This window comes from Ascaphus truei, chromosome 7 (genome assembly GCF_040206685.1).
Source record: "Ascaphus truei isolate aAscTru1 chromosome 7, aAscTru1.hap1, whole genome shotgun sequence".
In the NCBI taxonomy this organism is placed as follows: domain Eukaryota; kingdom Metazoa; phylum Chordata; class Amphibia; order Anura; family Ascaphidae; genus Ascaphus; species Ascaphus truei.
In genome coordinates, this window is record NC_134489.1 from 11,674,436 (window position 1) to 11,746,524 (window position 72,089).

The window sequence follows — 72,089 nt, forward strand, 5'->3', positions numbered from 1 at the left end:
GTTATGCTACTGCTCCAGGGAGATAAGTGGGTCAGCTGGATAGCATCACATATACAAGTCACGTGCTCACAGCTGTGTCGTTCGTGACAAGACCCATGTACCTTAAAGTGGCTGGCAACAGGGTAAAGATGTGTGTGTAGTGGGTCACACGAGGGGATAGTAGGGTGCAGAGGAGATAAGGGAGCAGTGAAATGCAGAGGGAGAAGAGATGGGAGCAGTGGAGTGCATGGAAGAGGACAGAGCAGTGAGAAGGAGAGGGGCACCTATAGACTTCAATAGGATTACCCTCTTACACACATCCCTGATGAAGGCGCAGTTGCGCCGAAAAGCGTAGGATTTTGGATCTTTATCTACAAAGAACTGACATATGTAAGTCTATAGTTGTGGACTATCGAGCAGTCAAGATTTGTAAGCAGAAAACAAAAGCCTGAGAGGTACTCGTATCACGTTGTACAGATCACACAGTGTTGAATATGAAACAGCTCCCGCTACAGGGGGAATCCCCTACCAGTGACACACAGCGACCCCATCCAGGACACCGGCGAGCAAGCCAGGAACATCCAGCCGTAGCACGAGCAGAACTCCAGATAGTGGCACAACACCCCCTGAGTACAGCAGCCCAGAGGACAAGCGCGACAACAGGAGAGTCAAGTGCAGCGGTGAGACATCGGCTCCGGAGGTGGCCCCAATTCCGGTAACCCAGAGGGAGACATCAGCCCGTTCCTCATCAAGTGGCCAACAACATCACCCATACCGAGCAGAGAAGCCGAAACCTCATACAGGCAAAGTTTTCCGTTCTCAATTCATTACACAATTTTGTCTTTATATATCCAGCCATAAATTTTATAATACATCTGTTACAAAAGCGCCCGTTTGTGTTTTGTTGTCATTTCTATCACAGGATTGGTTATCTGTTGCTGTGGGGCTGCTTTCACCATACAGATTGTGTTTTTTTTCTTTTCTTCTTTGGACTGGACCGACATTCTAAGAGTACACCAGAGAGTACTATAACATTGGACTGATTGGGGGGTATACATACAGTACCATCCCCGTTATATCTATGGACATTGGTTTAATGATGATGATGTTTTTGAGCATAGTATAAAACTATTGTGATCTACACGTCTTTAAAACAATATATTTACACACCACTGATTTGGTCATTTGTAACGGTATACATGTTTCATGTCAATTCATACTTAACTTTTTAAAATATAGGAACATCTACCTGGTACATATATTGCATCCAGTTCCCCTGACATTTAAGGGTAACTCTATAACACTAGTGGATGTTTACGGAGCGCACAATTCCTTTTCTTTTTTTACTGATGGAGAGGGGCACCTATAGACTTCAATAGGATCATCCTCTTATACACATCAGCTGCCTCTATAGACTTTAATAGAATCACCCTCTTACACAAATCAGCTGTCCCGCATAGCCTTCTAAAAGATCACCCACTTATATACATCACTTGTTCCCATGGACATGAATAGGATTGTAAGCTACAGCAAGGGTGCGCAAACTGGGGGGCATGAGATTTTCGGGGTGTGGGGGGTGTCACGATAGGCGCACTTATTAACAAATTTATATTTTGTGGATCCTAATTGAGCAGAACAAGTTTAGCAAAATAAACTGAGATTTATTCCCTTGATAGGCAAATACACGACAACTGCAGAATACACTTAATAATTACACTTACTGGTACAGGAATAGGGGAAATTGTCCAGTGAACGGAAACCACAGGAAAAATGTCTTTTAAATTTGCTGTCCGTTTGCAAGGGGCGCAAGAAACAAAGCCCATAAATCCTTGAAAAACGAAATGTCCGTTCTGAGTCCGTGGGGTTAGTTAGAGAACCCCCAGCACAAACGAATTCCTGAAGATAGGATGTATTTCTTGTTACGCTGGAAAGAAATCTTTGTCTTCTGGAATTGCAAGCTGCTGGACTTGGACGCAAAACTTTGGAAAGTTTCTTCAGATGTTACAAGAAAAATCAGACAATGGGGATAGCTTGGGTGTCACGGTAACTTGTGAAGGGTTATAATATACACAACATCTTTGGGTTGAATTGAACACGACTTAGATATAATAAATATAGTTTATTCCTTAAGGAAGGTGAACACACAAGATTGCACAAATAACATACAAGAATATAACACTTAGGGTTTGGGCAATGAAGCAATCAGGATCTGGATTGGCAATTCATTCAGGCATCAGGTAACAAGTAGATCTAGTAACAAAGACACTGGGTATAGGGCTTACACTGGTTTATATGGAATTCCAGCTCTATACCTTAACATTGGGTGCCAGGTATTGGTTAACAATTACCTGCACCCAATCCCTCTTTGCCAGCAAACGTGAGAAGCATTGTTGGACCATGCCCCCAGCTAGTTGGCACATGCGCACATTTTCCACCCGGGGTCTCATTTCACTAGCCCCACACTAAAGGAAAGGCGCCTTACAGTCTACCAGAAATGTATCTGGTCAGTAAATCCTTTGTTTGTAAGTGTGAATTACAACACTTACAGACAACTCAAGCTCTGCTTTTCTCCGCCCTAGTGTACACTATCAGAGTGTGAAGCCTTTGATCAGGGGGGTCTGTTGTAGACAACTGGTCGCCCCCCTGAGCATTAACATATAGCAGAGCCAGTATCTTTCGCGGGATTCTATACCAGACCCAGAATACAGTACATTTCTTAATATCTAAACATATTTAAATAATCCGTTTGGCTGGGCCGAGCGGGCTGAAACTTGCCAGACCCTCATGCCGGAGGGGACTCTCCATGGTGGCCAAGTTTCAGCTCGCTGCGACCCACCGGACCGGAGTTACACAAATATAGTTTTAAAAGCACATTTACAAAAGTGGCTTTTTTCTGCCATGCAAGTCAATGGCAGAAACCCAAATTTTACCATTACCCTGACTCCGTCCTGTTACTCCGAAAGGGTCGGTATTTGCCATGCAGTCATGCCGGAACTATGACTACATGGTAACCAAATCTCAGCCCTCTAGGCTGAACAGAACCGGAGTTATGGGTTTCATGTTTCTGCTCATTCTGACTTAGCCGTTTTCACCTCGCGGCTTCTACCTCCGCCATTAGAGTCAATGGTGCGACCCTCATAACGAGCGTGACCATTTACCGGGGTCATTGATTGTCGGACCCGGTTGGGGTCGAGTGAGGGGGTTCCTAGGATCTAGGGGCAAAAAGAATTTTATTCCGGGGTGCCCTAGAACCTAAGTTTCCCACGCCAATTGAACCTGACCGGGGATTGATCAAAGCTCTTTTCAAGATAAAGTTTCCGCTTTTGCGGTCTGCGGTTTGGATGGCTGCCAGCCCGTTCCTGGAGGTCTGAGTCGAGGAATCCCCATTGAAATGCATTGGTCCATTCACTTTCAATGGGGAACCGCCGCTCCTCCTCTCGGGCGCCACCTGCAGGTCTTCTACGATATCAGCCCAAATCGCCGGAATCCCCATAGGATTACATGGAGCTGCAATGGCGACCTATGGGGAGACTGCAAAATGGAGCCTGCAAAGGTGGGAAAAAGGAACAAAGGGCTATAATCACCAAATTAACATTAACCCTTTCCCTCCCGACTGGATCTCAGTGTAAGTGTTGGTGCAGACACTGGAATGGGGAAAATACATATTCACAGGGGGATACACATTTGGTGCTGAAGCAGGAGCATAAACACAGTACTGGACCTCAGTCCAGTTAACCCCTCGCCTCCGAGGTGAGGGCAGGGGGTGACCAAATGGGGTGTAACCCCTTTAATACCGGGCCAAACCCCCTCTACCATGACATTGGGGAGCATGTATATAGGGTCTAATAGCCTATCTCCAATCCGCTACTTGCCCACAGTTTGGAGAGTGGGCACTCTAGGGATTTCCTGTTCACACAGAGTCTGTGCGACAACGCCACCTTGGCTACTTAGCATAGGTGCACTCCCCTCTTTACCTAGCCTCTCTCAGGCAGGAAGGGAAACTCAGGGGGTGAGCTAGCCCAAATGGTCAACAGGATTTCCTATTTAGCATCCATCTGGCCAATTCACACCCACCTGACTCACAGGCGTTGGCCCAGCATGTTACCTTTGAAGCTTGCATAGGAAAGTGACCCAGTTCATAGGTATCAAAACATTTGGTTCTTGTGTGTATTTTAATGACCGGAGAAAAAAAACTTCCTCCTGCTTGTCCCTTTTAAAACCTGCAGCAAAAATACACTTTATTGAACATACATGTTCCCCTTATCTCCCAATTATAATTGTCATATGTGTGTGCTTGGGATGTACTATACTGCAAGCACATACAATCCTGCAAAATGGGGACAACAAGGGACAGGGAAAAATAAGACATGTACAGTGCATGAAAAATTAACCCCTTCATCCCCAATACGAAATAGGAATACCCAGCCGAGCACACTGCCTTTATTAATGCGCTGATTGCCCCCATTTTCGTCACACCTCCCCCACTCAAAGCCCAAGGTTTGCCCTGGCCACCTCCTCTGGTGGTTGGGCTGACCTGAGAGTTTTTGACGTCATTAGGTCTTGGGGATGGTCCTGCCGGGAGAGGCCATCAGCATTACCATGCTCACTGCCTTTGTTGTGCGGAATGGTGAAATCAAACTCCTGCAAGGCCAGGCTCTAGCGTAATAGCTTGGCATTCTCTCCCGACACCCTCTGTAACGAACTTAGGTTATGGTCCGTGATCACAGTGAAGGGTCTCTCCTCTCCCCCTTGGCTGAGCACAGCCCCAATGCCATAGTCCGAGGCATCAGGCAGCACAAAAAACCCTTTGGAGAGGGTGGGTGCAACGAGGCCAGGGGCACTGGCCAGTGCAGTCTGCAGGGCCTGGGATGAGGTCTCACACGCAGGAGACCAGACAACCAGCACAGACAGTCGCTTCTGGGTCAAATCAGTCAGAGGGTCAGTCCCACTAATGGGCCGTGAGGTAACCGGCCTACAGTAACTAGGGGGCCCTAGAGAAATCAGACGCCTGCCACGCACCCTGTGCCCTAGAGGCAACACCTCTGCCCTCTCTACTAAACACTGAGTGGGTATAATAGCAAGCCCTGTCTCCCTAACCCTGGCTAGCACTGCTGCTACCTGTCCTGGATACAAACCCCAGATCTAACTGAAGCCAACTATCTTCTCCCTGTATGCCCCTACATACCTCTGCACACTCTCTAGTGCCCTCCTGACCAGGCGGTGGGATGTAGCCAGAGCATTCCTCATCCTGAATGGCACCCTGAAAAACTCGCAGAGGCCATTCTGAAGGCTGAAGACTGACCCCCCCTTTGCCTTCCTCTCTACACTGTCTTCCACCTCTGCTGATACTCCATGGGTATTCTTATGCAGAGGATGCAGATCACCTGGAAGCACAGACTGATCTGTACTATGTGCCCTGCCCAGCTTGTCTGGGAACAGAACCCTAGGCTGCTCTACCCTAGCCCCGGCTTCTGCCCCTGCCTGCCTACCTTCCCGGGCCCCTAGCTCAACTAGGACCCCCCTAGAAAACCCTATCCTACATAAGAGGCCTGGCACTGCCTGAGCTACTTCCTGAAACATGTTCCCCCTTCCTGGTAACAGGTTTAGGAGCATCTGCACATAATCCCTCGCTTTACCCTCTGGTTGGCAGGCGTCCCAGGGGTGGCCAAAGTCTGCCACTGCCCCTGCTGCCTCTGGCCAGAAGTAAGGCTGCAAAAGCTGGGTTCTCATGTGAGTGACCCTTTGATGCCCCACTAGTGGACTGGGGAAGGCTACCTGCAACACTTGCTGCCTACCCTCCCCGGGTCCCACTAACCGTCTTCTACCAGTCCAGCTCCTGGCTAACCCGGTAGAACCTGGCTCCCTACCCCAGAGCCCACGGTGCCACAGCCAGTGGTCTGACCCCCCGCTTTCCCAGGACTCGGACGCCCGCAGTCCCATACCTTCTAAGCTGGGGTCAGCTTTCACCGCATCCCTATCTGCTGTCCCTAATTCTAACCACCCACCCTTAGTCTCCAAGTCATGGGTAACAGGAACAGGTAAAGGGAACAGTAAGTCAGTCACTGGTCGCGACTCAGTAGTCTGGCCTCCTCAGAAACTGCTGGAACTGTAGGTCCCAAATGCAGGGGGGACAGGGGCTGCTTCTGCTGTGATCCCTGATGACAGGCTCTTAGGAATCGCTGCCACAGCAGGCAATTCCGCAGCAAACATACAGAACACAGGTTCCAGGTCATTGCTAAGGCGCACCTCAGCAGTTACCCTGGACAAAACCCCCACCTCCCTCATGCCATGATTGGCACCCCCATCCAAAACGATCTGGGCACCCTGGAATGACCACAGCCCTCCATCAGGCATGGTTCTTTGCACCTCGGTGCCCGGGAGCAAATCTTCTGGCTGCACCAGAATAAAAGCAGCACCCAAATCTGGCAAGCTGCCTGCTTGCTAGTCACCAAAGGTAACCCTCCGTGGGTGCCTGCTCAGGGCATCAGCAGGCTGCATCTCGACTGATGCACATGGACATCCTCTGCTCACTGCGGCTGACACGGGGGCGACAAGGACAGGTTCTCCGTGGGATGTCCCTCTGGGGGTTGTTTCCACGGTTGGGCTTAAATGCTCTGTGGGGGTCAGCCAGACATGGGCATCTGACCCGTTAGCAGCTTGTGAGCGGTGCCCCTGATGGGGTCCCCCAGATCGTTCATGGTCTGGGCAATGTGGCCCACCTTGTAGCAATGATAGCAATGTCTCTCAAGCTTGAACTCCCCAGTATAGGGCGTGTTGCTGCCCACTGTATGTTTGGGAGTCCACTGAGGTACAGACTGGTCCCCCCTAGCCGGAATGGCTGTCTCTGGGGACTGCTGCGTTACTCACCAAGGCTCTTCTGGTTACATATTCATTTGCTGGCTCTGCTGCTTCCACAGCAGTTACTCAGGGAACGTCCTGTTCCCCGCTGACAAGGTGCTGTCAACAGGAGCTGTACCCGCTGTTCATAGCTAACCCCTTCTCCCCAGGCGGTGAGGAGTGCAATGAGTCCAGAGGTAGCAAGTCCGGTCGTCGCAGCGACTAACCCATCTGCACCCCCTGGCACCACGCCACCCTCTTCCAGATGGTCACTGACATCCTCCCCATCCTTGCAGCCCCGGAGCTGGAGGGACCTCCTGCACTCCGGGCTGAGTACCATCTGCTGCCACAGCAGCTGGTGGGGCCATTCTGCCCTCATATTCTTCTAAGTCCACTTCCAGCTGACTCTTGGACCGACCGTCTGTCGTGAAACTGTATCCCACACATATCTCTCTGCGCCCGGTTCCAGGTACAAAATCTTCCTGAGCGTGGACTCATGGTGCCACTGGGGTATGGGTCCAGACACCAGTGAATTATCTCATGCTCTTTGGAAGTGAGTGTAAGCTGCCACTTGCCTGAGAAGCTTGCAAGCTACACGGTCCTCACTATATTATAGAGCCCCGCAGGAAACTGCAATATAGGCTCAATCAGTATCCCACACGCTGCCACCAGTTTTAAATGCCTGTCACGACGGACGCACTTATTAACAAATTTATATTTTGTGGATCCCAATTGAGCAGAACAAGTTGAGCAAAATAAACTGAGATTTATTCCCTTGATAGGCAAATACACGACAACTGCAGAATACACTTAATAATTACACTTACTGGTATAGGAATAGGGGAAATTGTCCAGTGAACGGAAACCACAGGAAAAATGTCTTTTAAACTTGCTATCCGTTTGCAAGGGGCGCAAGAAACAAAGCCCATAAATCCTTGGAAAACGAAATGTCCGTTCTGAGTCCATGGGGTTAGTTAGAGAACCCCCAGCACAAACAAATTCCTAAGATAGGATGTACTTCTTGTTACGCTGTAAAGAAATTGTTGTCTTCTGGAATTGCAGGCTGCTGGACTTGGATGCAAAACTTTGGAAAGTTTCTTCAGATGTTACAAGAAAAATCAGACAATGGGGATAGCTTGGGGAGCATGTATATAGGGTCTGATAGCCTATCTCCAACATAGCCCTCCAACCCCAGGCGTGGGAAAAAATCATTCCCCAATCCCCTACTTGCCCACATTTTGGAGAGTGGCCACTCTAGGGATTTCCTGTTCACACAGTCTGTGCAACAACGCCACTGTGGCTACTTAGCATAGGTGCACTCCCCACTTTACCTGGCCTCTCTCAGGCTGGAAGGGAAACTCAGGGGATGAGCTAGCCCAAATGGTCAACAGGATTTCCTATTTAGCATCCATCTGGCCAATTCACACCAACCTGACTCTGGGGCTTTCATATGCAAAGACTCACAGGCGTTGGCTCAGCATGTTACCTTTGAAGCTTGCATAGGAAAGTGACCCAGTTCATAGGTGTCAAAACATTTGGTTCTTGTGTGCATTTTAATGACCGGAGAAAAAAAACTTCCTCCTGCTGGTCCCTTTTAAAACCTGCAGCAAAAATATACTTTATTGAACATACATGTTCCCCTTATCTCCCAATTATATTTCTCATATGTGTGTGCTTGGGATGTACTATACTGCAAGCACATAGAATCCTGCAAAATGGGGACAACAAGGGACAGAGGGAAAAATAAGGCGTACTGTGCATGAAAAATTAACCCTTTCATCACCAATACGAAATAGGAGTAACCAGCCGAGCACACTGCCTTTATTAATGCGCCGATTACCCCCATTTTCATCACAGGGGGCTTACAGAGGCCCCACGGTCTTCCCCAAAGCATTTAAATTAAATGCCGGGGATCGCGCGCAAGCCTCTGTAAGTTCCCTTACCTTGTCTCTGGCGGCTTCTGACGCTGCGGGGTCACGGAATCTCAGAAGTCCAGAGACAAAGTAAGCAGGGGGGAGAGCAGGCAGAGGTGCTCAGGGGTAAAAGTGTGTGCACCCCTGAGCTACAGTACCACCATAGACTTCAATAGGATCACCCTCTTAAAAGATGTCACAATAGGTTGAGATGTCCAGAAGAGCTTACAATCTAATTTTGGATACGCAAAACACAGGCAGATAAAGTGCTTTACCAAGGTCATAATGACTTGGCATAGGGTCAAGAGGCTGGAATCTGTCTTCAATGTCCAGCACTACTAGAAAATAATAAATCTCAGAACACTAACAGGCTTTAGGTAAAACAGATTTATTGATGAAAACGTCAAACAATTAACATACTTGTGTAGCCATGACATGATAAACAAAACCTACACATAAATAAAATGACATTTGACCACTAGGATGCAAGTTTGCAACCTCTAGGGATAGTATTTACAATAGAAAATATACAGCCCACTTACGTGAAGGAAAAATGACAAATTGAATTATACATATTGTTTTAAACAACTTAGCAATATAATAGGCTTTCTTAGAAAAATGCAATGCACCATTAGGTAAAAAATCATTTATATGTTGAAATGTTACTTATCTGTGCCCTGTGAAAAAATTAATATACAGTATTTGTATTTTGAAAGGGTCCTAATGAATTTTAATCCTATTAGAGACTTATTGTCTATATTTAGGCAGTAAAAGAATCAGACTGACTTTACACAAAATAGATTAAAAGGGTTTCATTTAACGATTTGCCTATAAATACAAGAATCCACCAACAGCCTCATCATGAAAGAGATTAAGTAAAGATTGAAAAAAATGCTTCAGAGCATTCAGTTAAGGTGTAAATGGTAAATATTTCAAACATGTTTGATTTTAAACAGGGCCAAAGTGAACATGTATAAATGGTTAAATGTGGGTATTTTAAAATATATCATGAATACGTATTTTTCCACTTAATATTTTCATGGTAAATATGGGTTTTTACGATTCTTTTTTTTTTGTGAAAAGATTATTTAATAAATCAGTTAAAATGTCCACCCGCAATAAATATTTTGTTTGTAAAGCATTTATACTGCCTTCTTTAGCCAAACAGATATAGGGGAAGAGCAACATGTGCCAGATAGGATAAGAATCACATAGGGCCAGGTGAATTATTTTTATTTTATTTTTTTATGGGAAACAAGATTTTAACTGCACAGGTTATTTTTTCTAAGATAGACAATTACATTAAGTGAATATTTTTTTCCTCACTATATTGGACTGCCTCTTTAAAGTCCATGTTTTGGTACAAAATATTATATTTGAAAGCTTTTGCCTTTTGACCTCTTTCCTGCTGAGGTTAACGACCCTAAAAAGTTATCTTAAAAAAACCAACAGTTATTATTTAAGCTTTGATGTGAAATTCCCGCAACCTTTTTATTTAAATGAAAAAAAAAAAATGTTAGGGAAGCAAGGGGATCAAATTGAACTTAATATCTAATAAACCCCCGTAACTTGCTGATTAAGTATTAAAAAGTGCTCCCTAAATGCAATGCACGTGGGTGTTCGTGAAATTAAAGATGGCTGCCCTCTTGCTAATGATCCTGCATGGGAGACTGCCATGGTGAAGGTATCGTAATGTTATTCTTTTAGCATTGTATTTGTGAAAGAGCATGGCCAGGGTATTATTACCACATTGCCAGGTCAGAGGAAAATCCATGCACAGGTTGGGTTAACAATGAAGGATTTATACTTTAATAGGTTGATGTGGGGGAAAGAACCCCTATGCGAGAGCACTCTAAGAAGTCTGGATTGACTTATGAGAGAACCTACATGAATGGGCTCGGAGGTACGGTGATCTCAAGACACATGAGGTAGGTATGATGACTGTGATGATATGATGTGTAAGTTAAAATAGTGCAATTTAATGGGAGCTGTGCTCAAAGTATAAAATAATGGTTATAGCGAAAAAATATTGCTATTGGTCCTCGCATAAAATATCAATAGGCTCGATGAATGGCGAATTAAAAACAAATGACCTCTGCAGATACAAAATCAGTGACTCATAGTACTAAGTAATGCTTGGTACTGGCTGTAACCCAGACGAATAAACACACGTTCTCAATGTATCAATACAAGTGTCAAGTTGACAAAGTGCCGTGTTGAACTTGAGTCTTGTGGTAAACCCGAAAGAGCAGCACTAAATATATAAACCCGCATAGGTAGTATTATAGCAGACCATAAAAATTCTATGACGGTACTTAGTCGAGATCAAAAGCTCGGTAGAGGCTAGGTATATATCCCTGGTGTGACTAAACCACTGTCCTAGAAAGGCCTGTACATGGACGACTAGTGAGTACTTTATTGGACGTACGTTAATTGAATGATTGATATGTCTGAGTTCATGAGTAAAGCCTAAGGGTCCAGCCTTGAGAAAGCCAATGAGCGAAACGTACGCCGGCAGTGTACGTAATGACATCACTAGGGAGTGATTCGGGTCTCTGATCACACCCGTTGCATTTTTTTACTCTTTGATAAAGCGCCCTGTGCGTGAAACATGTCAGCGTGTTATTAGGATGTCTGTCCTTATGCTCTTTTAGTCAATAATAAATCTTTGAAAGAACCATTCGTGTCCTATATTACACTGGTGTGGCTGTGCTCCGGTTCCTACTTGGACAAAGATACATTCATGTAGGTTATCTCATAAGTCTATCCAGACTTCTTAGAGTGCTCTCGCATAGGGGTTCTCTCTCCCTTTTTTTTGTTCGCTATCCATGATTACCCCAGATCGTAGCACCTACTTACCACCTTGGTATATTGAGCTGTAGCGAGGGATTAGCTTCCCTTCCCTTATTACGCTGATTCTATATGTGCCAAAGTAACCGATCTGGCTGTTTTCAACCCAAAATTCAATTTCGGCTGAAAACTACCCAATCGGCCTCTTCAGTACATATAGAATCAGCTCCTAAGTGTGCGAGATGTTCTGTTTAAGGGGCAATCCCTGTAAGTTTAACAATTAAAACCATTTAAAATTTAAAAGAAAGTGTATTTTAACAGGACCTGTGAATGATGGGGGTTGTGTGCTCGTTAATCAAGTGTTTACTTAACCACTAGCCCACCCTGTCTGTTCAGCCAATAAAGATAAGGGGGTGGAGAAGATGAAAATAGGTGGGGGAGGTTGAAGAGGGGGGGGGAGGTGGAAGAACGGGGGAGGAGGTCTTGCCCAAGTAAAATCATGCTCAGCAGTCAGCAGAGTGATATCAAGGCCGCTGTCTAGGGGTCATTCTTGGCTCTGATCTCTCCTTCATACCTCACTTTCAGTCCGTACTGAAGGCCTGCTGTCTCCACCTCCCAAATATCGCCAGGATACGCCTTTTTCTCACTCATGATGCAACTAAAATCCTAATCCACTCACTCTTGTCCCGCCTCGAATACTGCAACCTTCTCTTAGTTGGCATTCCCCTTGTCCGCCTCTACAAACACCATTCCATCCAAAATAATGCTGGTAGACTCATCTACCTCACTCACTGCTCCACTGCTACGCATATCTCTATACCGGCTTCCCATAGCCTCTAGAATTAAATTTAAAACCTTAGTAATGACCTACAAACGTCTCAATGACTTCCCACCCCCGCCCCCTTTTTACATCACAGCCATCATCCACAAATACATACCTACAAGCCCCTTACGTTCTGCCCACGACAACCGCCTTTGCTCCTACCTTATTACCGCCTCTCATTCCTGCATGCAAAATTTCTCCCCGGTGCTGCCCCCTGGAATTTCCTACCACGTTCCATCAGACTCTCTCCCATGTTTCAGATGTTTAAAAAAACTGTGAAAACTCAGCTTTTCAAGGAAGCCTGCTCCCCTCCCCTCCCCCTCCATTGGGACCAGTTGTGTAGCTGGACCAATCTCCACCCTATGTAATCCCCTCTCCCAAAACCTTAATGGCTTCAGCTGCAAGACTGGGCCATATTCTAACCTGAGCCACACCTTATCGTACAATAAGCAGCCACCTAACCTTCTTGTTTCAACATTGTCGCTCATTCCCTCTAGACTGTAAACTCTCACGAGCGGGGTCCTCATTACCTCTTTGTATCTGTCTGGGCATGTTTGTCATCACTTGTATGTAACTGTTTATGTTCTTGTATTATACATAACTCTGTACCTCATTGTACAGAACATGTTGGCACTTCACAAATAAACGATACCAATAATAATGTCTCAGCTCACCATGTTTACAATTGAAAGTTTAATAAAGATTTTACTGTAGGTGTCAAATTTTGGTAAAAAGGACATCAATCACAGAGATGTGACTCCAAAAAGGGTCCCTGCTATTAGGTCCTAGGAAGGACAGACCCCTTAAGTATGTCTCTGCTATTAATACGTAGATATCTACAGAGGGGTATTTTGAGACCAGATCGGGATATTTCAATGTTTCTTACCAGCGACCTCTCTGGGGAAAATCTATGTCATGTGCTCCTGAACCAGCTCCAGATGGAACCAGTTGAGTTTGATAAAGTTGCAATTTACTTCTCCAAGGACGAGTGGGATTATTTAACAGAAGAACAGAAGGAACTTTACAAGGGTGTGATGATGGAGAATTATCAGGCTCTCTGGTCTCTAGGATGTGTCAATGTGCCGCCTGAGATTGTATCAATGATTGAGCGCGGAGAAGAGCCGTATATAAGGGGTCACCAGCAGTATAAGGAGAAGGAAAGTCCTACAGATATCAGCACTGCTGATGGATTCCTGAGCAGGAATTCCCACGAAGGATACCCCATTTTGCTCTGTTCACCAGATTATGTAATGGAAGATACCAGTGTTACCCAAATGTATCACGGAGCAAATCACATTAGTCAAGATATACCAAACCAGAGTCTGAGAGAAACTGTGAGTATTATGGCTAAGGAATCAACCTCACAGGAAGAAGGAAATCTCCCAGACTCCTACATTTATACCATCAGAGAACATACAGGGACAGAATATGCATCTACTCCTATTACAGCATGTAATAAAGGAAACATGAATGCAGGGAACGTTCACAAGAACTTGTCAGTAAAAGAAAAAACATTTGTATGTTCTGAATGTGGGAAATGTTTCACATATAACTCTAAGCTCGTTACACACAAGAGAATACACACAGGAGAAAGACCATTTGTATGTTCTGAATGTGGAAAATGTTTTACCCAGAACGCTATTCTTGTTAAACATCAGAGAGTTCACACAGGAGAAAGACCATTTGTATGTTCTGAATGTGGGAAATGTTTTACCCATAACTCTACTCTTTTTGATCAGAGAATTCATACAGGAGAAAGACCATTTGTATGTTCTGAATGTGGGAAATGTTTTACCCGTAACTCTAGTCTTGTTAAACATCAGAGACTTCACACAGAAGAAAGACCATCTGTATCTTCTTAATGTGGGAAAGTTTTCATATATAACTCTGCTCTCCTTAGACATCAGAGAATTCACACAGGAGAAAAAACAAGACCACCCTAACAATCTACCGGAGAATCTCACAGCCACCAGCAGTCTAAGATCTTTCAAAACTAAAGCTGTCACACATTTTAATCTGGTCTGTAACTGTTACATATGCCTATAATATATATTATCTCTAACTGTGCATGCAATGTCTTGTATATAATGTATACCCAGTTCACTTATGTAACAATGTATTTGTAACCATGTATTATTTGTCATCATAACTCAATGCCCAGGACATACTTGAAAACGATTGAGAGTTACCAATGTATTACTTCCTGGTAAAACATTTTATTAATAAATAAATACACAGCTCATATAACTAAGGGAATGGGATATAAACATTGTGATGGGGCCTTCACAACCTTATACAGCTCAACCCCCTTATAATGCTTTGCTTGGGGTCTAAAGAATCACATCGCATTATAAATGTACAATTGTATGCATTGTACAATAAAGTATTTAAAGCTGCAGTTCAGGCAATATCCTGCATGTGTTTTTTTTTTTAAATAAATCATTCTGTAGTAAGAAAAAATTCTTTTAGCATTTTCTTTTTAAAAAAAAACAACTTTGAAAGACCAATTTTCTTGTATTCTTTTTTAACAAGCATGCTTGTTCCTATAGCAACGATTTACATTCCCCTTATTTAAAGATGTCGCCAAACTTTGCCGATCAATAGATGGAGAACAAATTGACCGGCAGCTATGCAGTTTTTTAGGTAAGTAGAGATTGCCCACTTGAAACTATTGAAGTTAAAAAAAAAACTAAAAAAAAACGGGAGCCTGAACTGCAGCTTTAAGATAGCAATAATCGTGTTGTAAAGTTTTAATAAATACGAAAATTGGGAGCCACGCTTACATCGCGTTATAAGCGGATTCACGTTGTAACGGATCGCATTATAACAGGGTTGAGCTGTACTAGTATAATAAGTACAGATTGGGCCTAGGTTACTAATAACCAGGATTTAGCCTAATCTTGACCAGGGCCTAGATTACCAGATTAATCATCTCTCCCTAATTTTTTTTTGTCTCAATGATTTGGAGTCACTCATTGATTTATAGTATGATGTATTATAGTAGGTGTATCTTTTAGACCAGGGGTGCACAAAGATTTCCCCCTGAGGCCGTTTGCTGCTTGACGTTTAGCACTCTTAAAAGTCGGACCAAACTCCAACACCGGTCCTCCGTATGCTGCCGGGCCCCAGCTTTCCTCTGCAGCGAGGGGCCCTGTAACAGGCGATTTGTCCCTGTTCAAAAAGGTGCCTCTAATCCAGCAGTGTGGTGGTTAACTGCTGGTAGTCAATTAACCAACACCACCTGACTGATTAGAGGTTGGTTAGAAAAGCCTGCCTTTGAGACAGGAAGAAAGATTCCTTAGTCCACAACTGGGCTGACCAAGGAAACAGACAGAGCAGAGGTTCCTGCGTCTCACAGATGAGACTGATAGAGGGATCACAGATATCTGGAGCTCAAAAGACTTCTACACCTGAATGCTGAGATAACCTGAGGAAAAGGCAGCAACCCAGGAAAGAGAGAAGCCTTCCCCCTACAACTAGGAGACAGATAAGACTTTTCTTATAAGACTGATTATCTATGTCTGTCATATGTCTGTCATAATATATATATATATATATATATATATATATATATATATATATATATATATATATATATATATATATATATGTCTCTATGATTTGGGCTGGTGAATCGCTGGACTATAAGTGTAAATATACTCCAACGTGGAGCAGATTTTGTTTGTGGATTTTCACATGTTTGCTGTGTTTAAAGCAACAGGCGCAATAAAGCCTTATTTAATGTCACCTTAAAACCAGTCTCCATTGCGTACCTCTGCACACATCTCTTACAGGCCCTCTAATCAACCCCCATGCATTCGGCCGATGCCAGAAGTTGGGCACTCCCGGAAGTCGGGCCAACTTTTGCATCCAGCCCCAGCTCCCCTCCGCCATGGGACATGGCGGTCTTCCCCCAAAGTACAATTTTTATTGAAGGGGGAGAGAGAAATGAATGGGGGGAAAGAGATACATGGGATGGGGGAGTGAGTGGGGGGAGAAATGAATGTGGGGTTGGGGGAGTGAGGAGAAATACATGGGGGAGGGCGAGTGGGGAGGAAGCTATACATGGGGAGAGTGAATGGGGGGTAGGATTACATGGGTGGTGAGTGAGTGGAGAATACATGGGGGAAGAGTAAGTGAGGAAGGGAGAAATACATGGGAGAGTTAATGGGGGGGGAGAAGAAATACACAGGGGAAATGTGTGTGAGAGGGGGGAGTGAGAGAGTAAGAAGGGGGATAAATAGAGGGAGAGGATGAGAGAAAGAAAGGGATGAGAAAGAGAGGGAGGAAACAGAGAAGAAAGAGAGGGGGCGAGTGTAAGATAAAAAGAGACTTGCAGAGCCACCTATAGAGGGGACAAGGTGGAAACTCTAGTCCTGGGCCCCGGGAATGCTGTTGGCGGCCGTGGGGTGGGATATGGGTAAAGAAAACACTTGATTGATAAACTCTCCCCCATTCAAATGCCGTAAAGAAAAGGAAATCATACTTAATTAACTGTTAGCATGTTTACATTAGTTTAAGAGGACTGTTCTTTAAAAAATATTGGTTAGGCCAGCTATACAGGATTGCATTTTTAGTGGCGCAACATGGAAATAATATGTTAAGAGCTTTCATTTGTTAAAATGTTTTAAACGAAAAAAATGATATGTAATTGTGCCTTAAATAATAAAGTCTATGGGACTTCTTCAATTAGCTGCCGCACGGAAAGCCCCATTGATTTCAATGGGGCTTTCCGTGCGGTAGAGCCGGAACAGCACTTTCACACACACTACTGAATAAGCCCCTATGTCTTTCACAAATTGTAACATCGTCACACATTTCCATAGCAGCTTCCACATAACTCCGCTCCCTTGCTGATATACAATGAGCTTAACGCTATGTCCGGTATAAAAGATACAGTCTTCATTTGTAATGAGTTTTTCCTATTCTAACTTCAGGACTGAGTGTCCGACGTGCCTGAGAAGCTAAGCTTTCCTATCTAGCTCAAGTGCCTAAAAAACATAGCTTAGACATTGGCAGATGCAAAGGATTCTGGGAATGGTCAAGAAAACGGGTATGAGACACAATTTATTATTCTTTGTTGTCACAACCGTGCACCAGGCAACAACCGCAACTTCGTAAACTAAAACTGTGCATGATCCATTCTTTGGAACAACCTCATCCAGTAAAGAACACTCTTTAACCCTTTCACTGCAATGGGGGGGTCTGCATGGCACTGCCCAAAGTCTACAGTAGCGTGTCCGCATGGCAACCTCTGTTGCTTATTCTCACTTGCACCACCCTAGGGGGCTGCACAGAGCTGTTTTCCATGCAGACTACAAAAAGACATCCGAGAAACTGTATTTTACTTGTTGCTCGATTGTATATACTGGGGGCAAGCATCTCGTGCCAGACACCTTTGCCAATGAATGGGCTAAGGAACTTCCAGTCCGGATGAAACCAAAAGGGCCATTAAGATGAGGCTGTAGTTGTCCACTGAAAATACCGTAATAAGGAGGGTGTAAAGCTTTAATGTTGTTCTTAAAGAGGGCTGCTTTAAAATCCAGGAGGTGTGAGGCGCCTCTCCTTATCCCTTCCACAGAACCCCTCCAGCACTGTAGGGGTTAAGACCCATATTTACTAAGCAGTCCTCTGCCACAAGACAGCTGTCATCACTGGAAGACAACTTACAGCCCATTGACTTGAATAGGTTGTAAGGTGTCTTCCAGCGCAAGTAGGTGTCCCATGGCAAAAGAGCGCTTAGTAAATATGGCCCTATACAGTATGTATTTGGCTTGCAAATTTCTATTGGTTCATCAACGTTTAACTCCTGCTTATAGGTCGCTCCTCTTCAAAGCAGCCCAAGTCCTTAATAAATAGCGTTGAGATATATATATATATCCACACACAGACATTTTTATGTGTATGTTTGTTCCTTGTGTCTTTAGAGTTTATAGTCATCCATAATCCTCAGAATGTCATCGAGAATGGAAGGCCCCAGGTCTAATTCCAATCCAAAGAGGGATTCTGATCTTGGAATGCCTTGCTCCTGGGTATACTGGTTCTCTCTGTTGTCCTGCATGGGGTCTGAACCATGTTCTGGGCTGAGTACGTTGCGGCCAGCAATGGAGCCCTCAGATGAGCTATCAGAGGCCGCCGAGAATCTGCTCCGTTCATCGTGGGAGATAGACGAAAAGGACATCTCTTCCTTGCGAAGGAAACATCCCTCCGCGTAGCTGACCGACATTGAACGCTGAGTTGGGGTCTCTTCTAGATGAAGCCTGGGTGGTTTTGGAGGTGCCCGCTCCTTACACTGGGTCCCGCTGAAGACAGGCAGTGACACGGCACTCTTCAAAAAGGAGCGGTAACCTCTGGCATTGGCGTGGGTGTGAAACTCTTCGTCCAGGCTGGTGTCAGCACTCTGGATGGTGAACTTGCGGCCCAGGTTTGGAAGCAGGTCATACTTCCCTTGCAAGAAGGACAGCTCCCCAAACATGTCTCCTCCATCCAGCCCAATGTGAGCGCTGTGCCTGAAATCCCCCAGAGGGGGGCTGATCATCTCTCTTGACAAAACATCTCGGAGTTTCAGCTTCTTGCCACGTTTGGGAGTGGAGGTTTTCAGATAGATGGGGGTTTTTGCTGGCATCTCAACCTGTGTTCTCCCTTACAGCAACAGGAAAAAATACGACGTTGCCCGAGTATCTGAAGCATTGACTGGTGCCTCAAAGATACGGAATTCACAGTGAGGTCAACATTGTGACCTTGATTCTGAAGACGTAAGTGACCGAGACCTGTTGTGTCTGATTCTTGGTGGAACGTTTCACCAACTGTGCTGTACTCTGTCAGATCTGAAAGAAAAAAGTTAGGGATTAAGTCAGGAACATGGTTAAACATTTGAACATTTAAATATCCCTCAAAAACTCGACCAAAATGTCTGTTTTTCAAAGAGCTATATAAAAACAATAGTAAAATAACCTCCAGCAGTTACGATGAACATCTGAATGAGGATCATGGGCTTAGTTAGTATCATGGTAAAAAAAAAATACAAATGATAAATGTGCATGAGCAGGAGCTTAATATAAATAGATTTCCGGGGCATAAGGACAGAGGGCTCAGCTTCCTTCCCCTAAAACAAACAGGATGCATCATCCAGGCTTTAAAATGCAGATAGAATCACAGGCAATATCCTTGGGACCTATTAATAATTGCTTATCACACACACTCTCCATTTCAGTGGTCATTGATGGAGCTTTTACTCTTGCAAAACCTGTGATAACAAAAGACAAACAATTAATGTCTATGAAGGCGGGTGTGCTATTTTGATTTGAAATGGGGTTTAAGTTTTTAGCTCAGGGTCAATCCCATCTAAAACCAAAGTGACGTAATTATGCTGATATGTTTAATGGGTTAAAGGTACAGTTCCACCTAAGACCAATAATAAGACCAAAGGGAGGAGTGGATCTGTGAGTAAAGATACTGACTGTAAACAATGACAGTTTTGAATCAGTGTTCAATTCCCAGTGTAAACTCCTTCTGACCTTGGGCACCAAAAACATGGGATTGTAAAGTTATCTAGGGACTGTGTCTGAACAAAACCTGTGCTAAAAAGAGACAAACAATGAATCTCTATGAAGACATTGTCTGTAAAATGTCCTATGTGCTGCGTACCGCGCACTATACTGTAATTGTGAAGCGCTTTCAGTCCCACTGGGAGAAAAGCGCTGTATGAAATAAAGTTATTATTAATAATGAATCTTGAAAGTGAGTTCCATGTCATATCCTTTAAAACCAATTAACCAACCTTAATAGTATTTCCTTCCTTACGGTTTTTTATTTATAAGGCCCCAAACCAGCAGAAGAGAGTTCATATATCGTTCACCGTCAGAACAGAGCTGTTTTCCATGCAAACTACAAAGACACTTATCAGAGAAACGGTCTCATCCTGAGCTTCTCAGATATGGTTCCTTTTATGTCCAATGATATCACAAAGTGGGAGTCTATTAGCAGCCAAATTCATTTAGGCCTTGGGTTCATTTTTAAGAATGAAATACTTTAAAAAATCAGGGGGAAAAAGGTGAAAACAGACGTCCTGCTAAACAGTATACACATTGAAGACATTTTTAACAAATACAAAATGAATAAGGAGGGGGAACTACACCGTTATGCCACATATATTGGTAAGTTGCCTCATTTTATTCTCCACCAACTAGGACTGTATCTTCAGTTCACCAGAAGAGAGGGAGACAGAAAGGTCAAACCATATCCTGTCTTTCCCTGTCTTTCCCAGCTTCCGTATGGGCCACCTGGGGTGTAATATACATACTGTATAAGGAAATACGACAGGGCTTATAAGTTATATATGTATTAGTGTGTCTGTAGGTGTACCAATGTGTTAACCCTTTTTTTTTTTTTTAACTCAATTTTTTTATTGGGTACAATCATGTCAAACAGTACATACAAGGGTGTCATGATCCCATGACAATGGTGCTTTCAACAATCTGACAGGGACCCAATAACTTTTTCCATTTTCTTGGGGGTGGTGACTGGATGGGAGGGGGCGGGGAGGAGGGGGAGGGGGGAAGACTCACATGGGAGGGGGGGGAAGGGGGGGGAACCTAGGAGAGGGAGGGGGGGGGGGTGGGTGGCGCGCTCCTACCTCCGCGACTACCTATGGGTATATTTATTTTGTTAGCCACGGGTCCCAGGTGTTTAGAAATTGGGGTATTTTCTTTTGGAGCAGAGCGGTCAGTTTCTCCATTGACATAACTTCGTTAATTCTGCTAGTGACAGTGGTTCTAGAGGGAGCTCTGGTCTGCTTCCAAGCGGCAGCGATGGAACACCTGGCTGCCGTCAGTATGGCCGTTATAAGTCTGGACATCGGTGGATGGAGATCATCAACAGGTTTGTTCAGCACCAGGGTCACCGGGTCTAGGGGTAGGGTTAGTCCCGTGACCTCTCGTATGAGCCTCTGGATCATGGCCCAAAATTTCTGGATCTCCGGACATGACCACCAAATGTGGGCCATGTCCCCCTTTTGACCACATCCCCTCCAGCACAGATCAACTGCGCCTGGGTAGATCTGGCTCAGCCTAGCGGGGGTCAGGTACCATTGGAATAGAATTTTGTATATATTTTCTTTTATTGTTGTGCAAATTGAGGTTTTAGAGGCTTGCTCCCAGATCTCCTCCCAGTCCTCCGGATCTATTGAGAGGCCCAATTCCTCGGACCATCGTTGCATATATCTATGGTTGGGTGGGCCAGACTGGGGTACTAATCCTTTATATATTTGAGAGATCAGGCCTTTTTGATAGGTTGTTTTGGCGCAGAGGGTTTCAAATCTGGTTAATTTAGGAAATTTGGAAGTTGGTGAGAGGGATAGGAGAAAATGTCTCACTTGCAGATATTTAAATAGGTGGAGGCCCTGTATCTCGTATTTGTCCCTAATCACCTGATAAGTAGCGATCTCATCTTTCCGCAGCAGATCGGCCACCATCCTAATGTTGTGACCCTGAAATTGGTCAAATTGGCTTGGAGAACACCCTGGAGGGAATTTGGGGTTTCCAAAGATGGGGGTGAGCTGTGAGGGGGATGCTACCAGACCGTACTTCCCTCTACATTTAAGCCATACCTCCCACGTGCATCTCATCGCTCCCAGGGCAAACCTTGGTGGTTTATCCCCTCTGCTGCCAGTGGGCCACATTGCCATTTGGAAGGAGAGGGGGTGGGCGTAGTGAGACTCTATCTCTAACCAAGAAGCTAGGGCCGGGTCGCAATTCCAAACTACAGCCTGCTTCAGCTGTGCTGCGATGTAGTATTTTGCAATGTCGGGGACCCCCACACCTCCTCTTTCTCTAGACGAGAGCATCACTGACCGAGGGACTCTGGGCCTTTTGTCATTCCAAATAAATTGGAGAATTAGAGACTGCATGTTTTTAAGCGCTGTTTGTGGGACCGGGATTGGAAGGGTTTGGAAGTTATATAACAGTCTTGGGAGAACGTTCATTTTTACTGCCGTGATTCTCCCAAACCACGATATTTGGTGTTTTTTCCAGATCTCTAGGTCTTTTTTGATCTGGTTAAATAGGGGTGGGTAGTTATATTGGTATAGGGAGCTGTAGGAATTGGAGATTTTAACACCCAAGTATTTAATGTGGGTGGGGCTCCATCGATATTTATAGTTGGCTTGAATAAGGGTCCAGTCCTGGGGGGGGAGGGATAAATTTAGGGCCTCAGACTTGTCCATGTTTACTTTGTAGTCAGATACTTGGCCGAATTGAGTTAGGTGTCGTTGAAGGTTGGGGAGGGAGGTATGGGGGTTCGCGAGGGTCAAGATCACATCGTCTGCAAACAGCGAAATTTTGTGTTCTCTATCTCCAATTTGGATACCTTTTATGTTGGGTTCGTCCCTGATTTTGGCTGCTAGGGGTTCTATAGTTAAGGCGAATAATAGAGGGGAGAGTGGGCAGCCCTGTCTAGTCCCATTTCTGATCTTTATTGGGTCCGAAAACCCACCTGCCAATTTAACATATGCTGTTGGGTTATGGTAAAGAGCTCTCACTCCTTCCAGGAAAGGTCCTGAGAATCCAAACCTCAGCATGGTCTGGTCTAGGAAGGACCACTTGATCCTGTCGAACGCTTTTTCAGCGTCGAGGCTTAGAATCATTGCCCTGGTCCCAGTGAGATGCACGTGGTCTATTATATCCACTATTTTACGTGTGTTGTCGGAGGCCTGTCTTCCGGACACAAACCCTACTTGATCTACATGTATGAGTCTAGGGAGAATTGGGTTTAGCCTGTTTGCCAGGATCTTACTGTAGATTTTGAGATCGGTATTCAGCAGGGATATGGGCCTATAATTCCCGCAGAGGAGAGGGTCTCTTCCCTCTTTGTGAATAATCGCTAAGTTTGCCGCTGTGATAGTAGAGGGTATCGGCTCTCCTTGTAGGAACGAGTTGTACATTTGGAGGAGGTAGGGGGATAGGATAGGTAAAAACAGTTTATAATAGCTATTAGAAAAGCCATCTGGGCCCGGGGTTTTTGCTATCTTAAGGGATTGTATGGCTAGGGACAGTTCCTCTTGATTTATTGCTTTGTTTAAGCTCTCAGTCTCTTCTGGAGTGAGTGTGGGTAGGCTACACTGCTCTAGGTATTGGGTTATTTTAGTGATATTAACTGGGTCTTGGCCTGGGGGATGGAGGTTATACAGGTCTGAATAAAATTTCGCGAACTCTCGTGTTATCTCCTTCTCTAGATATGTGACCTGTCCTTTATTCGTCTGAATTTTGGCGATCTGGGCTTTTGCTCTGGCACCCCTTAATTTCGAGGCCAGGAGCTTGTCGGCTTTGTTGCCTTTGTCAAAGTATTTTTGTTTAGACCATCTGAGGGCTTTTTCAACTTCCTCTAGCTGTGTCTGTTTGAGGGCAGCTCTGGCTAGTGTTAATTGCTTTAGTGTCGTCTTGGAGGTTGAGATTTTATGTTGGGCTTCTAACTGGGAGATTTTTTCTGTAAGTTCTTTTTGGAGTTTGAGTTTTTTTTTTTTTTTGTATGAGGCTATAGAAATTAAGTCTCCCCTGATAGTGGCTTTATGTGCCTCCCATAGCATAGCTGGGGTTGAAGCAGTGCCTTTGTTATACTTAAAGAAAGATACCAACTTTTGGCGAATTGAGGTCTCGGTGTCGGGGCAATTAAGAAGGGAGTCATTGAGCTTCCATTTATATTGGGCATGTTTGATAAATGGGAGGGATAATAAAAGATCAATGGGTGCGTGGTCGGACCATGTGATCGGCCCGATGTTGGACTGGGAGGAGGCCTGGAAGACGTTACTGGTGCCCAGAAAATAATCGATCCTCGAGTAGGACTGATGAGGGGTGGAGAAGAAAGTGTAGTCCCTCTGGCCCTGGTGCTGAGCCCTCCATATATCGATCAGTGAGTAACTTTCCATAATATCCCGGAATTGCTTAGCCTTTTTCTGGGCCTGAGTACTGCTCTGGGAGAGTGTGTGGTCTGGGCTTGTTTGGCCAGGGCCGGATTTATCATTTTTGTAAGAGGCCACCATATTAAAGTCTCCTCCAATGATCAGAGAAGATAGAGATTGTTGGTCTAGGGTTTCTAGTAGGCTGTTCAGGAATTGAATTTGTTTGGAATTAGGGGCGTATACATTGACAATTGTGATCGGGGACCCTGCCAAAGTGCCCTGGAGTATGAGCGAGCGTCCTTCGGGGTCTTGGTGAGATTTTGTCAGTACAAATGGGACCCCAGCCCTAAAGAGGATAGCTACTCCTCTTTTTTTGCTAGGAGATGAGGCGTAGTATGCCTGGGGGAATACATTTTTAAATGTGTTGGGGGGCGTCTGGGTGTTAAAATGCGTTTCCTGTATTAGGACTATATCGCCTCGGGATCTTTTGAGATCTGTGAGGACTAGTTTCCTCTTTTTTACAGAGTTAAGGCCTTTGGCGTTGATTGAAATTAGTTTAATGGAGGCCATTGTTTTTCTTATGGTGTTTTCAGGGCACTAGGCCCTGTGACTCCTATTTTTCCCATGTCAGGAGTTCGGAACCGGGGGGCGACGGATAGACCTGAACCCTCGGTAGAGGGGGTCGCGGAGGGAGGGTTTGCGCTGGGGATAGGGGTAGTAGGGGAGGGACACATATAAGGGGGGGGAAAACTGGGTGGGCCTTGAGTAGGCCTATAAGAGGTAACCTTTGACACTTTCGTGAAAAAGGAGGTGGGGCGGGGTGCCCCTGGGGGGACTTCCGGAGACATGGGCCTGTCTCGGAGCACTGTGTTAGTCCCTAGACCCTCCATTCTGTAAATGGGGGGGACCACTAGTTGGGGGGGTGGGCATGGGTAGTTTCTTTGTTTCTAGTGGTAATTAGGGGCGTACCCTTATCTAGGTTGGTCCTGGTATACTAAGTACCTGAGATGACTCTTTGACCCGCTTACTCTGAGGCTCTGTATGTGTTTACCTGGGTTAAGCATATGTAGTCACTTAGTTCGCTAAATAGCTTATAATAGGGAGGGGGGGAGGGGAGGGGGAGCAGGAGGGGTACTAGGGCAGAGGATGGGGGGGGGGGTAGGGAGGGGGAGGGGAATCCGCAGGGGATACATATTCACATAACATTTGCAACAGTATCGTACATTTGTATGCCATCCTACTAATATTGAGAGAGAGAGGGGGACCTCTTAATATACTGGCTCCCCTCTAGTTCTGCATTTTGTCGTCTCGTCGCTGACTTCTTGTTTCATATATGGGGGGGAAAAAAATATGGGGGGTGGGGAGGTGCAGAGGAGGGTGGTGGGGGGGTGCAGAGGGGGAGGGGGGGGGGGGAAGGGGGTGGGACGCCTGTTGAGTTCGTATACGTGGGGGGGGTGGAGGAGGGGGGGTATAGGGGGGGGGGGTGGGAAGAAGGAGGGGGAAAGGAGGGGAGGGGGGAGGGGGGTGATAGTAGTAAAAAGAGGGGGGAGTATTTATTATGTGAGAGTTTAGGCGACATTATATCTGTGAGGTTCTTTTGACTGAAAGTCTCAGTCTGAAATCTAATGGGAGAGCGCCCTCACATGGTCAAGTCTGGTATGTATTGTTCCTTTCAATTTTACTGTACCCGGCAGACTCCTAGACTGGTGCTGGATGCTGTTCATTCTCCTGTGTTCTTTCACCGGCTGGACTTCAGTTTTCGCCCTCCAGGTAGGTAGGGGGGGGACCGGGGTTTCTTCAGCGTCTGTGGTCTCAGAGGGGGAGATGGGGGGGGGGGGGGGGGGGTTAGAGCGAGTGCGGGGGGAGAGGAGAAGGGAAGGGGGTGGGGGAGGTGAGGGTAAGGGGGGCAGAGATGTTTGGGGTACTCGATTCTGGTAGGGGATGGAGATTGTCTAGGGCGGTGGAGGGGGGGGAAGGAGTGTGGGTGGGGGAACTGGGGCGTTCAAATGTTCTCTATGTGTTGTGTATGTGGCTGGGTCTGTGGCGTTGAGGGGGGTGGTGGGGGGGGGTGGTTTAGGCATGGGGGGTGCACTGAGTATTCGGCTGGAGCGGGATTGGGAGAACAGTGGGGGGAGCATTACGGAGTGTGGGTTGGATGGGAGGGGGGGTCTGGGGAGTGTTCTTTGGGGGTCTGGGACTCCCCGAGGTTAACACTGTGGAGCTGCGTTTAGTAATTTATTTATTTATTTTTTTTTTTTTTTGCCGTACTTTACCCTTCTTCCGCTGTGTCCCTAAGAGGGCTCCGTCCCTCCCCTCTGCGTGTCCTGCTCCCGGAGTCTCCTGTTAAGGTAAGTAGGGGACATGGGGGGGGATGCCTGCTTTTGGACTCGTTGCAGAGGGGGAGGGAGGGGGGGCGGGGCTAGGGTAAGCTTATGGGAAGCTCAAGGGTGAGGTTTTGAATCTGGGTAGTGTTCTGCTGGGGGGGAGAGGGGGGGAGAGAGAGGGGGGGAGAGAGAGGGGGGGGAGAGAGAGGGGGGGAGAGAGAGAGGGGGGGGGAGAGAGAGAGGGGGGGGGAGAGAGAGAGGGGGGGGGAGAGAGAGAGGGGGGGAGAGAGAGGGGAGGGACGCGAGGGGAGGTGGGACAGGGGTGGGGGTGGGGGAGAAGGGCTAAAGTACATGCATGTGGGCTGGAGCTGTTTGTGGGGAGGTGTGGGGGGGGGGAGGTTGTTGGGGTGGGGTGGGGGAGGTTGTTGGGGTGGGGGGGGGGGGCGTGATTCTTTCTGCAGGTATCGTGGAGTTATGTAGGTAGAAGCCTCAGGGGAACAGGTAAAGGGGGAAGTGGTACAGTCCCGAGCTTTCTGGTGATGTCATCTCAGCTGGGCTGGGTGTCAGAGCGGCTTGTCTTGTGCTGTTGTCTTTTCCTCTTTAGGATCCTGATGGGGTCTTGGACGTCTTCTGCTGGGCTAGGCGTTCTGAGGACCTGGAACCGCGTTGATGTGGGGGTAGATTGGCTTCCTCGTCGTCCTCGTCTCGGCCTCGTCTCTGGATGGGTGGTAAGTCCAGGAGTCGCAGGAAACCCGGTGCGTCATCAATGTGGGTGATAGTATGGAGCTTACCCTTAGCAAGAACGCTTAGTTTAAAGGGGAAGCCCCATCTATAGCGCACATTGTGGTTTTGCAGGTGCTGGGTCAGCGGCTTAAGATCTTGTCGACGGAGGATAGTTATTCTGGATAAGTCGTTGTATATTTGAAGCTGCTCGCCTTGGAACGGAATTTGGTTCATTCCTCTGCTTTTGTTTATTATTTTCTCCTTGGTGGTGTATGAGTGGAAGCGAGCGATGACGTCTCTGCGTCTCTTTGGGTCTTCTCGTCGTGGACCGAGGGCTCTGTGGGCTCGGTCTAGCTCCATTTCTTCCTTTTTTAGGTCTGGTACCAGGTGCTGGAAGAGATCCTGAAGGTAAGATGTGAGTGCTTCTGCGGGAACCGACTCAGGGATGTTCCGGAACCTTAAGTTCTGACGTCGGTCCCGGTTCTCTTGGTCCTCTAATCCATCCTTTAGGCGGTTTATCTCCTGGTTAAGTCGGTTAATCTCGTCCTCGGCCGAGGACTGAACCGCTTCTATTTCCTCCACCCTGCTCTCCAGGGAATCTGTTCTTTGGGAGATTTCGGTGATATCCTTTTTCATTTTATTTATAGCACTATTAAAGTCTTGGCTGACATCTTTTCTGAGTTTGGAGAACATTTGGGTCATATAGTCCTCCAAAAAATCTTTAGTGATCAGGTGGCTAGCTGTGATGTTCTCCGGGATCTGCTGCTCGCGGGCGGGAGTGCTTGCCACGCTGGGGTCGGCGCCATCTTGGCTCAGCTCCTCCTGGTCTCCCGGGCGCTTCGACGGCGTGAAATAAGCTGAGACACTCTGCATGGGTCCCTTTTTTTGGTGCTTAGCCATCCTTGAGCTTAGCTCTTAGTGCCCTCTCGTTTTGGTGAGTTTTGTAGTGGTTTTTGTGCTCGTTCTAGCACCTTTTCATGGAGGGGAATAGGGAGCTCCGAATTAGGCTGGCATGTGGTGTGACGTCACCACCGGAAGTTCTGTGTTAACCCTTTTGATGCAAGGGTTAAGGTGTGTATACTCAGACATGTAAACTCTCAATGATTTTCTGACGGTATGTCTCCATAGACTTTAACGGGCTCCTCTTCTACGAGAAACGATTTGTCCCCATATACTTTCATGTGATCCCCCTCTACGAGAAACGATTTGTCCCCATATACTTTCATGTGATCCCCCTCTACGAGAAATGATTTGTCCCCATATACTTTCATGTGATCCCCCTCTACGAGAAATGATTTGTCCCCATATACTTTCATGCGATCCCCCTCTACGAGAAACGATTTGTCCCCATATACTTTCATGCGATCCCACTCTACGAGAAACGATTTGTCCCCATATACTTTCATGCGATCCCCCTCTACGAGAAACGATTTGTCCCCATATACTTTCATGCGATCCCCCTCTACGAGAAACGATTTGTCCCCATATACTTTCATGCGATCCCCCTCTACGAGAAACGATTTGTCCCCATATACTTTCATGTGATCCCCCTCTACGAGAAACGATTTGTCCCCATATACTTTCATGCGATCCCCCTCTACGAGAAACGATTTGACCCTATATAGACAGATGGCTGTAAGACTGATCTCACAATCCCATTTCAGATCGTATACCCACACCAGCTGGTCCCTTCCATTTATAATAGATCATGTCACTTGAAACAGAGAATGTCTCGTGAGGATCCCTCATATATCATGATACTGTCTCTTTATTGTAAAATCGGAGGGATTTAAAATGGTAGACAGGACCTACCAAATTATTAATGTGTCCAGTCTGCCCAGGTGGTCTGAGCTTTTAAAACACACTCACATCTGCTGTAAATAAATCAGCATCTCCTGTTGCAGGCCCCTTTGCTAGTCCCGAGTGCTTTATTGCTTTAACTCCTATGCTAGTCCTGAGTGCCTTATTGCTTTAACTCCTATGCTAGTCCTGAGTGCCTTATTGCTTTAACTCCTATGCTAGTCCTGAGAGCCTTATTGCTTTAACTCCTTTGCTAGTCCTGAGTGCCTTATTGCTTTAACTCCTATGCTAGTCCTGAGTGCCTTGTTGCTTTAACTCCTATGCTAGTCCTGAGTGCCTTATTGCTTTAACTCCTTTGCTTGTCCTGAGTGCCTTATTGCTTTAACTCCTATGCTAGTCCTGAGTGCCTTATTGCTTTAACTCCTATGCTAGTCCTGAGTGCCTTATTGCTTTAACTCCTATGCTAGTCCTGAGTGCCTTATTGCTTTAACTCCTATGCTAGTCCTGAGTGCCTTATTGCTTTAACTCCTATGCTAGTCCTGAGTGCCTTATTGCTTTAACTCCTATGCTAGTCCTGAGTGCCTTATTGCTTTAACTCCTATGCTAGTCCTGAGTGCCTTATTGCTTTAACTCCTATGCTAGTCCTGAGTGCCTTATTGCTTTAACTCCTATGCTAGTCCTGAGTGCCTTATTGCTTTAGCTCCTTTGCTAGTCCTGAGTGCCTTATTGCTTTAAGTCTTTTGCTGCTAGAGGGGTTAAATGTAAATTCACCAAAACGGCTTATGTTCATTGGATACATATTATTCACCATCTCTTAAACGTAATATACTGCATTGTATAGTTGTACAGAGCATTTCAGTACACTTCCAGCAAGTTGGAATATAAATATAATGTCAGTCTGTGATACCATATTTTGAAAATGACAGTACAAGGGCCAGGAAAAAATTAAACAACTTAGTGTAATTGGCTTTATTATAAATATGTATTCTCCCGTAACCTATACAGTGTCAGGGGTTCAGCAGCTACAGAGTGCCACCGGGCCCCTCGGCACTTCCGCATCATGTAATCACGCCGGGAGCGATCACGTGACGGGTGGGCTTATGCCGAAAATGGAAGTGGAGGGGGCACACCCCATAGAAAATTAGTGAACGTTATAAGGGCACTGAAAGGTTAACGAACAAATATTGTGTGTTTTTGTACTGTGTAACATTAGTATGTGTTCCATTGTTTCTGCTTTAGATCAGCTTGACTAATGAAAGTATCTTAATTACAGAGCAAAAAATAAAAATATGTTTATGTATATTCTTAAGTCTCATCACCACAGGGGGTTAGACAAAGATTGTAAAAACCATCCAAAGCATGGAACCGACCCTTTATCACATTAAACAGGTCACTGTCATTAGGTCTTTTTAATCCTACATGGGACTGACCATTTAACCCATTAAAAATATCAGTTATTTGGTCCTACATGGTAATGGGCCTTTAACCCATTAAACATGTCACTTTCATTTGGTCACTTTGGTCCTACATGGGACTGGTAAGCCTTTTCATGCATTATGTAGCCTTAACAACTACTATCTTTTTCTGATGTCTATTGCAGACAGCGAAGCCATCATTAGCATAACAAGATCACTTCCATTAATAGATTAAGCTTCTTAAAGACCATCTTTTCTCAGGTACTTCCATTTGAGAGTTTGCTAGCGGATTACTTCAATAGGTATAATATATATATAATATATATAATATATATATATATATATATATATATATATATATATATATATATATATATAAAAACACATACACCTATTTTAATAAAATATTAATTGTAATGTTTCCCTAACTCTTCCTAATGCTTCATAGAACCGCGAGTTACAACCTTTCAATATATCTCCTCCTATTGACCCATATAACTCCTACCTAACTATTCCTATTGCTTCATATAACTCCTCCTATTGCCCCATATAACCGCTCCCTATAACTCCTCCTATCGCTCCATATAATCCCTCCCTTTAGCTCCTCCTTATACTTTCTCCTATCACTCCATATAACCCCTCCCTATAACTCCCCCTATCGCTCAATATATCCGCTCCCAATAACTCCCCCTATTGCTCCATATAACCCCTCCCTATAACTCCACCTATTGCCCCATATAACCCCTCCCTATAACTCCACCTATTGCTCCCTATAACTCCTCCTATCTCTCCATATAACTGCTCCCTATAACGCCTCCTATTGCCCCATATAACCGCTCCCTATAACTCCCCCTATCGCTCAATTTAACCGCTCCCAATAACTCCCCCTATTGCTCCATATAACCGCTCCCTATAACTCCTCCTATTGCTCCATATAACCGCTCCCTATAACGTCACCTATTGCTCCTTCCTAACTCCTCCTATCTCCAAATCACAAGCTAACACACGTACAAAATAGCTTGTTACACTGATGCTAAGAGACGCAGGGGGAAAATGCCTCTGTGCACCACTTTTCCAGAATAAATGCAGGAGCTTTGATTTTCTGTGCACCTCCCTGATTTGGAGTGTCTCTGATTGCCAGCATTTTACAGACCTCAGTGAAGTCTCACTGCTAAAGATGAACACTTTTCCATTAACATGCAATTCTTTTAGGTTAGAAATCCCCAACCCTCACAGACTTTCAACAATAGTTGGCTTGGAAATATAATTGATGTACTAGGATAAACGCACAGCTGCACCGAACACACACGTTGGGAGAATGTTTGGCGTCTAAAATATTCTGTCTGATGGGTCACAGCAGATACAAAATATGAACGGTTTTCACCGACCCGTGACCCTGGGTCCATGTCAATTTCATAGGAGTGTTTCATAAAACTTTGCAAAAGCCTTGGTGTTCAGCTGCAGAACCCGTGTGTGTGAAACCTTTTAAATGTCCAGTGACTGCTGAATCCCAGCTTACTTACCATATGTATGTACAAATTCTATTGCTGTGGCAGGGCTTATACTTTTTCAATAAAAGTGTATCCTTTTTTATTATACGGAATGTAAAACATTACAGTATAACTGTATATTCTTATTGAATGGTCCAGTCGCACAGCTGTCCCAATAGGGTTGGAAGGGGGTGATGGGTGTTAGGGGTATGTCACATAAGCTTCCTTGAAAAACGTTGAGTTTTCAGGGAGTTATTAAATCAGAAAAATGTGAAAAATCCTGTAGGTTTTTTGTTAAATAAATCAGTTCTGTAGTATTAGATAATACTGTATGCATTTTTTTTTTAAACTCCTAATACCATTTTTAATGATTTTTAAAAATGTAATGTTCATCATTTGGTTACTACAGTAACCATTTAGAACAGTCATTTCCAACCGGGGCTCTGCGAGCACCCCTCAGGGGTTTTGCGGCTGACAGGGGCGGGGAGAGCAGGGGTATCTCTCCCAGCTGCCCCAGGCCCAGCGGAGCGGCAGTAGTCCACGCAGCAGTGACCCGGTGGCTCCATAGCTCAGCAGCAGCCACCACCTGGTCACTGCAATCCTTCCTCTCCCTGCTGACAGGAGGATGGAGCTGGGCACCGGCGTGTTGCCCAAGGAAAGAGAGAAAGAAGTGTGTGTGGGGTAAGAGGGAAAGAGAGGGGGGGGGAGAGAAGAGAGGGGGGGAGTGTAAGGGGGGGGGGAGAGGGGGAAAAGTGTAAGGGGGAGAGTGTAAGTGGGGAAAGAGAGAGTGGGAGAGTGTAAAGGGGGGAAGTGAGTGTCAAGAAGAAGAGAGGGGAGAGTGTAAGGGAAGGAGAGGGGAGAGTAACTGGGCGACAGGGGGGGAGTAAGGGGCGGGAAAGAGTATAAGGGGATAAGAGAGAGGGGGAGAGAGTAAGGGGAGAAGAGGGTCAGAGAGCGGGGGAGTGTGAGAGACAGCATAAGGGGGAAGGGAGAGAGCGCAGTCGGGAAGAGGGAGTGAAGGGGGAACAGAGAGATGGGGAAGTGTGAGATGGGAAGAGAGAGACGGACTGGGGGGGGGGGGGAGAGATGAAGGGGGGGGGAAGAGGAAGGGGGGGAAGTGAGAGGGTTGGGGTTCCACAGAATTTCACAATCTAATTCTAGGATTCCTTAACCAAAAAATGGTTGAAAACCACTGATTTAGAAAGTCATATGCACTTCCTTTTTGGAACAGGCTCTGACACACAGCTTTTTGAGCTCTACCCTTTGGCAACAAAGTATCACAAACATATGTTGCTGTGTTCCAAACAGCAGACTGTCTATTGCTCTGAAAGCTGTAACAATAATGTATTACACTGAGTAATATGTTACACAGCTGCAGCATTTCACAGACTACAGCACAAAGTTAGAAGGCGGCCATTTCGTTTGGCACACAATCAGGATTTTTACAGATTTATAGCAGGAGCACCAAACAATTGCAAGGTAAGAATATAGACTTATACATTGTCAGATGCTTTACATGTAAAAAGGAAAAGAAAAGGGGGGCGGGGGGTAAATGTAGTATTGCTGCTTTAAATGTCTGAAAGCTGGGGAGGAGTCTGATGGTACGTGGTAGGGAATTCCAGAGAGAGGGGGCAGCACTAAGGTTGCCACATTTAAGTTTTTATAATACGGGACGCCGAAATACAGTATGAAAGTGTGACACCATAATGAGGGATGAATGATTTGCGAATGGTTCGAGCTGAATGGTATCTTCCGCTTGACTGCTATATTCTTTTTTTTTTTTTTTTTATCATCTCTGCGCTTGGCCGTTCTGGGAAAACGCGCATGGAACTAACAAGTAGCGGTGGGAGAAAAAGTAACGCCTATAGGGGTGGGTGCCATGGTATTATGAGATGACCACGCAGTGTCCTAGCTATTATTTAATTAAATTTAGTAAGTCAACATCTATCGGAAAAGGTAACTACAGCTCAATCCCCTTATAACGCTGTGCTTGGGGTCCAAAGAATCACATCACGTTATAAGCAGATCGCGTTAGAAATAATGTACAATTGTATGCAATGGACAATAAAGTATTTAAGACACCAATAATAGTGTTGTAAAGTATTCATAAATCCGAAAATTGGGAGCCACGCTTACATTGCGTTGTAACAGATCGCATTATAACGGGGTTGAGCTGTATTACACTCCAGTAGAAATCTATTACGTTTTTATGACTGATTTTATTACAAATCATCTTAAGCTCGGACATTTCATGTCAAGGCACTGTAACACGGGACAATTATGTGTCCCGACCGACCTTTCTGGGACAAGTCAAAGAAATCAGGGACAATCCCATATATATGGGACATCTGGCAACCTTAGGCAGCACGGGAGAAGTCTTGTAGGCGAGAATGAGAGGAGGTACAGCAATAAGGCAGGAGGAGAAGTGGATGTCATGGGCAGAACAGAGGAGGCATTTATGGACGATGGCTTAAATGTAAGGTGGAGGGGGCAGCGTCGTTGAGAGCATTGTAAGTCAGAGCTAGGGTTTTACATTTTATTCTATGAGATAGAAGCCAGTGTAGGGATGTGCATAGTGAAGCAGCAAGAGTGGAGCACTGAGTGTGGAAGAGGAGTCTGGTGTTTTGGATGGATTGGAGTTGCAACAGGTGGACAAGTGGAATGCCAACTAGGCGTAGGTTGCAATAGTCAAGGCGGGACAGGATGAATAAATAAGGATTGAAGTTGCATCAGGAGTGAGGAAAGAGCGTATCCTTGCGATATTTAAGAGGTGGAGACAGCAGGACCTAGTGAGGGATTGAATGTGAGGAATGAAGGAAAATATATATTCTCCAAGTGATCATGAGGATCAGAGTAAAAGAGAGGACATTAAATAAACTGAATTATGTTTACATTAGTTCAGCATTGTAGATTTCACCGACTGACTGAGGGCATTTTAATTTGGTCTGAGTCTTGTAGTTCCTCCATATTCTTCTTGGTTGGTGGAGACACTCTAAAGTACAATATATATGCACACACCTGCTCTACCTGTGCGCATATGTGGGATGTAATGTAAGTGATATGAATTTGGGATAACGTTCTGTACAGTGCAATAGTGATTAAGTCCTCTGTTTACTTTGAAGTAATTTATAAAACTCCTGGAGGGGGGCAGCGGAATAAATAGAGCAGGTGATAGAAGACTGGCAACTACACTTGTTTGGGAGAAATTTTGAAATGCAAAAATCCAACAATTTTCCTGGAAGGTTCTTGGGCAGAAGTTTCCATCGATGTATATCATGAGCAGGGAGCAACAAGAGTGTAAGAGAGAAACACAGACGCGCACACATACTCAAACTCCGTTACAACAAGCACCTTCTCTCCCCACCTTTAAGCAAATCCACCTTCTGAATGAAGCATTTCAATAGTTTGAACTCATTGTTACTATCCTACACCCACAATACACCCACTTAAAAACCATTGTGGTCAGGCTCTACCATCTACTGCCCTTCCTCATTCGCCTGCTGTCTCTGTAACATCCATCTCCAAACACAACACTTAGATTGTAAGCTCTCGGGGCAAAGGAACTCCGTTCTTATCTGATTTTAGGTTTATACCTATTGTTATGGATTCGCACAGTTTAAGAGCAGTGAGGGGGATGGGGAGAGAGAGAGCAGTGGAGGTGGAAGGGAGGGAAAGGAGACGGCCATGAGTTGAGCACAGAAGACGAGAAATCAAAGCTGATATATGAGGGGCAATGTTTGTCTTTGTTGAATTGAAGCCGAGTAACACATTTAACCCTTTGAGTGCAATGGGGTCACGGCACTAGAGTGCCACATCCCCTCCGGCACTCGCGTTCATGAGTAACTTGATCGCTCCATTGCTGATGGCGCAACGTAAGGGGAGGGGTCCGTCCCTTCAGTTCCGCTTGGTGACAGATTGCGTGTTCAGCACCCAACGCAATCTGCCCTAGAAAAATGAGAAGGGTCTTTAGGATGTAGATTCTATGTCATAGGGCCCCTGGAGTACCAGACCCCGTGACATAGTAGCTACGTCCACAGGGCTACTACGTCCACAATATACTCCTTGAGAAAGGGCAGTCTATGCCTGAAACGCTTGGGAGGATTCTCCTTTTTTGTTGTCCTGGGTGCTCCCTTTATGTAGTTTAATAAATATTTCCCGTTTTTAATCATCTTCTGGTGAGTCCCAGTCCTTTTGAGTGGTTGCCGCATCGATCTACAACTTTTCTCTCCCGTGACATAGTAGCTACGTTCACAGGGCACCCAAAGGGTTAAAAAGACTCAAATCCCTTCATTTACACGTGGATATGGGCTGCAGAGTATGATTCATTACGGATTCTTTGCATAATATTTATTTAGATAAAAGCCGCCTTAGCGAGGGATTTCTGCTCCTAACCGGTATATTGTGAACGTATGATGCAGAGATTACATGTGCCCGGCTCATCAGAAAGGTCACAGTTACCTGGAACATGTTAGAGCAGCAGGGGAACATTTCTCCGATTATTCGTACAGCGCAGTCAGCAGAAGCTGCAGGCGCACAGTAACTGCTGGGGGCAGCTTAATCCCTTTAGTGCCAATGCAACCCGACCAACCCCCCCCCTCCTACCTTTAACTGACAGTATGCACAGCGCTGTACATAGAATTTGGCAGGCACAATGGGTCCGTGCCCTGCAGAGCTCACAATCTAAGATGTGTCTGCCAAACCTCTGCTCCAATTAATCTCTGACGGCTACGTGAGAATAACATGCTGAGCAGGATACACGTTACAGATACACAGAAACTGCAGCATAAAGAAACGTTGTGAGAAGATGGTGAGCTTTCACATGACTTCTGCATGAATTTGCCTGCGGCACTGTGAAGATAGTTTGCGCAGATGGGTTACGGTAGGCGGATTTAACCACTTCCCTGCCAGAGTCCAGCAACACATTGCAGAGCAATATAGTCACATGCAGAGCAATATAGTAACACGCACGGCAATATAATACCATGCAGAGCGATATATAACACGCAGAGCAATATACTAACATGCAGAGCGATATATAACACGCAGAGCAATATACTAACATGCAGAAAATGTGCAGAGCGATATCACATGCCCAACCGTTTAAAGCATGCAGAATGATAAAATACCATGCAGGGTAATGTAACGTAATAGCATGCAAAGCACTATAATACCGGAGCAATCCGCTGCTGGCCCCTCTGGCAGTGAGGGGTTAATGGGGCCCTCTGCCATTTCTAGCTGCTGACCCCCTAATACTGCATCTGATGCCCTTGAACCACTGCACAAATTCACTAATACAGGCACAGACACATTGACATACTCATATACACTGATACACACAGACACGGCGGATATACACACAAACACACATTACATAAACACAGAGATACCGATATAAACAATGATATACACAGCCCCACGCATGTTATATACTGTTATATATACTGCTGACACTGGAAGCTTTTGCTATGAGGAAAGACATATTGAAGGATAAACGTATTAATATAAATTGGTTTCCTTAGAAAGATTCAATCAGATTCTATTTTCTTCCATTCAAAATCAAAGTTTCACTTATTTGCTTCATGTGTAAAAAGGAGTCAGTCAATGTTTTCATTGCATCTGTTTCATTCTAACCGTATATAGTAATTATTGTTCTTCAAACTAATTATAATGGCATCATTAATCAAACATAACATCAAGAGGAAAAGACTCACCGCATATAGAGCAGTTTACACGCGGTCTTGTATAAAAGAGATTAGGTAAAGATCATATAGACCCGAGGTGGGCAACCTGTCGCCATTCGCCACAAGTGGCGAATTGGCAATCAAAGTGTGGCGAATTTTAGTTTACCAGCGTGAGGTAATGGGAAGCAGCAGCGGCGCCCGATGGCAGCGCTAGTGCTGAGGGGATGGGCCGCGGACGGTGGCCGGGAGGCAAGTGTTGAGTGGAGGAGAACCACTGAGAGAACGACGGAGGCGGAGCACACACCCCGGCGGCGCCGGCGCCTGACACTCATGTTCCGGTGCTGTCTGGCAAGGTAAGAAGCAACACAATTCTGGTTCAAGAAATGATCATGATATTGGGGGGGGGCGGGGGTGGGATGATGATGATGGTGGGGGGATGATGGGCGGGAAATGAGATGATGATGATGATGATGATGGGAGGGGAAATATGATGATGATATAGGGGGGGAATTAGATGATGATGAGGGGGGGGAATTAGATGATGAGGGTGCTGAGAAGATGATGAGGGGGGAGAAAAGAGATGATGAGGAGATGATGAAAAGGAGGGTAGTGGTGGTGGCGTGAAAGGAGGATGAGAAGGGGAGTGAGAGGAGGAGGGGTGTTGAGAGGATGAGCATGAGGGGGTTGAGATTATGAGGGGGTGAGAGAGAGGATGAGGGGGTTGCAACAGTCTTGGAAGTAGTGGAAGAGGAGCATTAAGATCAGTACAGCTCGCCCTGTATGACTGCTGGTCTGGAATTTATAAATTGTCTGACCGTTATGTCATTTGTTTCTACATTTCACTCCACGTATGCACCAATTTTCACTATTTCATATTCTATTTCGTAAAAAATGCAGGGAGACGCTCAATCTCCAAACCCCTCCCAGAATGTTTTATAAAATACAATATGAAATAGTGTAAATTGGTGCATAAGTTGAGGAAAATTTAGAAAAAAATACGTAACAGTCTGAGAATGTATAAATAACATACCTCCCCACCGACTTTTCGACCGCGCCGCATTTTTCACCAGTGTGTCCAGTATTATTGGTGAAGCCACCTGGCAACCCTAGTGAGTCAACATCCGACCTTGAATTTTCGAATGCACAACCTAATACCTCCATTTTTACATGGTGTGGCTATTTTCCCTTCTCATCTGCCACACCTGTGGCTACATTGAAAAATAGGTTGCCCACCCCTGATATAGACACTCAAAAGCATTTGGTTACTTTACAGACATTCAAAGTTAAAAACAATTATACAAAATACATTAATACTTGCCAGATTTGTTTTAAAAAAAGATGTAAGTCACCTACATGTAACTGGGTCTAGGACAGCTAGCCGCGGCCATTTGACCATCGCAGATGACCCACGGAGTCTGGGGGATTCCGGGCCATTTTGGATAATGCCGATAATTGCAACCTAGGACCTTAAGGCCGAGGCCCCGCTGCCTCAGTCAGCGCGCCCGCACTGCATGCAGGTGGCGCGTGGAGAGGCAATTGACCGCTACCTGCGGTCTGTAGGGAGCAGGAGCAGGGGCGTGGTTTGAGCGGTGGGCTGCAGCGGGGGTCTCCCGGGCTGCAAGAGGGTGCAGCGAGCCCCCACACATGCCCTCTGCTGCTCGCTCTCCGTGCTGTCCCGTCCCCCCACACACACACTTCCTCTCCCCCCCCTACCTTTTGGAGGTGGGGGAAGCTCACTCCAGCCCCCCGTGCTGATAGGCTCACCAGCGCACCACGTGACGCGTCACCGCTCGGGATCGCCATCCTCTTGCATCCTAAGCCCCAACTTTCAACCCTAACAAATGTAAATTGCTAACCCCTAACCCTAGTATTCATACCCTTAACACCATAACCATAAAAACCCTAATCCTCAATCCTAACCCTAAAAAAACTAAACCGCAAAAAGCTGCGGCGAAATGGCCGATGGCAAATAGTCCCATTCCACATATAAGCTTCTGAACATATCTCTGCCATTAGTTCACTTTGATTCTAGGAGTGGCCGACCCTTTTAATGTGCAATCTCAGCAGTGTGACACAAAAATAACCTTCTGCAAAGAATGTAACGGTCTAATTTGTATTTACATCTAACCATGACAACAAAGATGTTTGTCTGTTATTGTTTTTTGGGGGCAAATAATTACAGCATTACATTTCTTTCTGAGCCTCCGAATGGGGGAGTGTTATCAATCAAGTGTTTTCTCTTTCCTTGGCCCACCCAGCCCTTATCAGAGAGCCAATAAAGATAAGGGGTGGGGGAGAGAGGGGGCTTTGCCTGTGCAAACTGTTGTGACATTTACATCAGACAAAAGGGAGCAGCCAGATTATTTCAAACCCCTCCCATGTCTCAGCTCACCATGTTTACAAAATCATTTAAAAACATAAATGAATAATACATATAGGTATCATATTTGAGCAAATAAAGTATCAATCACCCTGAAGTGACCCCTTAAACATGTCACTGCCATTACTGCACTCTCGTCCTAGGAGGCACTGACCCCTAAAACGTATCACTGAAATTAGTACACTCTGGTCCTATGAGAGTTCACCCTTTTTAAAGCAGTATTTGCCAATACTGTAACTCCTATTCTTCTTCAAAAAAGTTGTTTTGTAAATAAAAAAAAGTAGTGCTACTATGTGCTCCCTTGTATAAGCAAACTATCCATCCTACTCAATATGGTGTGAAGTCCAACGATCACAGACTTCCATTAAAGCAAGTGTGTTAACGGCTTTCAACAGTACTGAATAGCCGCTGAACTGCTGCTTTTGACCCATCTGGCAGTGAAGGTGTTAAAACAGTGACTGTTGCATAGTTACATAGTAGATGTTCAATACATGTACCAGCTTTATATTGATATGTTTCAATGGATTTCATCGAGGCCTGTCTTGCAGTCCGTGTCAGACTGGGGTAAAAAGGGGGAGGCAGATGGCATGGATCCATTATAGGGCCATAATGATAAGGCTTTGTATTGTATTGTATGTCTTTATTTATATAGCGCCAAAAGTGTACTCAGCGCTTCACAAAGAATACAGTACAGGGAATTATAATTATACAATAAGTGCAGCAAAATCAGACAATAGGAAAGGAAATCCCTGCCCCGAAGAGCTTACAATCTAAGAGGTTTAATGGGAAACTTACAGAGACAGCAGGTAAGGGAGTACGTGCTGTAGATGGCAGTGCTTGGTCACAATGGGTGGTAGGAGTGACTGAGTGTGGGACAATAGCCATGAGTGCAGGCTATTGGGATGCTTGTTTGTGGGGTAAAATTTAAGGAAGGTCAGTGTTAAATGAAAAGGTTAACACCATTTACAGGGGAAGAGATGGCAGGGAGCTGTGTGAGAGATCAGGTGTGTATGTCTGGCTCGTGTGTACATATGCACTCATGTACATATACTGTACACAGGGGGACACATGCATTCACAAGTGCAGACATACATACAGTACACTCGTACATGCACACATACATAGAGCAGACCGACTCCCTGCAGCCGCACTCACACTCAGGCTGATCTACACAGTCTACTGAATCTACCCAAGATATTGTGAGTCTCCTGGTCACTCTGGGAGACTTGGCTGCATAGCCCACAGGCCAGTCCAAGCCTTGTCAGATTAACCATGAACAAGCCTAGTTCTATAGTGCGGCTCAACAGAGCAGGGTAGTGAGAATGGAATAAGCAGATGGAGGGGCCACTCCTTTCACTGTGACACATTCCTGGCAAGGAGTATTGGAAAGAAGACAGTATGACTGATAATGAAATATGTAACTGAACCCCTTTTCCAGCAAAAGAGGCCTGACAATAGACACTAAACTATCAAGGGTCCCTGTCTGACCCACGGCCCATGAAGTATTCCCTCAAATTGCAAGTTACACAGAGCAATCAAGTACTGTACCATGGAGTCTCATCCTCGCACCGCAGGGTACACAGAGAGCACCAAGGGACCAGTGGCCCATGGAGTCTGTCTTTTATACTACAGGGTACATAGAGCATAAGGAAACAGTTGTCCACAGTCTGTCCCTCCCACTACAAGGTACAAAGTGAAATTAGGTACCAGTGACAAACTTGCACTGAGAGAAAGGGGCAGATTCATCAAGCGCCATTATGGGTTAGTACACCTGATCCGGTGTTAACTCCCATTCAAGTCGCCGGATCAGGTTTAGTAAACCAACGGTGCTTGATTAACCTGATCTGAAGTGGGCAAATAACTCATTGACTTAATCCACAAACATCAATATCACTTTGTAACCAGGGTGGACAGATTGAAACGGAGTCAGTGTATTAAGGCACTTCTTCTCTCCGATCGATCTCATCATAATGAGTGATTCCACAGAACAGGAGCAGTTCAGAACACTCAACTTCTCCACTTAGTGAGCCAGGGCTGAGCTAGGAAACCCGCATTAACTATATATTACACTTAAAAGGGCTTTATTGCGTTTTGGACATTTACCAGATTACTTCTTCATATGTACCGGCACATTATCAAATCTCTAATGATCATTTACAAACTGCATCTAAAACATGAACTCTTACTAAAATCTATTGCAATTTACCACCAACCTACACTTTTTCAGGACCAATGACCTATACTAAAACATTGACGCAGACATAGATGGAGAGCAGATTATTAACCCCTACAAGGGGTTAATAGCCGGAAGGGGCTGCAACTCTAGCACTGAAGAGGTTAATGGCCCAGCCTTAACCACTTTCGCTGCCAGAGAAAGAAATGCATTGCAGGCTCCTCTGGCATATTAGCAAAACGAGATGTTTAGTTTGTAAAGTATATGAAGTTACGGTTTTACCTGTCCCGCTAGTGACGTTCTGTAGGATCTCAGCTGAGCATCTAACAGCTTCTGCTCCCCTCGTTCAGAGGGATAGAGAGACACTGATTTGAGCAGCTGTGAGACACTTAGTGGGAGCTGGGAGGGCGTGTACAGTACAAGGGAGGAGCTTTGGCCATAAACAGCCTTACCTTCCTTTGCCCTGTACTAGGAATCCCTAAGGCTAATACTTCAGGGCTGTGTAACCCCTTCGCTGCCAGAGTCCTGCAACACATTTCTCAGGGACAAGGTCAGATAGTGCTGGTATATATATATCTAATGTAGGGTGACCTCCTGACTTCAGATTTTCAGGGAAAGTCTCTACCTTAGATATAAACCCAGGGCTGTCTGATCCTGTCCCTGATAATCCACAGTGAGGAGATCACCCTACATTACATATAAACCCAGTACTGTGTGAGCCTGTCCTTGATAACCTGGAATGAACTAGTGCTGTATATAATTCTATGTATATCAGTTGCAGTGAATGGATTAAACTCAGGACAGTGCCTCATGCTTTGCTTTTCCTTTTATCCCAGATCCCGCTGTCAATCCTGCTAGTGGCGAGTTCCAGCTTCCTTCCCCACCAAAATGCAAGCGGCATTCGAGATACTGGTTGTAATATAGAGAGGATGCGTTAACAGATTGCCTGGCGCCAGGCGTAAATGTAGGATGGGCCTTGCTGGAAGAGAACAACAATCATCTTATGCAAAAGCGAGAGCTGTAATAGCGCAGAAACTGATATACAAGACAGATATGTTGCACATGGAATTTACAATGGTGGCCCAATGCTCCATCTAGCATCTCAAGTCCCCAGTAACCTCAGATGCACTGCAAATGGCAGAGACAAGCAGAACCATTAAATCTCACTCGCTGAAAGGCAGTCTTCCTGACATGGAGTGAGTCTGCACCAATGGAATTGTCCATTTGGAATTGGTCTTGCTCATTGTAAGACAGTCTCACGTAATGAAAGACAATCTCACTTGTTAAGAGAGTAAGAGTCACTCATTTGTAAGGGAGTTTCACTCATCTCAAAGGGAGTCTCATCCATGGGAAGGAAGTCTCAATCATCTGAAAGGGAGTCATATCCATTGGAAGGAAGACTCATTCATTTGGAGTGTTTAACTCATACTGAGATAGCACATTGCATGTCTCTCTCCCCCTCACTAGAAGGCACACTCATTCATTGGAATTCACTCCCTTATTTAGAGTGAGTCTCACTCATTGGAAGGCAGTCTCACTCAATTGGACCATCTCGCCAATGTTGAGTATGTCTCATTCACTGCATGCCAGTCTCCCTCATTCGGACAGTCTTGCTTATTCAGAGTGAATCTGAGTCATTTGAAGCCAACAGTACCCATTTGGAGTCTCACTCGCATAAAGTCAATCTCATTCATTCCCAGCAACTATGGCCTACCAGATCTTAATGTTATTAAACTCATTAAATTCAGAATTATTCCATTAAGATGTATTATTTTTGTGCCTATAAAGCCAGTCATTGAGCTCCTTGGACATCTCACATCACAGATGAACTACATCCCATATTTACTAAGCAGTGTTATTCCATAAGACATCTTCCAAGCCCGGAAGGCACCTTACAGCCCATTCGCTTAAAAGGGCCATATTGACTAAGCTGTTCTAAGTGTTGTATGGAGTAACACTTCCTAGTAAATATGGCCCTAAATCCTAATCCATTCCAAATTACTAGCTGCAGTTTCCCCAAAACGGCAGAGGGTGTCTTTACAGGAAAAACAACATTCAGGATGACTGCAATTTATTTTTTCCCAGGCTCCTTTCAAGTGCCATCCAGTGGGAAATCCCATAAAATCCCCCTGACCCTCTCCAAACCCCTCCTCCCTCCCTCTCCTAATCATTTCCAGGCTAAGAAAAAAATAATAATCTCGTTTCCAGCAACAATGACTCAGTTGCTCAGTTAGCCCATACTTTGGCAACATGTTTCAACCCCTTTTGGTGATGCAAAGGCCTGCCCTATAACCTAAATTTCTGTCTTCCTTTTTTCATCTCCTTTCTAAAAAGACGTATCATCTTATTTTAAATGATCCGCTGCTGTATCTACATTAGGAATCTATCACACCCAGGGCAGGGAGTCATCAAAGCGAGATGCGTGGGGGATCTGGCGGGAACTGCCATTCAAGGCCAAGGCAGATCGGGCGTGATAGCCTCCGCTTTGCGCTTCAATGACCCTTCCCCCGGCAATTAAATAATCTTCTTGTGACTAGTTGTCCTAGAGACACAAGAAGATAAACGGAGGGGGCAATCCTGTTCAAAATCAATTTAATGAGTCAGACCCACGTAGCGGACCAAACATTTTAGTTTTTTTAAAGTTCAATCACGTGTAGTCGACCAGACAACTTTTGTGATGAATTTAGCAGCTTACTTGGCCTGTCTAGACAAACTGCGCTAATAGCAAAGATTTTGCCAGCTTTCATTTTTGTGTGAAATGAATTACATATTGCATTTCTTCTGGGCCTCTGAATGGAGGAAGTGTTTGTCAATCAAGTGTTTTCTTTACTCTTAATCAGAGAGCAATAAAGACAAGGGGAGGGTCAAGGACAGGGGCTTTGCCTGTGCAAACTCTTGTTGAACACAGTGACCTGAGACAAAATGGAGCAGCCTGAGGAAATCAAACCCCTCCCAAGTCTCAGCTCACCCTGTTTACAATCTGACCGTAACAAATCATTTCAAATATTTGGGTAAAAAAATGCCCCAAACACATAGATGTGATGTGACTGACCCCTTAAACATGTCAGTCATTCGTACACTTTGCTCCCAATGTAATCAGCTTCCCGAGAGACTCAATCTTCTTTAAATTAACTCTTTTACTTATTTGCTTCATGTGTAAAAAATAAATAGATCTGATAAGTAGTTATAATAATAAATGCTTTTCTTATGGCACCGACAGTGTACGCAGCGCTGCTCTGAGAATGTTGCAAACACACAGTCCTGCCCTGAAGAGCTTGAAATCTAGTTTTGGTGCCTGAGACGCAGGGATAAGAGTGACTTTGCCCAAGGTCACAAGGAGAGCCGACACTGGGATACGGACCGTATTCACCCACTTCTAAGGCAGCAACATTAGCACTCGGCTACTAAAAATCAAGAATGTGGAAGGACCAGGTTCAAAATGTAGCAAAAATATTAAATATATCTATTTTTGAGCCAAGCTGCATGGATCACTGCTTTGGCAGATAGATAATAACCAGTATTATTTTTTCATTCTCCCTCATTGTAATCAGAGTCTTATTACACTCCCTGTGACCTATTTTAAGACTAAGAGGATAAAGCAGTGTCTTGTATGGCATTAACTTCATGGGGAGTCAATTAAGCTAATGAAATGATTTGCCAAGACTCTCTTAACCCCTTGGTATCAGGAGGGAACTGCTCTGCAATGCATTGCTCTTGTCTCCTGCTACTGAGGGGTTAAATTCAATAAGTGGCGCTGGAATAATCTCGTGTGTCAGAGATTGGAATGCCATAATTAAACTCGCTTTCCATGGTAGGAACATTTTGTTATGCAAAATCCTGGAGTTTCTGTGAAAAGCTATGTGACGGTGACTTTCGCTCTCTCCCTCATACTCTTTTTTTTACACTGTCACACACCCTTTCCATTGTCACTTTTACGGTCTTCCTCTGCCCCATTTTCCCCTCCCCTCCCTCTCTAGTTTTGGAACTGTATGGTTGCCTCCTCTCTCTCCAACTCCCACATTTTCATTCTGTTTCTCCCACCTCTCTCTTTCTCTTAAACTCCTGTCCATTCTTCCTTATCACAATGCCTGTTTCATTCCCTTTTCTCACTCTCTGTTGATTTCCTTCCTGTTTTCCTTTCAAACTGGTCCTTTCTCGACCCATTTTCTGTTCTTTCTCCATCTGTTATTCTCTGTTCCACTTTCTCTACATTCTCCACTTCCTCTACTCTCTCTACGCCTTCTTAGGCCTCGGACACGGTACAGGCGTGCGCGAGCGACGTCGCGCGCGCCTGTAGTTGCCGAGATCTGTTTCCTGCAGTGTTGAGCGATGGGGGGGCGTGCCTAATTGGCATTGGCTGAACTGCGCATGTGACGCGGCCGTCGCACGGCAAGTTTGTCTCGCCACGCATCAACCACCACGGCGCTCACGGACTATGGACACGCGCATTGACCTACATTGGTTTTGATTTGGCGCGAGCGACGTTGCTCGTGCTGTCAGATCCTCTATTGACGTTCGCTAGATGTTATTGAGCATCTTTTCAGCAGTGTGGTTAACGTTCTGGTTCCCATTGCTGGTCTGTCTGAGGTGTCCTGTCCCAACCCAATGTGAATAAAACTGAGATTATAGTGCGTGCTTAAGCACGTGCGCGCATCCAACGCTCAAGTAATCTCTGCACATACTGTTTGAGGCGATGGGGGGCGTGGCGGAAGCATGGCTATGACGTCACGGAGCTGGTTCGCCGTGATTGGGTGAACCGCTCACGTGACGGGGCCGTCGGTTGAAAAGACAATTTGTCTTTTCAAAATGCGGTCGTGCCATTGCGCTCCCTCGTGCGCGCACTCTACACACAGTATAATCTCAGCCTAACAATCAAAGAAACAAGCGTCACACCGCAGAGTTATGCCCCGGTATCGGATTAGTGCTGAGTTTATTGCATTAGTATAGGTGCATACACAAGGGCAGACACAACGCTGTGCGCTGTCTTCTTATCTTTTAGTATCCAAGATGCTGCTGAGCCATCTGTACTGACTAGCTGCAGACTCTCAGAATCACTAACGGTTACTTTTGTATCTGGGTTTTTTTCACTTCACTAGTGTTAATTTGGACACTTAAGGACACTATTTGATACACTTATTTTTCCACAGATTTTTGTTGAAATTTATTATATTATTGATATTGTTTCCAATTAATTTTATTAACTGATATTTATCAACTCACTTTCAAATATTTAAAATAGGATCACTCACAATCTGGTGCACGTTTTTTTTCTATTATATTGAGCACTGGAGAATATTACAAACGTATGCATTTGCAATATCCATTAAGATCTATGTTGTGGGACACAATCCTGACGTCATAATATGATCTTCATTATTTCAAAACACAGCACATATTCTTCATCTCATCAGCAATTTCTATATCTTGTAGTGGCTAATCTAAGGCTAAGGCCCCGCTCCCTCCGTCAGCGCTCCCGCACTGCAGACAGGCGGGGCGCTGACATACACAGACCGCGATATGCGGTCTGTAGGGAGCGGGAGTGGGAGGTTTGAGCGGGAGTGGGAGGTTTGAGCGGGAGGGGGGGCGTGGCTTGAGCGGAGGGACCCGCTACTCTCCCCCCCCTCCCTCCCTCCACGGGCTCGGGCTGGAGCTGCTGATTGAAGTAATCACAAGCAACACACACACTCATACACACACGCAGGCACTCTCTCTCTCACACACACACACACACACACACACACACAGAGAGACAAAGGCAGGCACTCCACACTCCTCCCCGCTCCCCGAAGCCTCTCCTCCTCCCAAAGCCTCCCCTCCTCATTGGCTTACAGCCACACCACGTGACGCGTCGAAGCTAGGGATTACAATTCTCTTGTATCCCGTAGCGGCTGACGCGTCACAGCGTGTAGTGAGCTGTGCAGCCAGGGGGGACCGGGACCGGCTTGGGAGGATTCCCCTGCTGGTGGGGAAAGCCCGTGCAGCCGCCCGCGCCAACGAGCGCAGCGGGTCCCAGGCCTTAGGCGTTTAAATTTGGGTCTCTCACCCAATTAGCTTCAGCCTGATCCTTGATATCTGTTACACTTCCACTGTTTACCTGATGCATGCTGCTGACCAGATTCAATAGGGAGGCAATTCACAGGTTACTTTTCATCTGTTTCTCTGCATACAGAGGTTTTCAAAAGGAGTCACCGGTTATGTCCAATATAGAAAATATCCTTTATCAAGGCCTATTACATACTTATAATAGCCCTTTAAAAATGGCGAGTGAGAGACACCGAAACCAATAGAACATTTTTGTGTGTGTTTTTACCCATTTTTCACTAAATAAATCAACTATTTTTGTATTTAACATAACCGCTACTATGACTCCTTTTGAAAACCTCTATATAGAGGTTTCAATATGAAAAATATACATTTAATCAAACCTGCACACACGCAGACAAATCAGGAGTGAAAACATACGCATACCCCTTTAACATCTTAAAGATTTTGTAAAAACTGTCGATAAACTAATTCTAAGACATTCACACATCGCAAGTAAAAACCCTGCTCCATCATTCAAAGTAGCTACATCTGTTCAAATTGAAAGCAACAAAATGTGAAATCTTTTTAGGAAAGATTCAAAATGTTGCCATTTCTAATGACCTTTAAAGCATCCTTTGATTTCTATAGCAGGTTTTAGCCCACCTCCCCAGCAATACAAGATCTCTGCAACACTTTCCTATTTGGGATAATTTGTTGCCAATGTTCCCATCAGTTTGATCTGTAAACTGTAACAATAGATAATGTGACCTTAGTAATATACAGATACATTGTAGCTGCTGAGTTACATTGACTGAAGGATTGATTGAAACTAAAAGGTGGCCATTATGTTAGGCACACCACCAGGATTTTAACAGATTTATAACAGGAGCACCAAATGATTGCCAGCTTAGGTAAGAATGTAGAATTATACATTGTCTCATGCTTTACATCTTATACTATATTAGTGAAAGCACTGTATGTTTGCCTGCCTGCTGGATGTCCGGTGTCCCTAGCGGCAATCTCATTGGTCCCTTGGCCCGCCCGCCCCCGCACACCTCTCATTGGCCTCACACACTCACACCACCCCCTTGGCCCGCCCCCCACACCTCTCATTGGCCTGAGGCGGAGTGACGGGCCAAAGGTCCAAAAAAATAAATAAATAAAACACACACACACACACACACACACACACACACACACACACACACACACACACCTCTCTCCCCTCTCCAAATCACCTTTTCCCCCTCCCCAGCGGCATCACCTCTTCCCCCTCCCCAGCGGCATCACCTCTTCCCCCTCCCCAGCGGCATCACCTCTTCCCCCTCCCCAGCGGCATCACCTCTTCCCCCTCCCCAGCGGCATCACCTCTTCCCCCTCCCCAGCGGCATCACCTCTTCCCCCTCCCCAGCGGCATCACCTCTTCCCCCTCCCCAGCGGCATCACCTCTTCCCCCTCCCCAGCGGCATCACCTCTTCCCCCTCCCCAGCGGCATCACCTCTCCCCCTCCCCAGCGGCATCACCTCTCCCCCCTCCCCAGCGGCATCACCTCTCCCCCCTCACCGCTCCAAATCACCTCTCCCCGCTCCAAATCACCTCTCCCCCCTCCCCGCTCCAAATCACCTCGCTTCCCGCAGCTGCCACGCGGCGCGTAAGATGGCGGACCCCCTTCCGAGGCGCCCGGAAGTACAGGTAGGTGTCGCTCCCCACCTCCGGCGCCAAACGGAACTGAGAAAGGGCGCATCAACTGAGGTGTGTGTGTGTGTGTGTGTGTGTGTGTGTGTGTCACTGTCCACTGCCCCCCCCTCCTATCCACTGCCCCCCCCTCCTGTCCACTGCCCCCCCCTCCTGTCCACTGCCCCCCCCCTCCTGTCCACTGCGTCCCCCCTCCTGTCCACTGCGTCCCCCCTCCTGTCCCCCCTCCTGTCCACTGCCCCCCCCCTCCTGTCCACTGCCCCCCCCTCCTGTCCACTGCCCCCCCCTCCTGTCCACTGCCCCCCCCCCCCTCCTGTCCACTGCCCCCCCTCCTGTCCACTGCCCCCCCTCCTGTCCACTGCCCCCCCCCTCCTGTCCACTGCCCCCCCCTCCTGTCCACTGCCCCCCCCCCCTCCTGTCCACTGCCCCCCCTCCTGTCCACTGCCCCCCCTCCTGTCCACTGCCCCCCCCTCCTGTCCACTGCCCCCCCCTCCTGTCCACTGCCCCCCCCCTCCTGTCCACTGCCCCCTCCCTCCTGTCCACTGCCCCCTCCCTCCTGTCCACTGCCCCCTCCCTCCTGTCCACTGCCCCCTCCCTCCTGTCCACTGCCCCCCCCTCCTGTCCACTGCCCCCCCCTCCTGTCCACTGCCCCCCCCTCCTGTCCACTGCCCCCCCCTCCTGTCCACTGCCCCCCCCTCCTGTCCACTGCCCCCCCCCCTCCTGTCCACTGCCCCCCCCCCTCCTGTCCACTGCCCCCCCCCCTCCTGTCCACTGCCCCCCCCCCCTCCTGTCCACTGCCCCCCCCCTCCTGTCCACTGCAGGAAATGCAGGGGGAGGAATCCATGCCTTTGAGGCGCCCCCCCCTCCCTTTGAGGCGCCCCCCCCTCCCTTTGACGCCCCCCCCCCTCCCTTTGACGCCCCCCCCCCTCCCTTTGACGCCCCCCCCCTCCCTTTGACGCCCCCCCCCCTCCCTTTGACGCCCCCCCCCCCTCCCTTTGACGCCCCCCCCCCTCCCTTTGACGCCCCCCCCCCTCCCTTTGACGCCCCCCCCCCTCCCTTTGACGCCCCCCCCCTCCCTTTGACGCCCCCCCCTCCCTTTGACGCCCCCCCCTCCCTTTGACGCCCCCCCCCTCCCTTTGACGCCCCCCCCCTCCCTTTGACGCCCCCCCCCCCCTTTGACGCCCCCCCCCCCCTTTGACGCCCCCCCCCCTCCCTTTGACGCCCCCCCTGCCTTTGACGCCCCCCCCTGCCTTTGACGCCCCGCGCGCACACACTGACTGACTGCCGCACGCACGCACACACTGACTGACGCGCACACAAAGCCTGACTGACGCACGCACACACTGACTGAGGCACACACTGACTGTGTGTGCGTCAGTCAGTCTGTGTGTGTTTGTGCCTCAGACTCACTGACGCGCGAGCAAACACACAGTGACTGACGCACACACGCTACATGAAGCTGTAAAGGAGGGAGGGAGGGGGGGGACTGGATTGATGTGAATGGGGGACAAACAGAGAGAGGGGGGAGGAGAGAGAGGAACGGGAACATTACATCCCGGGCAACGCCGGGTCTCTCAGCTAGTATACAAATAATAATAAGAAAAAATAAAGGGGGGTGGGGGGAAGAAGAGAAGTAGTATTGCTGCTTTAATCCACTACTGTCCCCATTTGGACTAATGTCCAGAACAAAGGTCCAAGGCTGGACCAAAACATTGATCCTGTTTGAATAAATGGTGCTTTTTTGTTTTTGCATGAAGATCATTGGAGTGCCATTGTAATTATTTTCTTCTTTGGAATCAGACATTACAAATATACAGTTGCTACCTGGCACCTTGTTGCACAAGATCCGTTGCAATTGGTTCATGGGCCATGTTCCTAGGCCACAGGTTCCTAACTCCAGTCCTCAAGGACCATTAACAGTGCAGGATTTAAGGCAGCCATGCGCAAACTGGGGGGCGCGAGATTTTGTTTTGGGAGGGGGGGGGGGCACGGGCAGTTGCAGAGGTCCTGCGCTCTTCCCCAAGGCATTTAAATTACATGCCAGGGGACCGCGCGAGGCCTCTGCATCCTCTACTTACCGGGATTAAGCCGGCTTCAGGACGTGTGACGTCACACGAGAGATCCCCACTGCAGGGGAAGCTGAGCGCGCTAGAAATTTAAAAAAATTGTTTATCTAAGCGCCAAGCGCCGGTGAGCGGGTGTGCCCGCATCGCGTGAGCAGACTTGTATATATATATATATATATATATATATATATATATATATATGCGCAAGTCACCTCGCCAAGCGCTGCCCACTCAGCGAGCTCAGCGCTAGCGGGGATGCAGCCTAAGACAGACGTACAAAGTAGAGCTCGACTCACCAGTTCACAATGAAGTTCTCCATTTAATGTGACAGCCAAGAACAGTGGAAATACCACGTTTCAGGGAGACCTGCACTTTGAAGAAATTTCCAATAACCCTAACACAGCCATGTCAAGCTTGTGCCCCTATTACTATTATTACAGTGAGCAACATTCTTCTTAAAGCAGAATCTCCCCAGACGTCTATATATGTTTAACTCATATAACGTTAGTATCATATATATATATATATATATATATATATATATATATATATATATATTTATATATATATATATATATATAATAAAAAGAAGGGCTCTCTGCATCAAGAGGTACGTGGGTGCGCTGACCCAGTTACGTCCAACTATTTGCATTTTTTTCCTGTCTCAAATGCAACATATTTATGAAGCGTATTTCTACTCTTGTGGAATTAGGTGCATGCTGTGCTAATATTCTGCGCTTAAAAAAACCCCTGTGCCACATTTAAGGTAACAGAGAAAACCAACGCAGAAAATAGTCAAGAAAAGTAACGCACGCCGCACTTTTTAAAAAAAATATTTAAGTTTGATTGATTTTCAGCATGTATAAAATAGGTGGATGAGGGACAGAAAGAAACAAGGGGGGGGAGACAAACAGTATACATTTTGACATATATAAATTCATCTTCTCAGTTACGGTAAACCAGCAGTTATACGAGATAGGGAGATTATAACGATCATCACCAACATATCACTTCGCTTTCAATTAATTCTCGAGGAAGATATCACTTCTGTGCTACCGTTAGGAGCCGCTACAATGCATCATCAGGCCCTCAACAGAAGGATGTTACAATGGTTTAGGGGGGAGCCACCAGGTGGTCGGGGGCTCTCATATATCAGGGTGCCATATCTTCTGGAATTTTACGCATGCGTTCCTTAATATGTCTGTCAGCTTCTCCATTTTAAGAGTACCATATTCTATTTTTATTTGAGTGAGAGGAGGAAGGTCTCATCCAGAGAGTGGCAATGGAGCATCTTATCGCCGTCATCGTGTGGGAAAAGATTCTTTGAGTGTCTGTCATAGTCTGTCATAGGCCGGTTCAAGTGACAGGATCAAGTGTCTAGTGGGTGTGGGGACCCAAAATCCTCTGTGCTAAGCTGTGAACCTTTTTCCAAAGTTTGGCTGCTCTGGGACATGACCAATGACCACCACATGTGAATGAATGTGGCTCACTGACTGCAACCCTTTGGGCATAGGGGGGACACCCCCGGGAACATTCTTGACAGGCGCATTGGTGTTAAGTACAACCTGTACAGTACTTTGTATGCATTTCCTTTGCGTGCATATGGAGCCAGTCACGGTCACTTCAAATATAGTGTTCCAGTCCTCCTACTCCAAATGTTGGTTGAGGTCTACCGCCCATTGTATTCTGAAGAGAGTATTATCTCCTGGTGTTGCAATGAAATTGCGAAATAGAGGTGTAAAATCAAGCCTCTCTGTGTAGGGCTCTTGAGGTATAAAGTCTGTCAACAAATGGCATTAAAGCTGCAGTTCAGTCTTTTTTTTTTTTTTTTTTTTTACATTTATTTTTTTACTTCAATAGTTTCATGTGTGCAATCTCTAATTACCTAAAGAACTGTATAGCTGCAGGTCAATTCGTTCTCCATGTATTGATAGGCAAAATTTGGTGACATATTAAAGCTGGGATTTGTTTATAATCTGCTTGTCTGTCAGTGGAAGCTCATGAATATTCATGAGCATTCCTGCACTGACATGTGCTAGAGGGAGGGCAGGGCTGACAAAGGGGTGTGCCAGGGCTTGTGACAGGACATGAAGGGGCAGTGCCTTAGCAAATGGCTGTTAAAATAGAATACAAGAAAATTGGTCTTTCAAAGTTGTTCTTTTAAAAACAGAAAATACTAAAAGTATTTTTTCTTACTACAGAACTGATTTATTAAAAAAAAAACACACATGCAGGATATTGACTGAACTGCAGCTTTAAAGGAGGAGGATGTCAAAACATCTGAACGAATCCCTTTACCTGGAGGTAGCGGAAAATGTCGCTTCTCGGGAACCTTGTGTGACTTCATGAGTGCCACTAAGGGTTGACTTTTCACATTACTCATCATGTCCCTTATTCTACGAATATCCAAAGTTCTCCATCTCCCAAATGTTATATGACAAACCAGGAGAGACGTCTGGATTGGAGAGCATGGGGAAGTTCCTAGATGAAAGGTTCAACCTCCTTTTACCATGGTCTCACAACAGGGTGCCGAGATCCAGTTGGGACAGCAGGCCCGCCTCTAGTTCCACCCATCGTTTGGCTGTGGATTTTGAATGCGGAGTCAAAACTTGGCTAAACTGTGCTGCCCTGTAATAAGATAGGAGGCATGGCAGGGCAAGGCCTCCCGGCGCCCAGGGCTGACATAGTATTGTTTTGCTTTCCCTGGGTGCTTTATTTGTTCCATATGAGCAATTTAATGTGAGATTGCAGGTCCTGGAAGTCCCCAAGCAGACCGGAATGGGCAAGGAAGTAAAGGATTCTTCTCTATCTAGGAAATGTTGTATTTAGACTATCAAGATTCGCTTTTAATGTTTTTATCAGACCTGGGAAATTTGTCTGGTACAGCGTGTTGTAATCCTCCATCAAGAATGTGCCCAGGTACTTCAAAGCACACCTGCACCATTTAAAGTCAAAGTTTATGGAGATTATTTATTTTGAATCCCGCGAGTGTGCTAAATGCTCCGAGTTCTTGGAATAGATTTGGTAGGAATGTAAAGGGTTTGGATATTGTTATGAGAGTGTCACCTGCGAAGAGCGACATTTTGTATTGTTGTCGTGTACCGGTATCCCATTAATATTGGGGTTAGATCGAATGTGGCACGACAATGGCTCTAGGGATAGGGCAAACAGCAGGGGGGAGAGGGGGCAACCCTGTCTCATGCCTCCTTTGATCGGAAAAACGTCCGTGGCTGTTCCCGCACGTAGTACCCTGGCTTATGGGGCAGTGTAGGGAGCTAGGATGGAACTCAGGATTTTTCCTCGGAATCCGAAGCGTATAAGGGTCTCCATCATGTAACCGCAGTCTAGCCTGTCAAATGCCTTTTCGGCATCAAGGGACAACATTAATGCTGGGATGTGTGATCTTTTTGCATGTGCTCTGAGGTCAATTGGCCGTCTGGTGTTGTCAGTAGCTTGTCTACCTGGGATAAATCCCAGTTGGTCCGGGTGGACCATTCTAGGCAGCACCTCGTTGAAGCGATTTGCTGGGATTTTAGAGTAAATTTTAAGGTTGACGTTAATTAGGGATTTGGGTCTGTAACTAGGACAGCACCCGGGGTCCTTTCCTACCTTGGTAATCAGGCAGATGGGAGCTTGTTTGGAAGAAGCTTGTGGGGAGCGCAGAACGTCACCATATAAAGGGAAGGAAATAAATATAGTGTAATATGTCCAAACACCTGTATCAATGTATATGGGGATCGAGATTAAGAACTCACATTCTCCCAGTTAAAATACAGCATTGGAAGACAATCTGAAGGCTCTGTGGTTTGCAGGGGGGGGGGGGGGTCTTGTTTAGGGTACTCTCCCTGGTGTCAGTGGAACAAACCCTCGATGGAAACAGAGACAACTCTAGTGCAACATTGTATGTGCACTAATGATATATTCAATAAAAACAGTGGTAATCCACACTTACATTAGCACCATGTGCATAGACACATAACAATCAAAGCGCAGCAGCAGTATACACCATCTACCCCACTCCCGGGATCGCGTCGCGTCACTTCCGGCCCGGCCCGTCACTTCCGGTTTCGCGATCGATCTTGAAATGGGTCCACACGGGTTCTGGGGCATGGGGGGGCATGATGTTTGAAGGATTTCAGTGGATCCAGCTAGAGATCTTTCAGTAGCTGGCTGTTTTCCCTTTACAAACGGCATCAGGGAATACACATACGGTCACACAAGACACTGCACACGGAACATGATGCACATGCGCAGTAATCACAAAGCACCCGATCTGTAGCAAGCATTAGTTTATGGCTTTTCACTTTATGCGCGACTTTACTAATAGCAGCGAATGTGCTGTATATCAGTATACTCACTGCTTAATCACTTCACGCCACTATACTATAGTTCTGTATTTAATATTACTATCTCCTTAGGGATCACTTGGACCCAACAAGGGATTGAATTACACTGTGGGCTTTATGTTTATTTTTGTGGGAACTTATTTCTAAGACACATATAAAGATATAGGTAGAAGATATAGAAACAACAATAGGTGACATTCACGTATTTAGAATACCTTTACCTACAGCCATCGCTCTGATAAAGATCTTTGGTATTTACCATCTACTTTATGTGGATTTAGACATAGAGGGACTTTGTATATAGCCATATATCCAATTATTTTGGCTATTTTTAGTATTAGGTTAAATAATATTAATAAAATTTACGTTTTTAACTGTTACAACATTGTCATTGTCTGACCTTGTTATTTTATAATATAGGTCTGCAGTGCGCCACTAATAGGGATTCTGTAGTGCACTTTGTCTATGAAGTACACTTATTTAGTCAATATTCTATCTCCTCCCTGGCGGCACGCACATACCTAATTCTGGGGTTTTAAGCGAGGTGTCCAACTATTTTTTAAAGAGCAATAACAATCAAAATTCTATACACATACCTGACCCACAATGAGGTCAGGTACAATGGAGGGAGAAGGGGAAATAAATATATATATCAAACGATACTTACACGGCCAAGTGTAAGTACAGGTACAGCGAGGGGTATCTGTGATGATCGGTCTATCCTTCCCCAAACAGCGGGGGAACCGTGATTGCTGGCTGGCAATGAAGACCTTCACTCTGTCAGTCTTTTCAAAGCTCCCGCATGTGATGGTATAAAGATGGTGAGGCAGACGTGTTATCAATAAATCGATATATTTATTAGTAGAGTATACAAATAACAATGCACTCACATAACAATAAACTCCCAGGTCGGCGCCCGTAGTAGAGTTGCAAGCCCTGAACGAAGGTCCCTGCCGCCGAGTCCGGAAGACAGGGGAGTGTGGTAATGATGTGCGGCTGCCAGCAACTGCTACGGAGGCTCCCGTGGGACATAAACAAACCTCTATTCTTGTATGTTACACAATGTGTATTTGTTTTTTTTCTTTATATCCGCATGTCATCTTGTATTGTACAAACTGCAGTCGGGAAGAAATATATCTGCTGGGCCTGCCTTTGTCCCACTCAGTAGGGTTCTAGGCAGCCCTGTGTGGATTAGGCATAATTTTGGTATTTAGTACTTCATCATGCTATTTAAACAACAAATGTAATTATTTTATTTCGTTCAACTGGTAAAGGATACATCAAGTCCAAGAAAGTTTGTCAGGGGACCAACGGCCAGCTGCCCAACATGGGCTCTTGTCCCAAGAGGGCTCCAACTGGAACCCAAATGAAGGCGTTTGCCTCAGGACTCAAGGAGCGTCAGCCGTCATTCTCCTTCTGTGGCGATATACGGTGTTGCCTGTTGGTCCAGCTCCTCTCCAGGGCTTGCTGCCATTCCGGGTCTGGGATTCTTAGTGTTTTGTAGGTTTACTGGTGGGGTGATCACCAGGCATGCAAGGAAGGGCCCTGCTTTTTCCATTGACCAGAATGTGTAGGTACGACCCTCGCAGCTCACCAAGATCTTGCAAGGGAAACCCCATCTGTAATGGACCCCCTTCTCTCTAAGGATCTCGGTCACCGGAGCCGCACATTTTTTAATACATAGAACTATGCAAATATGCAAATGTAACCCCACCCTAACGCCTCCCAGCTGCTCCATCAATCCCTCATCTCATCGTAGGCAGACGCAGACATACCCCAAAATGGCGCAACCAAGATCAATACATAGATACTGCCTTGTGCAGGTATATTTCAGTGAAACAAAATAACGGTTTGTGCCTTTGCTACATAGAGCCAGAAATGGTGTTAAAAATCATGCTTTTTGTCCCCTTCTAAATCTCTAGCTTCTGAGGTTACCATGGTAACCTGTAGACTGCACTGGGCTCTGGGGAGAGCTTAATTTTAACCTTCTACCACCAGTACAATTTTTAAAATATCTTCTACACAAAGATATCTCCTCCATAAAGCATCAGAATAAAAAAACAGCTTTGGGAAGGGCAAGAAGAGGTCTTTTAAAATAGTAAATAAAAAAGTAAAATGCAAAATAGAATGGCGATCAGCACAGACTGCAGCTTTAATATCATGTAAGGTTGCCAGACGACCCATATATACTGGATTGTCCCTTATTTCATTGACTTGTCCCGTTGTCCTGGAAAGGTCGGTCAGGACTGATAATTGTCTCATATTTTAGTGCTTTGTCATAAAAACGTAATACATTTCAACTTGAGTCTAATAGTTACCTTTTCTGATAGATGTTGCCTTACTAAATTATTAAAATAAAGTTAGGACATTGCGTGGTCATCTTATTATACATCTTATTATACACCGACTCCCACCCATATAGGTGTTACTTTTTCTCCCACCGGCACTCGTTAGTTCTATGCGCATCTTTCCCCGCCCGGCCAAGCGCAGAGATGATTACAAGCAAAGAATATAGCGGTCAAGAGGAAGATACCATTCAGCTCAAACCATTTGCAAATCATTCATTATGGTGTCACACTTTCATTCTGAATTTCGGCGTCCCGTATTATAAAAACTTTTGTGGCAACCTTAATATCATGACTATGGTCAAGATATAGCCATCCAATATTGAATTTTAGGTGCAGTATAGCAACGAGGTTAACATTTTTGTACTTTAGTAACACTAAATCTACTCTTATCTTGTTGCACTTTGGCAATGAGGGTCTGTGTCCTAAAAACATAAGATTTCGGAAGGATGACGTTGCGGCTTCCTATTGGATGGCCGCGGATGCCAACTTTGAAAATCCAAGATGGAATACCAGCAACGAAACTGCAAGTAAACATCTCAAATCAGCGTGTTTACAGGCACATTTTAGACCCTTCTCTTGTCTCCTTGTTTTACAAGTACCGCTCATTAGATTGTAAAGTCTCTGATGCAAAGATGGATAATATTCAAGACCAATAATAGTGAGAACATTTGACTCCTTGACAAACATTCTCCTTGAATGTTTGCATGTGTGCTTTAGATAAAGTGAGTACATTGAAAACAAGATTGGATATCTTCTTAGAAACAAAAGATTTTACAGGAGCATCATCATAAGCTAGCAGGAAAGACTAAGGGCTTGACCCCGCTGCCTACTACAGCGTCCGCTGTGGCGGACGCTGCACAGACGAGAGCCCTCCCCTCAATGGCGCCGGGCCCGCTGCGAGGGGGGCCGCAGCGCTGAGGCGCGAGCTGCTCCTGCTCTCAATAGAATTGAGAGCAGGACTCGCGTCGAGCGATTAGGCACGCCCCCCGGCGGTTCAGCAAATGAGGGCGAACCTGCCGGGTGACGTCATGGCCGCGCCCCCGTCACTCCCCCACCACGCCCCCCCCCCGGTCTCTCTTCCTGCAGCTCCCTGCAGACCAGGTAATCAGCTGCACGCGCCGCCAATCTCGCGGGAGCGCGTTGCAGCTGAGTTACCGGGGCCTTAGCCTAAGGCCGAGCTCACACTGCCTGCTACGGCCGTGCGCTTCCATGCGCGCCTCTGTCGCGCGCACCTGCAGCCCAGCAATCTGTGCCCAAGCTGCAGGAGTTGGGTCGTGGGGGCAGTGCAGAGGATCAGCTGCTCACACAGCCCCACATCACCCCGGAGGATGTGCTGGCGCTGCAGAAGATCACAGCCGGTCAGTGCTATGGAGCTTGGATGGGGGGGAAGGCAGGATGTAATTATTCACTGTTTATTATTTGCACCCTTGCAGATGGGCAAAGATGTGTATGGTTAAGGTTGTTAAGGTTGTGTATGGTTAAGGCTGTACTGAGCGAGAGATTCTGCCCCAGCTCCCATTGTGCACAGACAGTTGCAGGTGGCCCGTCCCCCATCCCGTCTCCACAGAAGGGCCATAGCGACCCTACCCTCCGATTTAACTGCCGAGTCTCAATTTCAGCAGCCAATCAATGTAAACGTCTGGGCATTGATTGGCTGCTGAAACTGGCGTCACGCTGCTGCAGCCGGAGATCACAGATTGAAAAGACTCCGGCGACTGCAGCAGCGGCGACGCCGTACTTTGCAGCCAATGGTTGTTTCAATACTGAACACTACCATTGGCCGCCAGGAGTCTGTGACGAACGCGCGCACGTAAGCGCACGCACGTCGTGTAGCACGCTGTGTGAGCGGGGCCTAAATAACCTCAACATGAACAGCTTGAAGGAGAGAAGGGGGATATGACTGAAACATTCATAAATATCAAGAGTTTCAACAAGGTGCAGAGAGAGAGAGGTAGAGAGAGAGGGAGAGAGGGAGAGAGAGGGAGAGGTAGAGAGAGGGAGATAGAGGCAGGGAGGGAGAGGGAAGGAATGTGAGTAAGTACTACTTCATTGAAAGAGTGGTGGATTCATGGAATAGCCCCCCCGCAGACGTGATAGACGTTAAACTAGTAGGGCAATTAAAAAAGGCTGTCATAAAAAAGAAAGGCAAGGATCAATTAGGGTCATAGGTTTTAAAAACAGAGCTGGAAAAGAGCACAACTGGTTCTATCAAATTCTCTGTTTTTTTGTTTCATTTTAATGCCAATCTGGGCGATATTCTTATTCTGCATTTATATTTCTGTTGGTGCTGAGGAGGACTAGTAAAAACAGTGCAGGAAGTGCAATTATGTTTCACCAATGAGAACATATTCATTCCGGATTCCAGAAATCCATGCTTATCAGCTATTTGCGCGCATTTGTTTGAAGAATGATTGCATCCTAAATACTTTGCAAATAACAGGGGGGAAAAACCAATGCAGCTGTAGATCTAAGGACAGATCAGTGTCTTATCACAAAAAGAGATTAGATAAAGATTGAACGAACTAGGGGAACCCCCTGGTGCTGTGTGGGACTGACTCTTTAATTAACTCATTAAACATTTCACTGTCATTAGGTCACTTTAGTATTACATGAAACTTTACTCTTTAACGTAGCTAAGGCTCCATCTTTAATAACCTCTATGAATATTGCACTGCAACTTCACCTATTAACCTCCATAGCAAACCACTGTGTTTAATGCTTTGTCACAGAACAGAGATAAGGAGCAGCAAGGACACATTTCCCAGCACAGAGAACAAGGCCCGCACTTACACATATGTAACCCGCTGCTGTGTTTAGTTATTCATCCATTCATTAGATTTTACATTCCACTCATTCCATCACTGCAATTATTTAACATAATGCTAATTGTTCACTTTCGGCAATTCCCGCCTACGTTATGAATACATACCAAATGAAGAAATATTTTTGATGGTTGGAGACTGACGAGGATGACTGATATGCTAGTCTGATTAAATATATCACTATCTCAAAACATGCAATGGTATTTTTATTTATATAGCAGCACCAATGCAGGCAGTGCTTTACAAAATAAAAAAATAACAGAATACAGGGAATTATAATGTAAATGCAGCAAACATGGAAGTACATGAAAGTAAAGGGAATCCCTGTCCTGCAGAGTTTACAATCTAAGTGGGATGTTAGGAAACGTAGAGACAGTAGGGGAAGCAGTAAGTGCAATGGATAGCAGTACCTGACCTTGATGGTGGGTAATTGTCTCTGTGGGTCTGAAAATAAGTGGTCAAGGGTCCACGGAAGTGGAGAGAGAAGGTGCTTGGTGTATACAGAGTGAGGAAGGTGGGCAGAGAAGGTGCTTGGTATATACACTGTGTGAGGGAGGTGGGGAGAGAAGGTGCTTGGTTTATACAGTGTGTGTGGGAGGTGGGGAGAGAAGGTGCTTGGTGTATACAGAGTGTGAGGGTGGTGGGGAGAGAAGGTGCTTGGTGTATAGTGTGTGAGGGAGGTGGGGAGAGAAGGTGCTTGGTGTATACAGAGTGTGAGGGTGGTGGGGAGAGAAGGTGCTTGGTGTATACTGAGTCTGAGGGAGGTGGGGAGAGAAGGCGCTTGGTGTATACAGAGTGTGGGGGAGATGGGGAGAGAAGGTGCTTGCTGTATACTGTGTGTGAGGGAGGTGGGGAGAGAAGGTGCTTGGTGTATACAGAGTGTGAGGGAGGCGGAGAGAGAAGGTGCTTGGTGTATACAGAGTGAGGGAGGTGGGGAGAGAAGGTACTTGGTGTATACAGTGTGAGTGGTGGGGAGAGAAGGTGCTTGGTGTATACAGAGAGTGAGGTGGGGAGAGAAGGTGCTTGGTGTATACAGAGTGTGAGGGAGGCGGAGAGAGAAGGTGCTGGGTGTATACAGACTGAGGGAGGTGGGGAGAGAAGGTGCTTGGTGTACACATTGTGAGGGAGGTGGGGAGAGAAGGTGCTTGGTGTATACAGTGTGTGAGGGGGGTGGGGAGAGAAGGTGCTTGGTGTATACAGAGTGTGAGGGAGGTGGGGAGAGAAGGTGCTTGGTGTATACAGAGTGTGTGGGAGGTGGGGAGAGAAGGTGCTTGGTGTATACAGAGTGTGAGGGAGGTGGGGAGAGAAGGTGCTTGGTGTATAAGGAGTGTGAGGGAGGTACTTGGTGTGTGCAGACGGTGAGGAGAGAAGGTGCTTGGTATATACAGAGTGTGAGGGAGGTGCTTGGTGTGTGCAGACGGTGAGGAGAGAAGGTGCTTGGTACTGTATATACAGAGTGTGAGGGAGGTGCTTGGTGTGTGCAGACGGTGAGGAGAGAAGGTGCTTGGTATATACAGAGTGTGAGGGAGGTGCTTGGTGTGTGCAGAGGGTGAGGAGAGAAGGTGCTTGGTATATACAGAGTGTGAGGGAGGTGCTTGGTGTGTGCAGAGGGTGAGGAGAGAAGGTGCTTGGTATATACAGAGTGTGAGGGAGGTGCTTGGTGTGTGCAGACGGTGAGGAGAGAAAGTGCTTGGTATATACAGAGTGTGAGGGAGGTGCTTGGTGTGTGCAGAGGGTGAGGAGAGAAGGTGCTTGGTGTATAACGAGTGTGAGGGAGGTGCTTGGTGTGTGCAGAGGGTGAGGAGAGAAGGTGCTTGGTATATACAGAGTGTGAGGGAGGTGCTTGGTGTGTGCAGAGGGTGAGGAGAGAAGGTGCTTGGTATATACAGAGTGTGAGGGAGGTGCTTGGTGTGTGCAGACGGTGAGGAGAGAAGGTGCTTGGTATATACAGAGTGTGAGGGAGGTGCTTGGTGTGTGCAGACGGTGAGGAGAGAAGGTGCTTGGTATATACAGAGTGTGAGGGAGGTGCTTGGTGTGTGCAGACGGTGAGGAGAGAAGGTGCTTGGTATATACAGAGTGTGAGGGAGGTGCTTGGTGTGTGCAGAGGGTGAGGAGAGAAGGTGCTTGGTATATACAGAGTGTAAGGGAGGTGCTTGGTGTGTGCAGACGGTGAGGAGAGAAGGTGCTTGGTATATACAGAGTGTGAGGGAGGTGCTTGGTGTGTGCAGACGGTGAGGAGAGAAGGTGCTTGGTATATACAGAGTGTGAGGGAGGTGCTTGGTGTGTGCAGACGGTGAGGAGAGAAGGTGCTTGGTATATACAGAGTGTGAGGGAGTTCCACAGGTTAGGAGCAGTTAGGCAAAAGGGTTTTAGAGCAAAGACAGTATAGGTATAAGGGGTGGAAAGGAGACCGCTATGAACAAAGCAAAACAGATTAGCAGGCGTATAGGGAGAAATCAAAGCTAATATGTCATGGAGAAGCAAAGGAGTCTGGAGCCTTGAAGGCAAGAAGAAAAAGTTTGTAGGTGATCAGGAACTGAAGGGAATAAGATGAGCAGAGAATGATTTGGGAGGATGTGATATGATTCACTATACTGTATATAGGACAGACATTACATAGTTTTTGCCAGGACCAATGGGGCAACCACAACTCGGCCCAGTGATACCAACCACCAAGGGCCAAAACCAGTGAGCTTTGGGGTTTCTGGGGACCAAAAATTGCATTCTGACAGAAAAGCGCAGAGTCTGATCACTGAGACTCCCTTGAAGTCTGTGAGCTATTGATGCTAAACATCACTGAGAGGTGACAGGCCTCTACTGCCTTTTGCTACAGTGAATGTCCAAAGAGAAGGCTGCCATGCAAATGGCAGCCAAGGGGTAAACAAAAACAACAAAAAGAAAGAAAGACTCATCAGCCTTGTAAGTATAATTGTATTTATATAGCGCTAACATTGTAAGTAGCACTTCACAAGCTTACAATTCAGGTTAAAGTACAAACAATGGGGATAAGAGCAGCAAGTAAATGATAAAGTAAGGCAAAGGGAGACCCTGCCCCGAAGAGTTTAAGGCCGCGATTATAGCGGCCGCGTGCGCGACGGAGCGCATGACGTCAAGTGCACCTGTCGCTCATGCGAAACCTGCAGTGAGGTCAGAGGCGACAGGCGTGGCGTCACGTGAGCTATTTGCACTCATTGGCTGAACCACGCATGTGACGCGGCCGCCGTTCGGCTTAGACAAAATGGTTTGTCTTCTCGAGAATCACACGCGCGGTCGTGTGCTCTATGGGCGGCCTCATAGAGAAGAGGTTTGTTGTTGTGCCGCGCGTGCTTACGCGCGCGCTGTCACTATAATCGCTGTCTATATTTGGTATATTGGGAGACTTAGACACAGAAGGAGTGGAAGACTGTTTATTAAAAGTGGAAGTCGGGGAGCTTAAGTGCACCTGGAGTCAGACAAAAATGTTTAAGATATAAGAAGGCTTGTGCCACGATATAGCCATGTAAATAAAAAATGTTATGTACAACATGGCAAGCAAGGGGTTCACCTTTTTAAATGTTATTTTTTAGTCTTACTTTGGCAGTGGGGGGACGGGTGGGGGGGGGGGGACAGAGGGAGGGGCGGGTTGGGGGGGACAGAGGGAGGGGCGGGTTGTCTGTGTCATAAAAACATAGGTTTGTGGCTCTGATGAAGGTGTAAGAAAAAACACTGAAAAGGTTGATGTACTTTCAATACATGTACTTTTTCTTTTTTAACACTTAACACTAGAGCTCCTCACGAGACAGACCCTAATCTTTAGCCATCCCAAGTTATACAGTGACCAAATGTATTAAAAAACAAACATTTGAAGACAAACTCTTGAGGATCCTTCTGATCTACAAAATGTCAAAGTCTGAACAATTTCACCTGTGAAGCAGAGGGTATAGTATAAGGGCCTAACAGGCACTAAGGTCGGCCTAAGAGACACAGAGGCCTACGTACACCTGTGATCTCCCCCCACCCCTGTGCAAAAGGTTTGCCGCTCTACAAAGTCAAACAGCATACTTCGGGAGCAAGAGCTGATTTGGGGTGGCATCACAGACCCATCCGCACCAGTAGTTGTGAGTACGGCGGAGGCGGGTCACCCCCCACCCACTGTAGGTAGAACTGCGAGGCCGAGGCACATGGTTTCGAAAAATCACCCCCCAGGTCATCCCCAAGTGTGGCGTGAGGCCACCAGCCCTGGTAAAAACTCATGCCCTAATTCCAATTCCCCTGCCACACCGGAGAAAAAAATAAAAGCTGTTACTCGTGTCCATAGGGATAGATCGCGCAGCCCAATATGTAGCCATAAGGCGGTGCACCAATTACCTGAGGCCTAGTGAGCAACACAACGTAGTTGGCTCTGGACCCGGTGGAGAACCCGGATGGCCCCTTTCCCACCCTTTCCTTTTCCATGGTTTAAACTAATATCCCCGAAATACCCAGAGAGCTCACCAGAGCCCGGGATCTCCGCCGGTTACAAACTGCATGTAGCCCTCGGCCGCTTACAAACTGTGCAGTAGCTCGATGGTCCCCATCTACAGCTGTGGTTCCTGCTGAGCTGCTGGGAGCAGAACCCGCTGGCTGCGCAATGGCGCTGACCTGAGTGTGAAACGCTGGGTCGGCCTGATGGAGAGCAGGCAGCTGGGGCTGGGCAGAGAGGGCGGTGGTGCATTGGAAGGGAGGGTGGGGGTGGATAGCCAGAGCCCGACACTGGAGGCAGAGAAAGCACCCGTGGCTACGAGTTGGGGTGTCACCTTAACCAACATTTCAGTGAAGAGGCCTTAGGCCCTTAAGCACGTGGTAGCAGAGACTATTAACCATCTCAAGCCTAAACACAGCCCTGGCTGGATTATATCAGTCATACCCATTCTGATCAAGGACATGTGCCCCTCGCCCTCCCTAAGAAAGGCCTGGGAGGGAGAGGAGGCCTAGACTAGATAGAGCTCCCACAACTACACTTAGGATATAAAAGAGATAATCCTGACATGCTCAAAAGAAAGCTTGAAGCTACCAACGTGCAAGATGGCAGATTCCCACAGGGTGTGGCAGACACGAGTGCTGAGGAGGGCAGGGCCCCACAGCTCTGCACAAAGGATGATATAGCTGATCTTTACAAAAACCTAAAAATGCTGCTACAATCAGAGATCCAACAAGCTGAGAGGGGACCTCACACATTTAGAGAACCACACTGGCTTAGAAAATAAGATTTTGGAGGTCTCTACCACACAGGAGGAGCTCTCTCCCAAAAATTCAAGGAGATGACAGAACATCAGTTGGACCTGGATATTTGGGCCAGCTGAAATAGTCTAAGAGTCCAAGGGGTCCCAGAGTCCGTTACGGACCCCGGAGAGTATCAGGGCCGCTTATTTCATACACTGTGCCCTGAAATCTCTGTGGCCCGCCTTCTCATGGACAGTCCATAGGGCTGTTTGGCCCAGGGCCTTCAACCCTGAGACACCATGCGGCGTCATCCTGCAGATACATTATTTCACCACCAAGGAAGAGATATCGTCAGCAGTGAGGAATTTGTGGGTTCAACACTTAAGCTCTTCCAGGACCTCTCTCCTGTCACGCTGCAGCTGCGTCGAAGTTTTAGTTTATTAACCCCTTCAGGGTATATTTCACAGAACATTTGTATGCATTTAGCATAGGGACCTGCTATTGAGACTTACCTTGATGTTGGTTAGCAGGCTTGTCATTATTTGATCAAAGGATGCAACCAAAACTCACCTTTGTCTTACAGATTTAGGTTTCACTGTGTATATTTATTTCCCCATTTATTGTTAGCCCAATGGGAGAAGCGAAGGGATTCACGTTCTGTTTTTTTTACATTGGTAAATGTCTATGCCCCCAACACTACAGGGGGTCCTTACTTTGAGGATTATTTTTTTTAATCTTCCTCAATCATGCCAGGAAGGGCCACTTAGTTGGGAGGGGGGGGGGAGAAGAGACTTTAATAGAGTGCTCAATGGCAGGCTCGACAGATCCTGCTCAAGACAGTCCCAGTGTCAGGGATCTGCCCCTCTTGGGAAAGACCTCCAACTCGTCGACATATGGAGACCACCGAATCAGGGGCTAGGGACTACACCTTTTTCTCTGCATCCTATGAGTCATAGTCTAGCATAGACTATTTTTTAATAGACGCAAACTTGATCTCACAAATCTCCCAGGCAAACATTCATAGCATCACCTAGTCTGACCATGCCATGGTTGATGTACTGATTCCTAATTTGGCCCTCCATTCTCTCCCCTCCACGAACACGGCCTGTTAATGGCGCCTCAATGGGTCCCTCCTGTGTGTTCATGGGATTTTCACCCAGTTTGGGAGTAATATTACATTTTTCTTTGACATCAATTCTTAAGAAATAGCATTTACCACCATCTGGGAGGCGAACAAAACATTTATCAAACGCTCGACCATCAAAATTGCCTCCTTCAGCAAACGATGTAGATTGAGCAAAATTGAGAAACTATCGGTGGAGCTAGCAACGTTAGAATGGGAGTAGAATTCTGTCATGGGACCCGTCTCAGGTTCTAGATGTCCTAACAGTGCATCCTTTTTAACCAATACACCAGATTTCTTTGAAACAATTATCATGGAAAATGGCTTTCCCCATAACCATAACGTCAGAAAGAAGAGTGGGAGAGCTTTAACCTCTATCTTACAAAGAACCGTTCCTTCTCATGTACAAGGATAAGGCAGTCATGCTGCCAGTTTACCATTTTCTGCCTAATGTGGTATATCAATTTAACATTAACCAAGAAATTGTAATTCCCTCGTTATGTCCAAAACAGGGAAATAAGAAAGAGGAAGTATTAAACAATCTCGATGTCGTGAGATGTCTGAAAACCTATCTCAACCGGGTACAGAGTATCAACGTTGGACAGGCTGTTTATCCTCCCGGGGGCCCTAGGACTGGGCAAGCAGTGTCCAAGACGACAATGGATCGTTTCATGCATACAAGAAGCCTAAACAGAAATAGGAAAATCCACCATTAAGTCTAAAGGCTCATTCAACAAGGGCCATGGCCACATCGTGGGCATTTAAGGCACAAGTATCGCCTGCACAAACCTACAAGACAGCCATATGGTCATCATTTAATACATTTATGAAATATTAGACTGGAAATGAGGCCTCAGCTGTAGTAACAAAATACATATGATTGAAACTGATATTGATGGTATGCATTATTTGCTTCCCTTGGATTATTGCTGTCCCTACGGTGCACACTGCCATGGGGAACAGGCAAAGAGAATTGATTCCAAATTACCGTAATTTTCTTTCCGTGGAACCATATGGCAGTGGGCACATAGTTACTCTCCCTATTTTTACTATATATCAGTTGTATTTTTCATCTATGGGAGAAACCAAAGACGACCTGTAGGTAGTAGTAGGTGCCTTGATGGTACTACCTACAGAATTCAATTTCCTGTCCTACTGAAGCGAAGGATGGAGTTAACCTTACTGTGCCCACTACCATATTGTTCCAGGTAAATAAAATTACGGTAACTTGAAAAACATTTATTCTCTTCACTGATCAACACTCACAAGTCTAACCCATGACACTGCTTCTCTATTTTTGACTTTCACTCCGACCATCATCTGTTACCTGTTTTCCCCCCAATTTCAACACCAAGGTGGATTCCATTCGTCGCGGCATCCCCTCTGTATCCTCCTCGTATTCTACACCTCCCCTTCCTCCTCCTGCCTTGCTTGACTCTTTTCCTCTGTCACAGAGGAGGAAGTTTTGCTTTTGCTCTTTTCCCTCTACCACGGCTCTCTTGACCCCAGTCCCTCAAACCTCTTGCTTCCACTCTAATCCCTACACATTCACATTTGCACATCCTCCCCCTTAGCTCTGGCACCTTTCCCTACTTCTTCAAACACGCAATCATTATACCTAAACTCAAAAATAGCACGCCTGCCCCAAATGCTTCTCTAACTATTTCCTCATGCGTTGCCTCTAAGCTACATATATTCTCGCGTTTGCTACATTTTCGTAACACTTTTTCTATTCTCCCCTAGACCCTCTATAATCTGCCTTCCGAAATTGCTCACTGCACTGCAACAGCCCTCACCAAAATAACTAATGACCTCCATGGTGTCAAAGACTAAGGTCTTTTCAAATTTACTTTTCAACCCCTTTATCTTACACCTGCTGTACAACCAAAGTCTCAGAGTGTCTCTCCGCTATATCAACCTGCATGGCCCTCCATTGATTCAAACTTAAGACGGAGCTCCTCATCCGTTGTCCCAAGTCTGGCGCCCTACAGCCCCCTGTTGGCAGAACTATTATACACCCAGTATCACAAGCACGCTGGCTAGGTGTCACATGACTCCTCATTCACATTCACAATATTGCTAAAACCTGTTGATTTTCCTCTGTAATGTTACAAAGATACACCCTTTACTCTTTCTGCTGCTAATACTATAACACATGCCCTTATTCTCTCCCGTCTTGACTATTGTAACGTACTGTTCAGCCTTCCTGCCTCTCACCTGTCTTCCCTACCATCTATCCTAAATGTTGATGCGAGAATAACTTCACTCTGTCTAAATGTCTCACCTTTACTCCAGCTGAGTTTCCTATGAAATCCCATATTACTTATAAAATTACCCTCCTGACTTTTAAGGTTATATACTCCTCTGCCCATCCTTACATCTCAGCCCTAATTTCTCGCTATACACCTGCCCAACCTTTGTGTTCTGCTCAAGGATGTCTTCTTTCTACCTAGAGAACTTCCCTGCCTAAAACCTCTAACTTACTGCCCCATGCCCTTCCCCTCAGTATCTGACAAGCACCCTCTCTCTCAACCTTTAAGGCCCATCTTAGAGCACCCCTCTTTAATGAAACATTTGAGTAGCTCCAAAGTACTAGCCTCTTGGTTAGTACCATACATCTCATATGTACTTACCATGACCCCTTGCAGATACACTTACCCATTGTCAGATTTCCCGTTAGGCCTGGGCCGGCAAAATGTGGGGGCGGCAAAAATTTCCACCCCATTTGCTTTTGCCGCACTCTCGGGCCTATCAGACCTAATGGGAAGTTACTTAGCTCTGTCTGCCGCCTCCTTGCTGCCACTCTGCTTCTCCTTTGGAATCACAGCGTCAAATGATGCCGCGTGGCGTGACCAACATGACATCACGGCATTGCGTTGCCATGGCAAGACGTCAAATGATATCATGATGTCGCTTGTTGGCTGGCAACGCGACGTTGGTGGCATTCGTGGCGTCATTTGATGCTGGGATTCCAAAGGAGTAGCAGGGCAGTAGCAAGGAGGTGGCAGACAGAGCAAAGGCTGAGTCCCTGCTGGTGCTGAGCGCGTTCATGCTTGGAGAGCGCTCCAAGCATGAGCGCCGGGTGTCCTGCATTTACGCACGGGGGGAGGGAGGGGGCATTGCGGGTAGTTGAGTGCGCGGGAAAGTATCATTTTTTTGTTTACCTAAGCGCCGAGCACGGGTGAGCGGGTGAGCGTGTGAGCGTGTGTGCCTGCGCACAAGCGCGCGCGCACAGCGTGAGCAGGGACTTAGTGGCATGGGGTGGCGGATTTGAAAATCCGCCGCTGCACTTACCAGAACAACCTCCTACTGTCTCTGTAAGTTCTCCCTACTTACCCCATAGATTGTAAGCTCTTAGGGGGAGGGAGGCCTTTTCCTAAAGTTACTTTTATGTCTGTAGCCCTTATTCCCATTATCTCTCCTGGTATTCTGTCATTTGTACTAGTGCTGTGAAGCGCTATGTACATGAATGGCACTATACAAATAAAGATACTTGCATACCTCCATAGGCCTGTCAGGTTTGGATTTACTCTCCTTCTGATCAGATAATTGTGGGGTAGAAGAATGTGTGTGAGACACACCAGCTAAATTATTCTGGGGTTACAATCTGTGTAGGTGGGTCTCATCTTCATCCCATGACCTCTTGGGGAAATGTATTCCAAGTAATTTGAAGTGCCTATTTACAATTACTTCATTTGGGAAGTATAGGCTTCTGTTTCATTCACTTTTATTTTAAACGGTCTGATCGTATTCATCCTGTTAGATTGTAATCTTTTTGTATAAGCACTGTAGCATTCCTTGTTTACATTACATCTAAAATGTAATAAGTACTGTCTTTGCGTTCTAATTGAACCGATTTGGGAAGGAACTGTCCTTTTTGGACCCATTTTACCATCCGGCTTTCTAAATTGGGAAATTTGCCTAGAAGCAAGGGTGGCTGATGACCCCTTAGGTAAGAGCCACGGAATAAATCCTGGTGTTGGTAGCATAATTGGGGTGTAGTTTGAAGGTTTTTGGCGCATGCATGCTCATTTGTAGTGTCCTGCGATGAGGTCACCCAGTTGTTGAACCCTTTCACACCCGCGTACATGTGGGCAAGCGTGTACGTGGCAGCTCGTTTGACACTATATCCCTGGGTATCCGAATCTACAGTAAAGCAGATAGTGTGTTGTGTCAACTTAACAAGCACAGCCACTCCGTCTGCCATAGTTACATTTACAAGGCCAGAATGAAGACTTTAGAATAGAGCGATAAGGAGGGGTA

At 46.1% G+C, this 72,089-nt stretch overlaps 1 protein-coding gene across 1 annotated transcript; it reads right to left on the reverse strand.

Moving 5' to 3' along the window:
* Nucleotides 1–14,827: 14,827 nt before the first annotated feature.
* Nucleotides 14,828–42,650, reverse strand: LOC142498715 (cdc42 effector protein 2-like). The gene is made up of 2 exons (XM_075607018.1): nt 42,504–42,650; nt 14,828–19,169 (listed from the first exon to the last, which is right to left on the reverse strand). The coding sequence occupies exon 2, from the start codon at nt 18,965–18,967 to the stop codon at nt 18,266–18,268; it is 702 nt and encodes a 233-aa protein (XP_075463133.1). The 5' UTR covers nt 18,968–19,169; nt 42,504–42,650; the 3' UTR covers nt 14,828–18,265.
* Between the last annotated feature and the right edge of the window lie 29,439 nt (nt 42,651–72,089).

What these genes read in the sequence shown, in the direction of transcription:
- LOC142498715 (XM_075607018.1), bottom strand. Translation starts at nt 18,967, where the DNA reads ATGCCAGCAAAAACCCCCATCTATCTGAAAACCTCCACTCCCAAACGT.